Source organism: Medicago truncatula, chromosome 8, assembly GCF_003473485.1.
Source record: "Medicago truncatula cultivar Jemalong A17 chromosome 8, MtrunA17r5.0-ANR, whole genome shotgun sequence".
In the NCBI taxonomy this organism is placed as follows: Eukaryota; Viridiplantae; Streptophyta; class Magnoliopsida; order Fabales; family Fabaceae; genus Medicago; species Medicago truncatula.
Window position 1 is genome coordinate 21125961 of NC_053049.1, and position 72089 is coordinate 21198049.

The window sequence follows — 72089 nt, forward strand, 5'->3', positions numbered from 1 at the left end:
TGTTAGAGAAAAAATCATCATATATTGTAGAGTGAAACTAAAGGTTGTCAAAGTGGATGGGAAAGAGAAGCTTGTCACCGAGGTGAAACCAAGTGATATAGTTGAGACCATATTTAGAGCATGGAAAAATGTGGTTGAATCTTCAACTCTCAAGAGTCATATGCAAGTAATGTAATGCAATTATGAGATGTTTGTGAAAAATTTCCAAAGTTTCTTGACTATGTTCAAAGTACCATTTTGGACACTGTTAAGGAAAAAATAGTGAGGGCATGGACATACCGTGTGTTGCATCTTGGGTGCAGAATCACCAACAAAGATAAAAGGGCTCATGGTAGAGTGAAGAAAATTCATGAGACCATTTATTGATAAAATTGTAGATGTTAGAGTCGATGGAAATTGTGGGTTTAAGGCTATATAGCTCAGACTATGGGTTTGACGGAAGAAATTCATGTTATGGTGCGGAGAGTCGAGAGGTGAAAGAGCATAGGAACCACTACATGCGGATATATGGGGGTGAAAACTGTTATAATTATATCTTGAATTGATTGCACCCTCCTTAAAATGGTAGTGGTTGACATTGCCGGATATGAGTCACATCGTTGCAACTTATTACAATAGGCTTGTGGTGGAGATAACTAGCGTTGAAATTAGAATTTCGGATACTTTTTACCTAATTAGAGGCAGACCTCCGATTAACCCGAAAAGCCGCATCATGTGTCTTGGGTTTAATCCCAAATCATTTTGTTCTTCTTGTTTTGAAAGATGATTACCCACTACTGCCCACTACCTCCATCATCTACGGAGTGAAAGCTACACAAAGAGGCAGCTTCATCGAAATTTGAGTTTTTGGATCAACATGATCACTTCCAAAGACTGGTAAAATTTGAAAGAGGAGACAAACCGTCATCACCCAAATAAGAATCAAAATGAGCCAGTCCAAATTTGTGTGACAGTCCTGAAAAAGAAAATGAAGAATTTGAAGTTATTGCGGAACATAAGATGATTCAATTTCATTAGATGAAATATGACACTTTTTTGTCTGTGTTCATTATTTATTTTTTGGTCGATAGACATCAACGTATATTTTTTTGGATATATAATGTAACGCCTTTTTTTGTGGTCAATATTTAACTAACATTTTATATTGTGTACAAAACACCGACATTTTACTTGGTTATTAATGTTCTGCATTTATTATAAATATATGTTTACGTTTTCACATTAATGTACTTTACCTTTCATTTTGTTTTATTCTGATATTTCCTTTTTTTTGTTAACTTATGTGAAGGTCAACATGTCTCAAAATGCAAAAATTGAAGGTCATGTATGACATTCCATTTTCAAGATGATGATTAAAGCTTTCTTAACTCCGACCGACAATTTAGATGACTTGAAGGCATTGTGTTTCATGGTGAAGATTATTGTAAATATCATGTATTTGTACATGTACCGTGTAGATCTTAGGGTAGACAAAGACGAAGACATGTGAAAAACAATTTATTATCCTCCGGTTATTTGTGACGATAGCGACGTAGGATTTATGTTTAGGATGATGGCTGAAAATAACGTGTTACATCTCTGTGTTTGTTCCAACTACAGGTGCCTAGCATGTTGAGGGGTGATTTGATGCCATTTAGTGTAATGCGTTGCATAATGCTTCACTTTTGTTGAATTTCAAACATTTGTGTAACGTTAACGTATTTTCACATTTGTGTAATGTTAATGAATCATTGATAAACTATGTAAAGTTGTTTAATACTTGGTGGTTGTTGTTTTGGTTCAATTTCATCTGGAATTGCCGTTTGAAATTACAGGTAAAAACAGACCGAAAATAGTTGGTGTAAGAATGTAGATTGCATTGTCTGCATTTCCTTATGTGAGCGATAGTTAAATGTTACTGATTCCTCAATGGTAATTAACTACTGCTAGGGGTAGTTGAGTAATTTTCATATGTGTTTAGGAAATATTTGATATGAGAAAAGCAATTTTCTTCCAATACATATTACAAGCCTGATAAGGGCCCAATTTATAGCCTAGAGCCTTAGACAAATCATTAAACTCATATTACAAGGAACTAATGAGCAAATTCCAAGAGTTTGTAACCTTTTTTTCATACGGCATAATGTGCATGGTCGTGCTAATGAAGTGCATGACCGTGCTTCACTTTCAAATTCTTTCTAAATTTTGCTGACTCAAGGGCGCACGACCACAACATAATGAGCACGACCAATGCAAAGTTGATCACGACCATTATGATTAAAAAAAAAAAAACTGGCATATGTTCTCGACCAATCAGAAATCACATGTTAACATATGGCACAACATACACCGCCTTAAGACTCCGCGCCTGAAGGAGCACGCTAGCTTAAATGCACAACGCCACACAATCGTGCCCCCGCACCAGGATCACCATACACGTGTCCTCCTCGATCCCTAATCACACGCGGCATAACCATAGCGGTTATGACCAATGCGCCTATATAAAGGTGAACTTGCTTCACCCTCGAGGCATGATTCACTTTTCACAACTCTTTCTCAGTTCCATTACTGACTTGAACATCAGAGTGCTGCTAACATGCCTGCATGCACCTTTCGTTCCACCACGAAGACTCATCGCCGTCGCCGTGCCGAAAGCCTTATCATCACCGGAGCATTATTTGTCGCCGTCACCAGTCATCCGCTCTCACCGGCCACTTTTTCCCCCTTTTCTCTCTCTTTCTAGCCATCCTTGCTCTTTTTTTTTTTTTTTTTCTTTTTTCTTTTTTTCTGTTACCCTTGTTGTTGGTCTTGATCCAATGCATTGTTTTTCATTTTTTTTATTCTAAAAACAAAACTAATACTTGTAAAATAGCTCTAAACAAATTAAAAAGTGGTGAAAAGAGATGAATTTAACTTTTTAAAAGTTAAAATATTGTTAGATTCATTGTAAACATACTATTTTTTTTTAATTTCTTTAACAAGGGCATCATAACCTTATAATTGTAAGAGTTAAGACAGCTGAATCGAGCCTATAAGTTGCTTTGATTATAAAAATTTGTTACAATTGGTACAATTTTTTAATTGTCTACCTCCAGTGGATTGTTCCATCTAAAGCAAAAAAAGGTTTGAACGTAGCTAATAACCTAAAATATGAAAACCCAATTTCTAAAGTTGGTACATTTGCAAAATTAATATTATATCTAACAGTGTTTTCTTTTCTTTTTATCAAACAGTATGAAATAGAAAACAGAATTGGGATAAATAAATTGATCAATGATACATTAAAAACATAAAACTTGTCTTAACATAGCTTAGTTCCTTCTCTTACCATGGTACAAAAGAAAAGTAAAAATCCCTTCCAAACTTAATTCTTTGCCCTCCCTAACCAATGGTTTTCTAAAGACTGCTACATCCTGTGATCATGTTACTAGATCACCATCAGATACTCATCGGACTATGCGAAAAAACTAAATGAGACAAGTAGGCCAACCGGGACAAATGTGGTTCTGGCATAACAAATAGAGTACTTTCTGCTATAACAAAGAGCGTACACCATTTAAAGAGGAAGTTAATTGACACTTGAAATCCTCAGGCTGCCAAAAACTCATCATCCTACAACAGAACGGAGAGATTACAACAGAATCTTGTTCTACTATTACTCTAGTCATCATAGCCAATTGAAAGATAACGAAAAAAATAGACGTTTAGTCTGAAGCTACCTCTGTGGTAATATCATCCGCAACTTCCGCAACCCATGTAGATTCGTAAGCGAGGAGTCCGGACACCACCTTTGTTAATAGTAAAGTATACACAAACCATTCGATAAAACTCACAACCAAGATCGGTGCTGTTGAGGAAGGAAAAAGGATAGGAGACTACCAAACTTAAGCAAAGAGGTTGCAAACAAACATAATGCACGGACACAAGCGACCTACATATGCAATGACAATGAGAAAATACAATAAACCAACCCAAGCAGAATGCACAAAGCATATGTAACTCAGTAGAAATCACCTTTGACATACTGTTTGATCTGTACTAAACAGAAGTATAACTATGCTTGTGCTTTTATCAAAAGTGGTATAGAAAAGCTCCCCCAAACTAAGACGCCAACATCCAAATACTAAGAGCCGACCCAAGCTGTCCAAAACTCTAGAATCCCATTTTTCCTAACATAGATCACCGAAAAAGGAAGGTCAAATTCATAGAGGATAAATACTCCAAAACTGAACCCAAATTGAAAAAAAAAAATATCTACAACTCCCACCAAATCTCTCAGAACATTAATGTACTCTATCCAAGACTAACAAACCAAACAAAGAAACAATGCACTCTCCATCAAACTTTCCAAATTGTTGTTCCTTACCAAAGTTATACGAGGAAATTGTTGTTATTCTAAAGCTCTTCTTATACCCAGATTCCTGATAAACAACACACAAATCAACATTACCACATGACACCATGAAAAGAAAACAATTCCAATCCAGAAAAATTATTCAAGGAAAAATAAACGGTTTAAACCCAGATCTCAAAGCAAGTCCTGAATACCACAACTTATACCATCCCACATTACATTCATAGGCTATCGCAGAACTTCTTATTCTCGCCATAGCTTTTGCAGTCCCATCCCCCTATAACAGACACATGGAACTTAAGGAATCAAGAAAACTAAATTCCTAAGAGACACCCGTGACGAATTAGTATTTAGAGTGGAGATCACCAAGTGGAAGTATACCGAATAGTCAGAATTAAGTCACAGCTAATTGCAGATTTCTGCTCCATGTGCAACAACATAAATTTATGATTCCTTGCTGTGACAAAGATATACAGATTTGGCGGAAAAGATTCTTATTCTCATATATCACAGATAACAAAAAGAATGGCAGATTTCGAGAACAAATAAACTCCAAACCAGGCGATTCAGAATAAATAGTATGTTAACCTTTGGCTTCCACAGACCACAGCAGACCAAATATTCATAGTCTGTTCAAAAGAACAGAGGGAAGTTGAAGAGTCTCAAACAAAGACAGTTATCTTCAATTTCTCCACTTTCCAGACACTATTGAAAAGGTGCAGTGTGATTGAGAAAGAATTAACATTTGTGGTACACCAAACCCATGTAACACTAACCCTGTTAACACCAGATGAAAATGTACAGAAAATTATGCTGTAACAAATAGGTTGCAACAAAAAGAACTAAGAGAGAAAGAATAGCAGCCTGATTCCTCTAATCAAGTTGAAGATCAGCAGCATAACAAAGAGCGGCCCCATCAAGCTATCCCAGCATCTCTAGAATGGCATAAACTTTGCACTGTTGAAAGAAGTAGTATTGATAGCAACAACTTCTAAGGGTGATCTTCTCAATTGAACATCAATAAAAATCGGCAAAAAAGAAAGGAACCAAACTGAATGTTACTGTTTTTTAACACACAACATTGCATCAAAACAACATATTTTCAATTTAACATGTATGAAAATAAAAGTCAGAACCAAATCATTTACTGTTTATACAAATGATTTGTTAGAGAAATTCAAGGTTGTTTTTTTATTTATATCAAACTGTTTCTTCCTATGTGTGTTATTGAATGAATTATGAAGGAGTTGCCTCAACATGTTAAATTTTGAGAAAATGCAAGTCATGTTGACTATCCTTGAACTTCTTTTAGCAAGTCTTTTTTAAGCACATCGTTCCTGTTCTTGTTTTGAACAAAGTAGGTATAAAAAAAAATTAAGAGAGAACCTCAAAACAAAATCTGGCTAAACCACAACAACTTCAAACACAAATCTAAAAACATGAGTAAGTGCCTAAAGCTCAGACCGAATCCTAGCAATGCATCAAACTTCCTAACCTTTGCACTAGAAACGTACCAAAATTCAATATGTGGACTAATGCTTCCGCAATTTCCTAGTCCACTGCATTGTCTATTTCTCGAATGCAGCTACGAAGCTTAATCCACCGCATCATGGGTAATGAGATACCTGAAAACAAGTATAAAATTTCATTTCAATTCAACATGGCCTCATCCAACTAGTAAGACATCATATTAGCACATATGGATAGAGCACCAAGCATATCATGCACTACTACTACCTATATTGTTAATCTCAAATAGCACCGAGTGAAACTGACAAAGGCGCTTCGAGGGCCTTGGGTGGGACAGTGGGGGATGTGTGACTATGCCACACCGCCATAGCACGCTACTAACATCATAGAGAACATTTAGAGTATGTTCAATGACCAAACAATTACTAATAATCACAATCTATTTTATTAAATATTTCATCAATCACCTGATATAAAAATAAATAAACAACCCATCATAAAATTTCATAAACAACGAAGACGCCCTTCTTGACAGATTCATCACAAACAAGTAATTGAGGAGAAAACTGAGAAAATGAATACCTTTTCTGTCATTCTTCCGGATGCCTTCTTCAAAGTAACATTCGCGAATGTCGATCCAAATTTGTTTCTTCCAAGACTTCACGCAAACCATCTTGTGTCCATCTTTTGAGGAACCAAGATCACAGACAACGATTTCGTCGTCGGGATCAGATTTCGTCCATCTTTTGAGTGCATATTCAGAATCCGATCCCGACGACGAAATCGTTGTCTTTGATCTTGGTTCCTCAAAAGATGGACACAAGATAGTTTGCGTGAAATCTTGGAAGAAACAAATTCGGATCGACATTCTCGAGAATGTCGCTTTGAAGATGGCATTCGTAAGAATGGTAGAAAAGGTATTTCAATTCATTTTCTCAGTTTTCTCCTCAATTACTTGTTTGTGATGAATCTGTCAAGTAGGGCGTCTTCATTGTTTATGAAATTTTATGATGGGTTGTTTATTTATTTTTATATCAGGTGATTGATGAAATATTTAATAGAATAGATTGTGATTATTAGTAACTGTTTGCTCATTGAACATACTTTAAATGTTGTCTATTGTTAGTAGCGTGCTATGGCGGTGTGGCATAGTCACACATCCCCCACTGTCCCACCCAAGGCCCTCGAAGCGCCTTTGTCAGTTTCACTCGGTGCTATTTGAGATTAACAATATAGGTAGTAGTAGTGCATGATATGCTTGGTGCTCGATCCATATGTACTATATGTGCTAATATGATGTCTTACTAGTTGGATAAGGCCATCTTGAATTGAAATGAAGAATTTGCAATGAAATTTTATACTTGTTTTCAGGTATCTCATTACCCATGATGCAGTGGATTCGAGAAATAGACAATGCAGTGGACAAAGAACTTAGGAAATTGCGGAAGCATTAGTCCACATATTGAATTTTGGTACGTTTCTAGTGCGAAGGTTAGGAAGTTTGATGCATTGCTAGGATTCGGTCTGAGCTTTAGGCACCCCCTCATGTTTTTATATTTGTGTTTGAAGTTGTTGTGGTTTAGCCAGATTTTGTTTTGAGGTTCTCTCCTAATTTTTTATACTTACTTTGTTCAAAACAAGAACAGGAAGGATGTGCTTAAAAAAGACTTGCTAAAAGAAGTTCAAGGATAGTCAACATGACTTGCATTTTCTCAAAATTTTCAACATGTTGAGGCAACTCCTTCATAATTCATTCAATAACACACATAGGAAGAAACAGTTTGATATAAATAAAAAAACAACCTTGAATTTCTCTAACAAATCATTTGTATAAACAGTAAAGTGCAAAGTTGTGTGTTAAAATAGAAAAGGATTATAGCAGAGGAAGGGACAAATCAACAAAGTAAAGTGTCAAACCAGTCCAGAATTCTTATATGCTTCATACTCACTCCTGATACAGATCAACAAAAACTTGACACTTGCAAGAAACCATAAGAGGACACCGCTAGAAAATTACCATTTTTATCCCAAGGCTGAATGGAACCTCGCTTCCTGCCACATTTATAGGTTTCTCCTCCGTATCACACACATAAAACTCAAATACAGGAGTCCTTGGGCCACTGTAATGAAGATGACATCTTCATAAATTACAAATATCAATGAAAACTACGTTGATCATAGAAACAAGATAAGTAGTACAAACAAAAGGACAGAGACACTCATCTCCGCCAATTTCTCCCTAAGTTCAGATCGCCAAATTAATCCTAGCAACAGTTGAAAACATAAATCATGTTGTTAATTAGTTGACAGAAGATAAGTAGTACAAATGGAGGCACTCCACCAATTTCTCGCTAAATTCAGATTGCCAAATCAATCCTAGCAATAGACTAAAACGTATATCAAATCATGTATTAATTAGTTGACAGAAGTTAAGTAGTACAAAAGATAGAGGCACTCATCTCCACCAATTTCTCCCCAAGTCCAGATTGCCAAATCAATCCTAGCAACAGTTGAAATTTTATGTCAAGTCACGTATTCTTGTTAATTACGTATATCAAATCATTTATCCTTGTTAATTAGTTGACAGAAGATAAATAGTACAAAGGAAAGAGGCACTAATCACCAATTTCTCCCTATGTTCAGATTGGCAACTCAATCCTATCAACAGTCGAAAGTCTATATCAAATAAAATATCCTTTTTATAAGTAAGTAGCACAAACCAATTTCTCCATTTCAGAAGGAAAACTTAAAGTGAAATGTGATTGGAGACTTCTGTTGCACTTCAAACCTATGTAACACTTAACCCTGACAAACAGAAGGAAGATAGTTTAAATCTCCAAACCAAGCCGTTGTTAGACATATCAGAACTCCAGCTATGTTTCCAAGTTCCACAAAACATAACTGTTACCTATTACTCAAACCTTAAACACAAAACAACATCTGTTGACGATTAATAATACTTGCTGTAACAAAGAAATTAGAGAACAATCAATTATAACCCAAACAAACTAAACAATCAGATCATTACATAAGAACTGCAAACATCAGTCTACCAAAGAATCAACCAAAAAAGAATAACATGAGGATCAAACAAGAGAATGATAGATAGAATCGTAAGAAATCATACATAGATTATTGCTCCTGCAACACCAAAGAGTAACAAATCAAGAAATATTCACTCTCAGAGTAGTAAAAGAAATATTGAAAACAAATAGATTATGATAGATATCACCAAATAAATACACTAGGCTCTATGCTGCGAAGGAAGTCATCGGTTTGACAAACCGTGCTGCAGACAAAAATGTTCAAAATTCAATGTTTATAAATACACTAGGCTCTATGCCTTGCTATCAAATCCCAAAAAAATTTAAATAATAAAGGACTCATTAAAGAAAAATCGTGTTCCCCCGTTCTTGTCCATTACATCAAGTCTCCTAGATTTCAAGACTTCCCTGCTAACAGTACAACGGATAAACGAATCTTCGATTATCAAAGGAAGACTTATATCGAAAAATAACATAAATAGAAAGAAAGAAAAGAAAAACATGACAGAGTGTGAAATATATGCTCTCAGTAGCATTGAAGGGATGAATTTACTAGATAGAGATCACCAGAAAAATACTCAAGGCTCCATACTCAGAAGGACTTAGACACACCAAGCTGCAGAAAAAGCATGTTCACAGTTCAACTCTTCTCATAATCAATAGCTTGATATTAAAAACAAATAAAGAATGAATCACTGAAGAAATTTGATTTATCTATTTGAAGCCACTCTGTTCATATCCGTTGTGTCAAGAATCGTAAAATGTTTCTAGTTTTCAAGAATTCTGCCACCTGCTGCAAAATGGTTAAACATATATCTCGATTATCTAATTTAACGAAAGTAAGAAAACCTAAATGAGATTACATCAAAGCAGAGTCTCAATTTCTCCAAAATTGTGTAAACTATCACACTGTCAGATTACATCAAAAACCAAAATTTAAGGAATCAGCAGTATGATGGTGTTAGAAAACCTAAAGTTGAACTTCTGAGATATAACCAAGAGGAAGATCAATAGAACCAGAGTATGTTCAACGATCACTTCTCCTGCAACATGGAAGAGTAAATAACAAAAAAAAAAACAAAAAAAAAAAGGAAATAGGGTGTCAATAATTTTTTTTTATAAAATGTGAAGAATTTAATAGAGATCACCGAATAAAAATGCTAGGCTCCATGCCATGAAGACAACTATGCTGCAGGAAAATATGTTCAAAATTCAATTCGTACGTCTTGCAATTGAATGCCAGAAATTAAAATAATAAAGAATGGCTCAATAAAGAAATTTGATATTTATCTATCTGGAGCTGTTGTTCTTTTCAGGTGTATAAAAACTTTCTAGATAATGCAGACTTTACAGCTCACTGCAAGATGGATAAATGCATCGCCAGATTATCAAATGAAGAATTATATCCCAAAAAATACAGAGACATGTTTTGATAACGAATTTGTAAACAAAGAGTCAAGAGAAGAGTTAAAATTCATGACATCTATGCTCACGTTTAGCAGGAGAACCCTGAAATCGAGCAATCATGGAGCAAACAGGTTAAGAAAACCAGAAACGAAAGAAAGTTTGAACAAGAATAAACAAACTTCAGAATCAAGAAATCGGAATCATATCCTCTCATGTAACACCAAAAAGTAAATTAACAATTTAACAATCCAAAAATTACAGAAATAATTCTTGATAACGGATTGTAAAAGAAGATTGAAGAGAAGTATAACCCTAAGATCTCGCTCATAGGAAAACCTGAAATTAAGCAATCAAGGAGAAAACAACATGTGGCTAATGGATCAAAAAACGAAAGAAAGTAGAAAGAAGATCATGCAAACTCTAGACTCTAGACATCCAAATCATACATGCTCTCCAACAACACTAAAGATTGAACAAAAAGAGGCTCCATGCTATGAATGAAGGAGATCATTATTTTGACAAACCACACTGCAGAAAATCAATTTTAAAAATTAACAAATAATGGCTCATTGAAGAAATTCGATTTATGGAGCAGTTCTCCTTACTTACCAATTGAATCAAGAATACCTTGACTTTAGCTGCAAAATCAACAAAATCATGGACTATTTGTTCTCAAAATCAATAAAGATTTAAACAAATTTGATTTACTACATATTACCAAATTAAGAGTTGAGGTTCTATGCTATGAATGAGTTTATTATTTGGACAAAACAATCTGAAAAAGAAAGTTCATGATCCAATTTTTATGTATCGCACACGAACCCAGAAATGAAAAATAATACAAAATTAGAGGAAGAAAGATAGAACCAGAGCAAATCGTGTTTTCATAGATTATTTCTCCTGAAAAACCAAAGAGATCACTGAATCAAAAAATATTAACGGATTTAATATTATACATAGAAAACAATGAAGAAATTTTGAAAAGAAAAAAATGTAACAGACATCACCAAATTCCCGCTTAGTTTGACAAACCACCACGCTGCAGAATAAATTAAGAACATGTTTAAAATTCAATTTGTATGCCTTCCAATCAAATCAAAATTATTAAGAACCTAATAAAGAAATTTGATTTATCTAGCTGGAGCCGTTTTTGTCCCATGTATCAAGAGGTTTCACTGCAAAACCGATAAATGATCTCGAGTATCATAAAGAATTAATTAATTATATGAAAATCTTAAGAAAACAATAATTATCAAATGAATTTTAAGAAATTTTCATGTAAAGAAGAGAAGTGCGATTGTATGAAATTCTTGATTCTTGATCCTTAGGATCTCGTTTATAACAAACCCTGAAATTAAGCAATCAAAGACTCAAGAAAGTAAAACACCAAATCAAGAAATCAAAATTTCATTCTCCAAATCAACAAAGAAAGATATAACCAAATCAAATATCCAGGCTCCATGTTATTCATATTTTGATAAACCACGCTGCAGAAAAACATATTCACATATCAATTCTTATGACCACCATGGAATCAAAGCCAAGAAGTAAAAATCATAAATACAAATCATTGAAGAAATTTGATTCATCTATCTGGTGCCGTTCTCTGTTCATATCCGTTGAATCAAGAATCTCAAAATGTTCACCTTGCTACAAAACCATGAACATATCTGCATTATCGAATTATGAAGAGCTATATCCAATAATCAAATAATGAATCAAATAATTATTGATAACCGATGATCCATTGAGCAAGCGATTTCTTTGTTCTCCGTTCTCATATGAATAGCAAAACGATCCAGATTCCAAACTTAAGATCACTGCATAATGGATAAAGACATCGATATTATCCAATTATGACGAACTATATCCAATAATCAAATAAATAATCAAATAATAATTGATAACCGATGATCCATAAACTAGGGATAGGTCGAGCATCGAGCGATTTTGGCGTTCTTCGTTCTCATATCCAGATTCCAAACGTACGATCGCTGCAAAACCGATAAACACATGTATCGATTTATTCAATTATGAAGAACTACATCCAATAATTCAAAAACTACACAACAAATAATTCTCGATAAACGATGATCCATAAAAAAGTGTGAAATTCTTCATATCTATGCAATCCGATAAACGCAAATCCATATCTATCGATCAAAGAAGTCTGAACAACGAACATGCAAATCTTTAGAATCGAGAAATCAAAATCATGAATCAAATTGAACAGAAAAGAAGAGGAAGAAGAAAGAAAGGAGAGAAAGAGAGAACAAACGAGAGGAGCGTAGAATGCGCTATTTCGAGGCACTTTGGAAAGACGGAACTTATGAGGCTTATATAGAGGGAGGGGTCAAGTTTGACGGCTACGATAACGCGTGTGGTGGAAACTTGGACGGTTATGATTGAACTAAAATTAAACGGTTGACGCGTTCTCTTTCTAAATAAGGCGCTGTGAATTGTGTGTAACACGCTGGATGATAAGATATACTTGGAACTTGGAAGTCGTTGCTGGTTTGCGTGTATCGACCTAAAACTAAAGCTATCTCTAAGAAGTCGTTGTTGTTTTCATCATAACGCTAAATCAAACATTCCCTTCTTATACTTCCTCCCTCAATATTTTGACCTATTTGACAATTTCACATAAATTAAGAAAATGTAAAGATGAAAGAAAGAGAATGATATTTTTACTGAACTGTCCTTGTCATTATTTTGAAACTTTTTCACTTTTAAGTAATGATTACTTTCGTTGTTCCACTAGAAACTTTAACATGGGAACCACAAAAAGTATTTATAAGGGGTAAATCTGTCAAATTCTGCTTAGAAATCTAAGAAGGTCAAGTATTATGGGACAAATATTTTTTCAAAATAGGTCAAGTATTGAGAGACGGAGGGAGTATCTCTTTTTTATGTTAAATTCAATTCTAAGGAAAAAAGTGTGTACTTCGTGCTTAATATTTCATTTTATAATACTCCCTTCATCATAAATTATAAGGGAAAGTATCTCAAATTATAAGCAAAAAAAATAAACTTTTATCATATTTAATTACTACATCCGTCCCTAATTATAAGACCCTTTTGAAAAAATAATTGTCCCTTTTTATAAGACCTTTTTTGTATTTTCAAGTACATTAATTATTTCTTTACCAACATACCCTTATTTATTTTGCATCTTTTTCTTCAATCAACAATAAATATTATGTTGAAAACATAAATTAACTCTCTCTCTTAAGGATAAAATTGTAAAACAATAGTAATTACATACAAATTTAATACTACAACCAATTTTCTTAATCTCCGTAATTTTTGCAAAATGTTCCTATAATTAGGGACGGACGTAGTATGTTTTTTCAAAAAATTATCTTTTCTAAAGGAAAATTAAATGCAAAGTGCATTCAATTTGCTCTCCTTTTCATTTACTCTATAATCAACTACCAATGAAAATTGTTTTTACATCTTCCTATAAAATTTATTTCAAAGATGACACAAAAAACTATGTTACAAACTACTATATTTTAGTTTTCTTAATAAGTGTGATTTTTTATTTATTTTTTTGCTTATAATATGGGACGGTGGAGTACATAAATATCTCAATAATAATAAAGCATATTTTCATGGTTAATTATCATTAAAAACCTTAAATGCAACCTTATTATCTCAATGTTATTCTCATATTTTGTTGATATTGTCTAATCTCATTTGATTCAATATCAAACTTCACTTTTCGTTCCTTCATTTGATATTAGAGATATGATAAATAACAATATCAAACTTCACATTTCGGTCCTTCGTTTGATATTTGTTATTAAGCTTAAAAATGATGAGAGTAGATTATTAAAAGAATTAAAATAAAATAGATTCTAAATTTGGGTTGAGTAGGATTCAATCATTTGATTAGTTCAACAATCTCAAGACTAGAATAGTTTACTCACTCATGATCATAGTAGACAAGGGATTAAAATATAAATACATGAAATATAAAGGCATGAAAATAAATAACTGAAAATGTAAAGTGCTGAGAAAATAAAAAACAAAAATGCAAAGAGTTAGAACAATAAAATGTAGAAAATTAAGAACAAAAAAGCTTAGAACAATGTAAAACTTCGGTTTCAATATAGAGTAAACAGGCATTCCAATATGAAAATTCTTTTTTTAACATTAGTTATTTTCTAAAACCACATGAAAAAGACCTAAATATCCCTAGCGGTAGTTAACTATCATTGAACAAAACTGGTGGTACTTAACTACCGCTACGATCAAAACCAGCGGTAGTAAACTACCGTTGCGACTTTTCCCCTAAAACCAGTACAACCCACACCCTACCTCCTATTCATACATCCCATTGTATCACCATACTTAAAAATCTCCCCAAAATTTTCCCCCCAAATCTTAGTTTCAAATCATCGGGGAAGGTTTGTGCACACGTTTGACGTCAAAAAACATGTAATGCATCATTTTTCTGCCATTTTTTTTTCTTCTGACATGCAGCGTAGCGGTAGTTAACTACCTTTGAGATTAGAACGCAGCTGCTGTTAACTATCACTGACCCAACGGTAGTTAACTGCGTAGGGACTTTGAATTTTCGCAAAAGAAAATTTAGGCAGTGCTCACTGCCTAATTTTTATTTTTTTTTGTATTTACTTTATAATAGATAGATGTTAATTAAAGGCTTATTAAATCGTTTGGTCCCTTATTTAATTTCATGTTTTCATTTTGGTCCCACAATTAATAAAAATGGCGTTTTAGTCCCTCACATTTTTCTCCGTTTGCCAAATAAATCGTTTCTGTCAACTTTAACCTCAAATGTCTATTGTGGGTCAACATTATAGATGGTTCACGGTAGACCTTATTAATTTATTCAATTTTAGCCCTTTGATCATTTTGAACATAAAGGGGACCATTGGATCATGCAAGACCCTTGTGACTCTTATAATGGACCACAAAAACATGATTTTTCTTTCCTTTTCTTCATCTTCATCCTTCTATTTCTTCTTCATCTTCATCACCTTCATCCATCTTCATACTCATTTAAAACCAAAAAAATAATAAAAATTAAAATTCAAAATACAATATCACCTCTTCTTTTGAAGAAAAAAAATTAAACCCATTCTTCATTCATCACCACAATATTGTCTCTTCTATAAAAAAAATTCAAATCGGATAACCAAAAAATTTAAACCCATTCTTCATTCATCACCTTAATCCATTAACATCTGTTCTGATTCTGAATCTTTGTACTGTGTGAGGTGATTTTCCTTGTTCCATGGCTCTTCACTTTGGTGGTTCTTTCACCTTCACAAGTGTGGTTTCTAACCCTCCTGGTTCAATTAAATTCATCCAACCCATTGTTACGGGAACCGAACATGCAACAACCTCATTTATTTTACGATAGAGTTCAGAAGGATAAAACTAATTCACTCAAGGGAACATTATAATCAGAGTTCTTTTGAGGAACTCTAATTCCAACCCATTAGGAGTTCTAATTCATATTAGAGTTGTTTGACGGAGTTGAGAACACGGTGGAGGAATTGGGGTTTCGTAATGGCGAAATGAAAATGGGGCTAACGGAGTTATCGATTTGGGTGTTTGTGGAGAAAGGGTGGAATCGAAAATTGGGGATTTTAGAGAAGAAGGTTGTAGAAGAAGCTCTGGATGAGAGGGTCTTTGACTTTAATCAATGGTGTGGCCAGAATCGGAGCCGTGGCCGGAGGGTGTTAGTTTTCGATGGTGGAAAACGGAGTGATGTTGTAAAGAGGAGTGACGGTTGTGGGAGCGACGCATTTGACTGGTGTGATGCATCCTTTGATGATTGTGCGCCTTATGATCTGATTTGGATTGTGAGCTGGTGGTGTTACTGATGAAGCTTGTGGTTTTACTTGATTTTGGAACAAAGAATAAGAAATTGAAATTTGAAAGAGAGAGGTTAATCATGTGATGTTTATTTTGATTTTTGTTTCTGGAAATTTTTCTTGCTTGTTCATTAGTGATGATGATGGTGTTGTTGAATTATGAAGAAGATGAAGAAAAGGAAATAAATTTGGTGGTGTTGGTTCACCGTTAGATAAAGTAGACTGCATAATCCAATAGTAGTATTCTCTTTAAAAAATCAAACGGTTTAAATTAAAAAATTAATAAGGTCTACGGTGGACCACATAGTTATTTGGAGTTAAACTTAACAGTCAGGATTTATTTGGCAAACGGAGGAAAACGTGAGGGACTAAAATGCCATTTTTATTAATTGTTGGACCAAAATGAAAATATGAAATTAAATAAGGGACCAAACGATCTAATAAGCCTTAATTAAATATTTTTTCAATTATATGTTGTTTATTTATAGTTATAGTTGAGAATACGGATGATGATCGAGTTGATCCAAAACCTAGTTTTATTGATTATTTCATCGAGATCAAAGTGCCTAAGGTTGAAGCTTCAGTGAAAGTTGAAACTTCCGTGAAAGTTGAGGCTTTACGTTTAAATTCTGATGTGTCCAAACTCTGTGACAACGAAGTGGACACACCTCAATTCTTTTCAAGCCAAGATACATGGAAAGATAAAGATGAATTGTAAAGCAACGAGATCAAGAAAATGTGGGTGTTTGTTCAAGATTTGTGGATATGTCATTAAGGAATTAAACGCTTGGAAGTTGGCTATTCTTAATGGAATTCACAACCATGAGATGTTGTCATATTTAGATGGGCACCTTCTTGCAAGAAGATTAATGGAGGACGACAAGAAGATTGTACATGACTTGACCAAAAGTTTGGTAAAGTCAAATAATATTTTGAGAAATTTGAAGGGAAAAAGAGAGTCAATGACAAATATAAAGCCACTATACAATGAACGTCATAAATTCAAAAAGGCAATAAGAGGTGACATGACGAACATGTAGTATCTAGTGTCAAAGTTGGAAGAGTCCAAACATGTTTATTTTATACGAGAAAAATGTGAGAGTGATACTATGCAAGCCATATTTTGAGCTCACCCACAATCATTTAAGTTGTTTAACAATTTCCCGATTGTTTTGATCATGGATTTCACATACAAAACCAACTTGTACATGATGCCATTGTTTGAGATAGTTAAAATCAACTCAACTGATATGACATATTCGGTTGCTTTTATGTTTATAACGGGTGAGAAGGAGAATAACTTTACCCGGGCTTTGCAGATGTTGCTTAAACTTCTTAAGTCAAAGAGTGATATGCTTAAGGTGGTTGTGACTGATAGGGATACGACTTTGATGAATGCCCTATCAACTGTTATCCCTAAAACTAGTGCAATACTTTGTTATTTTCTTGTTGGAAGAAATGTTAGAGAAAAAATCATCATATATTGTAGAGTGAAACCAAAGGTTGTCAAAGTGGATGTGAAAGAGAAGCTTGTCACCGAGGTGAAACCAAGTGATATAGTTGAGACCATATTTAAAGCATGGAAAAATGTGGTTGAATCTTCAACTCAAGAGTCATATGCAAGTAATGTAATGCAATTCTGAGATGTTTGTGAAAAATTTCCAAAGTTTCTTGACTATGTTCAAAGTACCATTTTGGACACTGTTAAGGAAAGAATAGTGAGGGCAAGGACATACCGTGTGTTGTATCTTGGGTGCAGAACCACCAACAGAGTTAAAGGGGCTCATGGTAGAGTGAAGAAAATTCGTGAGACCATTTATTGAGAAAATTGTGGATTTTAGAGGCCATGGAAATTGTGGGTTTAGGGCTATATAGCCGAGTCCATGGGTTTGGTGAAAGAAATTCATGTTATGGTGCGGAGAGTCGAGAGGTGAAAGAGCATATGAACCACTACATGCGGATATATGGGGGTGAAGACCGTTATAATTATATCTTGAATTGATTGCACCCTCCTTAAAATGGTTGTGGTTGACATTGCCGGATATGGGTCACATCGTTGCAACTTATTACAATAGGCTTGTGGTGGAGATAACTAGCCTTGAAATTGGAATTTCGGATACTTTTTACCCAATTAGAGGCAGACCTCCGATTAACCCGAAATACCGCATCATGTGTCTTGGGTTAATCCCAAATCATTTTTGTTCTTCTTGTTTTGAAAGATGATTACCCACTACTTCCCACTACCTCTATCATCTACGGAGTGGAAGCTACACAAAGAGACAGCTTCATGGAAATTTGAGTTTTTGGATCAACATGATCACTTCCAAAGACTCATAAAAATTGAAAGATGAGACAAACTGTCATCACCCAAAAAGGAATCAAAACGAGCCAATCCAAATTTGTGCGACAGTCCTGAAAAAGAAAATGAAGAATTTGAAGTTATTGCGGAATATAAGATGATTCAATTTCATTAGATGAAATATGATTCTTTTTTGTTGGTGTTCATTATTTATTTTTTGGTTGATAGACATCAACGTATATTTTTTGAATATATAATGTAATGCCTTTTTTTGTGGTCAATTAACATTTTATGTTGTGTACAAAACACCTACATTTTACTTGGTTATTAATGTTCTGCATTTATTATAAATATGTTTACATTTTCACATTAATGTACTTTACCTTTCATTTTGTTTTATTCTTATATTCGGTTTTTTTTTTTTTAACTTATGTGAAGTTCAACATGTCTCAAAATGAAAAAATTGAAGGTCATGTATGACATTCCATTTTCAAGAAGACGATTAAAGCTTTCTTAACTTGACCGACAATTTAGATGACTTGAAGGCACAACTTAACAAATATTGTGTTTCATGGTGAAGATCATTGTAAATCTCATGTATTTGTACATGTACCGTGTGTAGATCTTAGGGCAGACAAAGACGAAGACATGTGAAAAACAGTTTATTATCGTCCGGTTATTCGTGACGATAGCGACGTAAGATTTATGTTTAGGATGATGGCTGAAAATAATGTGTTACATCTCTGTGTTCGTTCCAACTACAGGTGCCTAGCATGTTGAGGAGTGATTTGATGTCATTTAGTGTAATGTGTTGCATAATGCTTCACTTTTGTTGAATTTCAAACATTTGTGTAATGTAACGCCCACATTTAATTAATTAATTATTTAATCGAGTCTAGACGAGTTATATTATATTTATATAATATATGTGTGATTTATGATGATTTAAATGATTTAAGATGATTTATGTGATGGGATGATTTTTATGAGGAGATGAGACTTATTTTGTTGTTTAATAAAATAAGATTTGAAAATAAAATAAAATATTTAGTTAGGGGTTGTTTTGAGATTTTAGAGAATTTTGGGGGAGAAAGAGAGATAAGATAAGATATTAGGAGGAGATATAAAAAGGAAAGACCTAGGTTTTTAGAAACACTTTGTACGTACGATCAAACTTTGGAAAAAGGAGGAAAAAGCCAAAGAAGGAAGAAGCAAGGTAGAGGCTGCGATTTTCATCAACTAAGGTAAGGGTGAGACTAACGATTCAGTTTTATTAACCCTTGTAATTCTGATGGTCAAATTAACAAGTTAGGATTGAATTGAGAAGTTTATGAAATTAGGGTTAATAGGTGAATTTGATGATCCAATGATGTTAAGTTGTTAGATTGCTGCTTAAACCGTCCTTAGACCTTAGATTATGAATATGATGAATTATGGAATCGAAATTAGGCTTAAAATGATTTGAGATGATGAATTTTCGTTAAAACCGCACTTCTGCCCGAGCCTATATTCATTGCTCGCCCTTGTAACACCTTACTTCTATTAAAGAAATTAAACATGCGAATAATACATTTATTCAAGAAATAGAGGCTACGCCACATTCAAAATTCAAAAACCAATAAACATGTATATAAACCTCAACAGTCGCAGTGGAATATAAATCAGAGTAAATTCAAATATACATGTTATGAATAAATAAATTACAACAACATAGATGCATCTCAAAAATCCCCAACAAACTGGTAATCTCCAAACAAAACAATAATCCAAAATAAAAGGTAATCTAGACCGACACAACTAAGCCTAGATCAGAGCCGACTAAACATCTAAACACCGATATCGGAGAAAGCTCTCGATATCCACCAAGCACAATATTCACCAAGCATCTAACCTGCACAACGTCTACCCATCCATACAGATAGGCAGGCGGTCCATCACAGATCCACTGGGGGTAAGTATCACATTATCATAATCCAAATAACAGTTAACATGAATATTTCAATTTAAACATCATGCACTTGATCAATAATAATATTCCCACATCAATACTCATCAAACCCCAATATCCCACATCAATAATCGCCAATCACATGTGTCATGAACAAATATCAATTCACAGTTATTCATACACAATCACCAATCATATACATCATGAACAATCACCAATCATAAGCCATGAACAATCATTAATCATATTTCATGAACAATCATCAATCACATGTATCAGGAACAAATATCAATTCACAAATATTCATTCACAATCACCAATCACATTTCCAAATATGACTCATGTCATGATATGCACTTATTGACACATAAATGCATGTGGTACCAAATCTCCAAAAGGTCGTCACCCAAATCCAGATCTCAAAAGATCTCTGCCAGGCCGAAGCCCCATAACGAATAAAACATCGTATCCAGATCTCAAAAGATCTCTGCCAGACCGAAGTCCAAAACTAGATCTCAAAAGATCTCTGCCAGGCCGAAGCCCTATAACGAATAAAACATCGTATCTCAACACGACTATGATGCATGGACATGTAACAAGACTCGATAATGCGACAACAATCACAATTTTCTCCACAATATATAGGACAACACCCAATTATATTGTTCATCTCCACATCATTCGCATTATCAAGAAAACATGCCCATACACAATTAAATCATAGCATTCACCATCATCACATCAACATGATCATCAATAATAACAATGTTATTCAACATCAACTATCACATATAGTTCACCAATTCAAGTATTCTCATATTCCAAGTAAGAGGGAAAACAACATCTCATGATAAATATCATATTCAATACAATCATTCATACAACTTCACTTAGTCATACAAGAATGGTCACAATAACTCACAAGACATTTGGCTAAAGAAACATTTCCGACAAAAATAAAAATCATGTGACAAACGGCCAACATTGATAATTTTCAAAGCTAGGCAAGTTATTCAAGTTTGAAATCCTACAATTCAATCTTAATCAATCATGTAGTCAAGGACTTAAGCCACTTACAAACTATTAGAAATTAGTTCAAAGGATAGCTTAAGTTCGTATGGGAAAACCCAAGACAAAACGACATTTAGCTCAAAACCCGTTTTCACCGATTCAACTCCGCCCAAAATATTTCTTAAACCATCAACACATTCACAACAATATATATATTCACCCACCATATCATAATAAACAATATATATGGATTCACCAATATCATCACCTTCACATAATTTCACATCAAATACATGATTTGCCTACTTTCCAAGTCAAGAGGAAAATACATCACCTTAAGATAAACATCACATTCAACACTCAACTAACCATCAAATACTTCCATATAGTCATACAAAACTAAGTATGAAAGATTTATAAGGTGATTGGCTTAAAAGGATATTTTCATCAATGTTCGTCTCTCTTTAACATTTTACAAGAATCTTCCATTTTCAAAAACAAAACCAAATAAAACTCAAGGAAACCAATCACTACCATTTTCAGTAATCATATAATCTCTATTCTATCTTAATTCCATTCCATTTCCTTGTAGATCCCATTTTCCGGAAAAGTCAACGTTCTTGAGCAATTTTCAAAGTTAAGTTTTGATTTCACAAACCAAGTCCAAATTTCATTCAAGGAGTTGTTCCAGTAGGATTAAGTATGAGACTAGTGATTATACAAGTTAAAAGAAGTGTTTTAAGAAGTTTGGATTGGTCCTAGGAAGCTTGGAATAAAAATCAGTAGGTGCTGAACTGGCACGTTCGCTTCTTAAGAAGCTTCTGGCATGCTTCTTAAGTATGCTTCTGAAGTGTGCTTCTGAAGTATGCTTCTGAAGTTTCTGAAATGTGCTTCTGAAGTATGCTTCTGGCCTGTTCGCTTACAGCTTCACTTAGCGAACAATCAGAATTCTGCAGAAACATTATTGTTTTCAACTTTGTTTCACCTAAAATTCCCAATTTTTATCTCCCAATGCCCAAACATGTTTCCAAAGATTGTTTATAGGTCATATAACTCACAAGGATACTCAAAAACACATTGAACATGAAAATCAATCTCACTTTTAGCCAATTCACCAAATTATCCATTCACACCAAAACACCAACAACAATTCAAATTTTCATCACCTATTCATGAATATGCATACCCAAGCAGTGATTCATCAACAACAACATCAATTAACAACAATAATATCAACTGAACAAGAATCATAACTCAATTCACAATAACTTAGCAAAATCCATCAATTGAGCACAATTTTCATAACTTCACATTTTTACATAATTGAACATGTGATTTCACCAACAATCATACAATTATCATCAATTCATGCATATAAACATAACATCACAGTTAGAGCACGAATTTCGCAACAATTATCCATTTATTCAATTCAACCCATATTCATACAACAAATGAGAAATTGCAATAAATGAACATGATTATGATGAAGACTAACCCCCTTACCTAAGAAGAAGATTAACCCAAACTCTTGCTTCAATTCAGCTCCTAAGCTTACCCCAATTGATTCCTCAAGTTATTCTCTCCAAAACCCTTGTTCTTTTCTTCACCTCTTTGTCTCTCTACCTCTCTCTCTAGGAAAATTTTATGAAGTGATGAAAGATATTTTTCTATGACAACCCTAATGTTATCTCCCTTAATGGGCTCAATTCTAAATTCTAATGGGCCTAACTCATTCTAACATAACTCTAAAAAGTTTATATACACTCAACGGTAAAATATAATCACTACACTAGTAACTTAGTAAAATAAGGGTTCTCACTAAATATTAAAATAATTCTCACCAAAATTACCATTTTACCCTTACCCGCCAAATGACCAAAATACCCTTCTAATACGGTAATCCATGTAAATGCACCCAATGACAATTAAATACACACAAGCACAAATAATCACACACAAACACATAATAAAAGTAATTAAAATAAATTTAGCTAAAAATCGGGCTGTTACAGCCCTCGCGAACGATGATCCTCGCCCCACGAGTGATGAAGCTCATCGCTCGCCACGCGAGCCAATTTCCCTCGCCTCGCGAGTTGCACGTTGCAGCTCGCCACAACGAACAACTGAACTCGCCATAGCGAGCATGACCAGAGAGCATGTAGAATTCTGTATTTTTGACTTTTGAGTTGAACCTTAGATGTTTTTGAGTCCCTGAAGATGCCTATTAAAGATTAAATGATAACTTTGAACGAGATTGAACCTAGTTTAACCTAGAACAGCTTTTGTTGGGAATCTGGCTTGTACTCGCCATGGCGAGCAGATGCTCTCGCCTCGCGAGCACTTGCAGAACTGAGTGCAAGTGAGGATATTGCGACATGTGTCGCATAATTCGATTAGAGATGGACCCTTGGGTAGTAATGAGACCTATATAAGAAGTTAATTGCAATCTGTGAAGCTGTTATGAAATGTTAATGTTGAATATGATGTGAGATGATGTTTGATTTCATTACTTGAATTATGAATGAATGATTGAGATGATGCTTGCTTGTATTTGATATCGTTATATGATGTCATAATGTTGTTGTAATCTGCCTATGCTGCTATTGTTATTTAACCAAGTTGCATGAGTCGATATAAGATGATCAAGATGATGTTGAACCTCCAAATTATTGGATAAATAAGAGATGATGATTATGATGTTTAAGAAATCGAGTCCATGCATTAGCATACATTTGTTAGGGGCTCATGCCCTAGAGCTTTGTACTCAACACGATGGAGCATTAGCTCAAATTAGCGATGGGGGCTTATGCCTTGGAAGTATATTAATACTCAATTAACGATGGGGGCTCATGCCCTGAAGTATTTTTGTTGAGAGTTAAATTGTTATTTAACTATTTATGATTATGTGAAATGTGATATCCCGTTTGTGATGTTTACTCTGAAATTTGTTAAGAAATTTTTATGTTGGGAAAACGAGGTGTTACAATTGGTATCAAAGCAGGTCGGTCTGTCCGGCCAATTAGAAGAGTCGTGTTGAGTTTTAGTAATATTTGTATTACTATCTTATGTTGTTGTTACCTGTTATGTAGAATCTCAGAGATGGCTGGAAGAAACGATGCTGCGATTGCTGCTGCACTAGAAGCTGTAGCACAAGCTGTTGGACATCAGCCTAATGCTGGTGCGAATGCTGAGTCGAGGATGCTTAAGACCTTTATGAGGAATCATCCTCCTACTTTCAAGGGAAGATATGACCCCGATGGAGCCCAGACGTGGCTTAAGGAGATCGAAAGAGTTTTCCGTGTTATGCAATGTACCGAAGTTCAGAAGGTGCGTTTTGGTACACATCAGCTAGCTGAGGAAGCTGATGATTGGTGGGTTAGTCTTCTACCTACCCTAGAGCAAGATGGTGCTGCTGTGACTTGGGCAGTGTTTAGGAGGGATTTCCTAAGCAGATACTTTCCGGAAGATGTTCGCGGGAAGAAAGAGATTGAGTTCCTTGAGCTGAAGCAAGGAAACATGTCTGTGACTGAGTATGCTGCCAAGTTTATGGAATTGGCAAAGTTTTATCCGCATTACACTCCAGAGACTGCTGAGTTTTCGAAGTGTATCAAGTTCGAGAACGGGTTACATGCTGAGATCAAGAGGGAAATTGGTTACCAACAGATCCGAGTTTTCTCCGAGTTGGTGAACAGTTGCAGGATTTATGAGGAGGATACCAAGGCTCATTACAAGATTGTGAATGAGCGGAAGACTAAGGGCCAGCAGAGTCGCCCTAAGCCCTATAGTGCCCCTGCTGATAAGGGCAAACAGAGAATGATCGAAGATAGACGGCCTAAGAAGAAGGATGTTCCTGCTGAGATTGTATGCTTTAATTGTGGTGAGAAAATCCACAAGAGCAATGTTTGTCCGGAAGAGGTAAAGGGATGTTTCCGATGTGGTAAAAAGGGTCATGCACTAGCTGAGTGCAAACATAATGATATTGTGTGCTTCAATTGCAATGAAGATGGTCACATTGGTTCTCAATGCAAACAGCCTAAGAAGGCGCCGACTACTGGTAGGGTTTTTGCTTTGACTGGTACTCAGACCGAGACTGAGGAACGCCTGATCAGAGGTACATGTTATATTGATAATACTCCTTTAGTTGCTATTATTGATACTGGTGCTACGCATTGTTTTATTGCTTTCGATTGTGCTTCTACTTTGGGTCTTGTTATGTCTGATATGAATGGAGAGATGGTTGTCGAAACTCCAGCTAAGGGTTCGGTGACTACTTCTCTCGTATGTTTGAAATGTCCTTTGTCTATGTTTGGTCGTGATTTTGAGATGGATTTGGTTTGTCTACCTTTGAGTGGTATGGATGTGATTCTGGGTATGAATTGGTTAGAGTACAACCATGTTCATATTAATTGTTTTAGCAAGTCAGTGTATTTCTCCTCCGTCGAAGAGGAAAGAGGTGTAGAGTTCTTGTCTACCAAGCAGCTGAAGCAACTGGAACACGATGGTATTGTGATGTTTTCCTTGATGGCTTCCTTATCTATTGAGAATCAAGCAGTGATTGATAAGCTACAAGTGGTATGCGATTTTCCTGATGTTTTTCCAGATGAAATTCCTGATGTGCATCTAGAGAGAGAAGTTGAGTTTTCTATTGATCTTGTTCCTGGAATGAAGCTGGTGTCGATGGCACCTTATCGCATGTCAGCTTCCGAGTTAGCTGAGTTGAAGAAGCAGTTAGAGAATTTGCTTGAGAAGAAGTTTGTTAGACCAAGTGTTTCACCTTGGGGAGCGCCGGTTTTGTTAGTAAAGAAGAAAGATGGTAGTATGAGATTATGTATCGATTATTGTCAGTTGAACAAAGTAACTATCAAGAATAGGTATCCACTTCCGAGAATTGATGATTTGATGGATCAGTTAATGGGTACACGCGTTTTCAGCAAAATTGATTTGAGATCGGGTTATCACTAGATTAAGGTAAAAAGATGAAGATATGCAGAAGACAGCTTTCAAAACGCAGTATGGTCATTATGAGTATAAGGTTATGCCTTTCGGTGTTACGAATGCACCTGGAGTATTTATGGAGTACATGAGTCGCATCTTTCATGCATTTTTGGATCGGTTCGTGGTTGTTTTATCGACGATATTTTGATTTACTCCAAGACTGAAGAAGAACATGCTGAGCATTTGAAGATTGTTTTGCAAGTGTTGAAAGAGAAGAAACTTTATGCTAAACTATCTAAGTGTGAGTTCTGGTTGAAAGAGGTAAGTTTTCTTGGCCATGTTATTTCTGGTGATGGTATTGTTGTAGATCCCTCTAAAGTCGATGCAGTATCGCAATGGGAGACTCCTAAGTCAGTTACAGAGATTAGAAGCTTCTTGGGTTTAGCTGGTTACTACAGAAGATTTATAGAAGGATTTTCCAAGTTAGCACTTCCGCTAACGCAGTTGACTTGTAAAGGTAAAGCCTTTGTGTGGGATGTCCAATGTGAGAACAGTTTCAATGAATTGAAGAAGCGGTTGATGAAAGCTCCGGTTTTGATTTTGCCAAAGTCCGATGAACCTTTTGTGGTATATTGTTGTAACGCCCTAATCGTTATTTTAATTATTTTGGATTTATGTGGAGTCTTTTTATGATTTTAAAATAATATTTGTGGATTTTATGGTGTGTTATATTTTATCATATAGTTTATTTTAATAATAATTAGAATAAGTGAGAATTAGTATTAAATTTGAGTTTTGGAGGTTATGTTGGAATTTATTAGAATTAAGGGGGAGTAAATAAAATAAAGAGAAGTTAAGAAAGAAAGAAAGAGTCAGAATACGTTTTTACGTGTAACTGTCAGTTTTGGGAGAAAAGGAGAGAAGAGCAAGGAGAGCCAAGTCTGTCAATTGCTGTGCTTATTTTTCTGCAATTCTAAGGTAAGGGTGAGGTTTACCGCAATTGTATAGGTTTTGAATTCTGATTTTGATTCTAACAGGTTTATGAGAGTATTGGGAGAAACTAGGTTTTATTAAATTAATGGGTTTTGAGAGTAGGGATTGGTGTATTGATGTTAGAAATGGGTTATGAGTGCATATAACCTTTCATTGCATATCTGTAAACTGATTTGGGGAGTGAATTGGAGGAAAATGGGATATTTGGGAAAAACCTGCATTCTGCCCGTACAAAAGTTCATCACTCGCCTCGCGAGTAGCCTTTGCTCGCCAAGGCGAGTGAGCAACTTCATGGCTCGCCTCGCGAGTGAGACAACTCGCCATGGCGAGTACCTGTGAGGAAAACTGGATTTTTAAAGTGTTGTTATAAGCTGTAATTTGAGTAGTTTTATGTACCTAGATGATTTTAGAGAGGACTGGAGCAAGTTTTAGATTAAAAAGATGAATAGGGAGCTTAGAATTGATGATTTAGTGAGAAAAATGTCAAAACTCCCGAGAGCAACATATTTTCGTTCGCCTTGAGTTCGCCTCAAACTCGCCAAGGCGAGTGCCCCTTTTCTTGAGTTCGCCATAACGAGTAGGAGTACTCGCGAGGCGAGTTGTCCAGTTTTTTCTTTGTTGATTCTGTTTGTTGATGGTTGATTTATCTTGATGATTAAGCATGGCTATTATAATGGTGTATTTTTCTGGATGTTCTAAATTGGTTATAATGAATTGATGCTGGCTGGAATGTATGCTTTCATTTAATTAAGTCATACATGAATGTTGTATTTTGGAGTGGTGAGTCATATACATATATATGCATAGGTTGGGTTGTATGTAGATATACACAAGTGGGTCAGTTGCATAAGCATAACAGTGGGAGAGCTTCGGCTCTGGAACGCCTTGTCGTTCAAAGTGGTGGAGCACTAGTTGCTCAAAGTGGTGTTTAGTTGTGAGGGCTTATGTCCTGAAAATGAATGCTTTAACCATTCTACAGCGATGAGGGCTACGGTCCTGATTATGGTACCACATGCATGGGTGTTGTTAGAGGAGTCTTAGTGGAGTGGTGATGAGTTGCATGAGTCGTTGAGTGGGTTTTTAATTACCAATTGTTGATGACATTGAAAATGATGATATTTATATATTGTTGATGAATTATTATGATAGGGTGTTAGATTCAATTGATGCATTCATTATCTATATTATTGTTGTGAATCTCACCCCTTCTGCTTGAAAATGTTGCCCTTCCTATGGGTAACTTGCAGGTGATCCTGAGTAGTTGGTGGTGGCTCAAAGTGTCTAGGGCTCTGATACGTGGGATGGGATTTTATCGTTTAATGTCTTTCCTATGTATCAAATTTTGAATATTGCTGTTGTAGCCCTATTGATGTTGGATTTCCTTGTTGAGGCTTTTATGCCATGAATATTATTGGAGATTATTTATATTGGATGTTGTGGTTAATCAAATTGAAAATATTCCGCTGCAGATTTAATGATAATTTCGAAGGATGTTTAATTAAATAGATTTTTTATATTCTATTTAAAAATGATTTTGAAAATGTGATGTGACATGCCCGTTTGGGTTTTACTCTGATGTTGAATTGTTATTATTTAATTGATTTTGGGAAACGGGGTGTTACAATTGGTATCAGAGCAGGTTGGTCCGTCCGGTCGAGTAGTAGAGTCGTGTTGAGCCACCTAGGATGATCCCGATGGTGCTCAGAAGTGGCTTAAGGAAGTGGAGAGGATTTTCAGGGTCATGTAGTGCTCTGAAGTGCAAAAGGTGCGGTTCGGGACGCACATGTTAGCTGAGGAGGCAGATGACTAGTGGGTAAGTTTGCTACCTGTGTTGGAACAGGATGGAGCTGCAGTGACCTGGGCGGTGTTCAGGAGAGAATTTCTGAACAGGTACTTTCCAGAAGATGTCCGAGGTAGGAAAGAGATTGAATTTCTAGAGCTGAAGCAGGGTGACATATCTGTGATTGAGTATGCTGCAAAGTTTGTGGAACTTGCAAAGTTCTACCCTCACTATACTACGGAGACAGCTGAATTCTCCAAATGTATAAAGTTTAAGAATGGCTTGAGAGCTGACATCAAGAAAGCCATAGGGTATCAACAAATTAGAATTTTCTCTGATTTGGTAAGTCGTTGCAGGATCTATGAGGAGGACACAAAAGCTCATTATAAGGTGATGAGTGAGCGAAGAGGTAAGGGACAACAGAGTCGTCCTAAATCGTACAGTGCCCCTGCTGACAAGGGAAAGCAAAGGTTGAATGATGAGAGGAGGCCGAATAGGAGAGATGCTCCTGCTGAGATAGTTTGTTATAAGTGTGGCGAGAAAGGCCACAAAAGTAATGTTTGTACCAAGGATGAGAAGAAGTGCTTCAGGTGTGGTCAGAAGGGTCACACATTGGCTGATTGCAAGCGTGGTGATGTTGTATGTTATAACTGCAACGAAGAGGGCCATATCAGTACACAGTGCACACAGCCGAAGAAGGTTAGAACCGGTGGGAAAGTGTTTGCTTTGATTGGTACGCAGACTACTAATGAGGACCGTCTTATCAGAGGTACTTATTTCTTTAATAGTACTCCTTTAATTGCTATTATAGACACTGGTGCTACTCATTGTTTCATTGCTTTAGAATGCGCATATAAGTTGGGATTAATTGTATCTGATATGAAAGGAGAAATGGTTGTTGAAACTCCAGCCAAGGGTTCAATAACTACTTCTCTTGTCTGTTTAAGGTGTCCTTTGTCTATGTTTGGTAGAGATTTTGAGGTCGACTTAGTATGTTTGCCGTTGACGGGTATGGATGTTATTTTTGGGATGAATTGGTTAGAGTATAACCGAGTTCATATCAATTGTTTTAGTAAGACGGTGCATTTTTCTTCTGTTGAAGAAGAGGGTGAATTGGAGTTCTTGTCTACAAAACAGATGAAACAACTAGAACGTGATGGAATTCTGGTGTATTCATTAATGGCATATTTGTCGCTAGAAAATCAGGCTGTGATTGACAGGTTACCAGTGGTGAATGAATTTCCTGAAGTTTTTCCGGATGAGATTCCAGATGTGCCACCAGAGAGAAAGGTTGAGTTCTCCATCGACGTTGTTCCAGGAACGAAGCCGGTGTCGATGGCACCTTATCGTATGTCAGCTTCTGAGTTGGCTGAATTGAAGAAATAGTTGGAAGACTTGCTTGATAAGAAGTTTGTTAGACCCAGTGTTTTACCGTGGGGAGCGCCTGTGTTGTTGGTAAAGAAGAAGGATGGTAGCATGAGGTTGTGCATTGATTATCGTCAGTTGAACAAAGTTACGATAAAGAATAGGTATCCACTTCCAAGGATTGATGACTTGATGGACCAGTTGGTGGGTGCAAAAGTTTTTAGTAAGATTGACTTGAGGTCAGGTTACCATCAAATTAAGGTGAAGGATGAAGATATGCAGAAGACGGCCTTTAGGACACAATATGGTCATTACGAATACAAAGTGATGCCTTTCGGTGTTACTAACGCGCCTGGTGTGTTCATGGAGTATATGAACCGAATTTTTCATGCTTTTCTGGATAAATTCGTGGTGGTATTTATTGATGATATTTTAATTTATTCTAAGACTGAAGAGGAGCATGCAGAGCATCTGAGGATTGTATTACAGGTTTTGAAAGAAAAGAAGTTGTATGCTAAATTGTCAAAATGTGAGTTTTGGTTAAGTGAAATAAGTTTCCTTGGCCATATTATTTCTGTTAATGGTATAGCTGTTGATCTGTCCCGTCAAAAGTTGATGCGGTATCATGATGAGTCATTTATTGCTTATTTTTATATGCTTTTTAGTTTAGTTTTATTTAGATTTTATTTTACTTTATATTAGTATTATTTCCTTTTTAGAATAGTTTACTACAAATTGCATTTTATTTTATTTCAAGAATGAATATTGGATGGATTGAGTCTTGGAGCAAAAGAAAGGGACTTGGAGCTGATTGAATGCGAAAATATGAAGATTGAGAGACAAAAATATGTCTCCTCAAAGTCAGAAGCTTGGCACGGCCCGTGCTAGCATTGGCACGGCCGTGCCACCCTCCAGAGTGTCTTTTGCTGCTTTTGCTTAGATTTTAAGCTACTCTATGTTTAGCCCGAATGTAATTGCTTAGATTTTAAGTCGAATGTATGCTATAAATAGAGTAGCCATCCATCACAAATATTCATCTTTACTTGGAATTCAATAAGTGACAATTGCTTTTCTAATTAAAGTTCTTTTCTTTTCCTTTATTTTCTTGTCATTTACCTTTATGCTTTCTCTCTTCTCCCCCATGTCTACGATGAACATGAGTGAGTAGACTTCTCCTTGTCTTGGGATTGTTGGATAAGTCTAAATGACATAATCCTAATCAAGCCAAGCTCTAAGCCTTAATCTTATGTAACCCTAATTTCTTATCTAAATTCACTACTTTAACATGGATCAACCATTATCAAACTGTGGAAACGAAAGTGGAGGGTTTGATAATTGTTTATCCATAATTCCAAATATCAATTCATAAAACGAAAGTGGAGCTTTGATATTCGAACAAGTGAATTTAGACAAGGATTGCAAAGGCAGCAAAATAGTCTTTGCAATCTTTGAGACATATAGTTTCGATCTTCAAGGGAACTAATAATAATCAAGTCAGCGAAATAGGCTTGGTTGTTAGAGGAACCAGAATCTAATAGTAATCAAGTCAGCGAAATAGGCTTGGTTTCTAGAGGAACATAAGAGAAACTGTCTTGAGAAATTAGGTCTAACAAAACATTATAAGCTTTTAGTTTGGTTTGTGAAGGACTTGTTATTTAGATGAAACCAACGATCCCAAGACTCTTTTTATTATTATCTTTCAAACGCTTGAAAACCCCAACTTGCAATTCTTTTCTTCTCTAATCATTTCCAAAGGTTAATTGAATTTAACTACTCCCTGTCGGAACGATACTCTTGTCATACTACTTCGGTAAGACCGTGCACTTGCGGTTTTATCTCATCAAGTTTTTGACACCGTTGCTGGGGAGTAAACTAATTTAATTAACTCTTTCTTTGTGATTAGAACTCCTTCTTCTCCCTCTTTTCTTCTACTTCTTTTTATTACCAATTAACTTCTTGGGTTCTCAATTTCTTATGCGCAGAAGTAAAAGTCTCGGAGAATTTATTCCTGAGATCGAAAGCTATTTGCATAAGAAAAAGAGAGAGGCACAAAATAATACTGCTATGGCTGAACGCACTCTCAAAGAGTATGCTACTCCTTCAACGGAAGAGCCACAAGCTATTATCGTGTACCCAACGGTTGAGGGTAACAACTTCGAGATCAAGCCTGCACTACTCAATTTGGTGCAGCAAAATCAGTTTTCTGGATCACCCACTAAGGATCCAAATCTCCATATTTCTTCCTTCCTTAGACCCAGTGGCACTATAAAAGAGAACCAAGAAGCTGTAAGACTTCATCTCTTTCCCTTTTCCTTAAGGGATAGAGCTAGCGCTTGGTTCCATTCCCTAGAAGTCGGTTCCATCACTTCATGGGATTAAATGAGGCGAGCATTCCTTGCCCGATTCTTTCCCCCTTCTAAAACCGCCAAACTAAGAGACCAAATCACGCGGTTCAACCAAAAAGATGGGGAGTCTCTCTATGATGCGTGAGAGCGTTTCAAGGAAATGCTTAGACTTTGTCCCCACCATGGTTTGGAAAAGTGGCTCATAGTCCACACTTTTTATAATGGCCTAACATATACCACTAAGATGTTTGTTGATGCAGCTGCAGGTGGAGCACTAATGAACAAGAATTATACGGAGGCTTACGCATTGATTGAAGATATGACTCAGAATCACTACCAATGGACCAACGAAAGAGCCATCACTGCCTCTACACCCTCCAAAAAGGAGGCAGGTATGTACGAGGTCTCTGATTATGATCACCTTGCTGCTAAGGTCGATGCATTAACTCAAAAATTTGAAAAACTTAATGTTAATGCTGTCACACCTTCTCCTACATCTCCTCCTTGTGAAATCTGTGGTATATTTGGTCATATTGGTGTTGATTGTCAGTTAGGTAGTGCTAATTGTTGGAACAAGATATGTTTCACAAAGAACCTTATTAAGTTTTGATGATAACAAGGTATTAAAAATTGTCAATTGGTTATTACTAATAATTGTTCAAGTGTACAGGACCAAAAGCTACTCAAGTTATTTTGATAGGTCCTGGAAGAACAATGGAAAGAAAAAGAAATTCTGAGCATCTGAAGAAAACTGCTCCTGAAGCTCAACTGCTCCTGAAGCTCAACTGCTCCTGAAGCTAAACTGCTCCTGAAGAGATGACGTCATCAGAAGCAGAAAGTCATCAGAAGCAGAAAGTCATCAGAAGCAAAAGTTTTCATCAGAAGCAATATTTTCACCAGAAGCTAAACTTGATCCTTTAATCAAACTGAAGAGAAAGTTGCTGATTCTCAATTCAGTCTTATCAAAGAAGAACAAAGAATTGAAAGGGAGGTATCAACGGATATATGGATAGCACTGAGCTCTTGTCTCTCGTTAATAGAGTTGACAAAGTACAAGTGTACAACCACTACCTCCACTACTCTGTTTTCTGTCTACGCTACAAGACAAAACAACAGCCATGCCTGCAGAATTTGTACACTCAAGATGGGAATGAATTTGAAGTTTATTCTTCAAAGGACTACACCCAAATCAGGCAAAGGATCACTGGTGGATAATCAAAGGATTTCAAACGACTCTTTAGACGTGCTGATTATCTCAACGTCTCTTTCACACCTCTATATAAAGGAGTGAAGACTTGAAGATTAAATAGAGATACATAAGTTCAAAAGCGCCAAAACTCTGTCAATTTGATTCTACAAAGCACACTGAATTTCTGCACTGATTTGATACATCTTAGAAATTCAAAGTCTAGAGTCTTTTCTGTATTGTATTGTGAACACCACTGATTGTATATCAAGTGTTCAATTCAAACTCAATTCTCTGTATTTTTGTTTGATTAGAAGTCTCTTGCCTGCGTGCTTGAGCATTAGAAGTCTCTTGCTTAGTGCTTGAGCATTGGAAGACTCTTGCGTGTGTGCTTGAGCATTGTTTTGTGAAGTCTCATACTTTGAAAGTATTGAGCAGTTGTAATCTTGTGATTATAGTGAAATCTCCTTGGAAGTGCAAGGGGGACTGGACTACTTCCGTGTTGTGGAAGGAACCAGGATAACTGCCTGTGTCTTTGTCTTTCTTTTCTCTGCTCTGTTCTTTTCCGCTGCAATCTGACTCTGATCATTTCATCAGAAGCAATCAAACTGCTTCTGAAGTTTTATCAGAAGAAGAATCCTTTTTTTTTAAGAGAAAAAGAAAACACAATTCAACCCCCCCCTTCTTGTGTTTTTCACCTTCAATTGGTATCAGAGCTTGCTCTGTTATCACAGCACTTAACCGTGTTACAGTTCAAGATCTATTAGAAAAACATGTCTGGAGATGAGGAATCAGTTACTCCAAAATACACAAGTGTCAAGCATGACTATGATACTGCTGACAAGAAAACAGACTCTGGAAAAGCTCCAAGGTTTAATGGAGATCCAGAAGAGTTTTCTTGGTGGAAAACTAATATGTACAGCTTTATCATGGGATTAGATGAAGAATTATGGGACATACTGGAAGATGGAGTTGATGACCTGGATTTAGATGAAGAAGGAGCTGCTATAGATAGAAAAATACATACTCCTGCTCAGAAGAAGCTTTACAAGAAGCACCACAAAATCAGAGGGATTATTGTGGCTTCTATACCTCGCACTGAATACATGAAGATGAGTGACAAATCTACTGCGAAGGCTATGTTTGCGTCACTATGTGCCAACTTTGAAGGCAGCAAGAAGGTGAAAGAGGCTAAAGCTTTGATGCTAGTTCATCAGTATGAACTTTTCAGAATGAAGGATGATGAGAGTATAGAAGAAATGTACTCAAGATTTCAAACTTTAGTTTCTGGATTGCAGATACTGAAGAAAAGCTATGTTGCTTCTGATCATGTTAGTAAGATTTTGAGAAGCTTACCTTCAAGATGGAGACCCAAAGTAACTGCTATTGAGGAAGCTAAGGATCTAAATACTTTAAGTGTTGAAGATCTTGTTAGCTCACTCAAAGTGCATGAAATGAGTTTAAATGAGCATGAAACCTCTAAGAAGAGTAAATCCATTGCTTTACCATCTAAAGGAAAGACCTCAAAGTCTTCCAAAGCCTACAAAGCCAGTGAATCTGAAGAAGAATCACCTGATGGAGATTCTGATGAAGATCAATCTGTAAAGATGGCTATGCTGTCCAACAAGCTTGAGTATCTGGCAAGGAAGCAGAAGAAATTTTTGAGCAAGAGAGGTAGCTACAAGAACTTCAAGAAAGAAGATCAGAAGGGATGCTTCAATTGTAAGAAGCCTGGTCATTTCATTGCTGATTGCCCTGATCTTCAGAAGGAGAAGTTTAAAGGCAAATCCAAGAAATCAAGCTTCAACTCCAGTAAATTCAGAAAGCAAATCAAAAAGAGCTTGATGGCGACCTGGGAAGATTTGGATAGTGAATCTGGTTCTGATAAAGAAGAAGCTGATGATGATGCTAAGGCAGCCGTTGGGTTAGTGGCAACAGTATCATCAGAAGCAGTATCAGAAGCTGAATCAGATTCAGAAGATGAAAATGAGGTATATTCCAAAATCCCTAGACAAGAACTTGTTGATTCTCTAAAAGAACTTTTATCACTGTTTGAACACAGAACCAATGAGTTGACAGATTTAAAAGAAAAATATGTTGATTTGATGAAACAACAAAAATCAACTCTATTGGAACTGAAAGCTTCTGAAGAAGAACTCAAAGGGTTTAACCTCATATCAACAACATATGAAGATAGACTCAAGAGTCTTTGTCAGAAGCTACAAGAAAAATGTGATAAAGGTTCAGGCAATAAACATGAGATTGCCTTGGATGATTTTATTATGGCTGGAATAGACAGAAGCAAAGTTGCTTCTATGATCTACAGCACATACAAGAACAAAGGCAAAGGGATTGGATATTCTGAGGAGAAATCCAAAGAATACAGTCTCAAGAGCTACTGTGATTGTATCAAGGATGGATTGAAATCCACCTTTGTGCCTGAAGGTACAAATGCTATAACTGCTGTTCAGTCAAAACCTGAAGCTTCAGGTTCACAGGCTAAGATCACATCAAAGCCAGAGAATCTTAAGATCAAGGTAATGACAAAATCTGATCCTAAGAGTCAAAAGATTAAAATTCTGAAAAGATCAGAACCTGTTCATCAGAATCTGATTAAACCAGAATCTAAAATTCCAAAACAAAAGGATCAGAAGAACAAAGCAGCTACTGCTTCTGAGAAAACAATACCAAAAGGTGTCAAACCTAAAGTATTGAATGATCAGAAGCCACTCAGCATTCACCCTAAGGTACAAGGGAGGAAAAGTAAAACCTCCAAAACTAACCCAAAAGGACCCATGAAGATATGGGTACCTAAATCTGAATTGGCCAAAAATGCAGGTGTGCTTAAGGGCAAGAGAGAAACAAAGGTCATGGTACCTAGACAGCGGATGTTCAAGGCACATGACTGGAGAGAAAGCTTTGTTCCTTACCCTTACAATGAAAGATGGAGGAGAAGTGAAGTTTGGTGGCAACCAAACTGGAAAGATCATTGGTACAGGTACTATTGGTAATTCCTCCATCTCAATTAATAATGTGTGGCTAGTAGATGGTCTGAAGCATAACCTATTGAGCATTAGTCAATTTTGTGACAATGGGTATGATGTAACGTTCAGTAAGACCAACTGCACACTAGTCAACAAGGATGACAAATCCATTACATTCAAGGGAAAGAGAGTTGAGAATGTCTATAAAATAAATTTCTCTGATCTGGCTGATCAGAAGGTAGTTTGCCTTCTGTCAATGAATGATAAAAAATGGGTATGGCATAAAAGGTTGGGACATGCTAATTGGAGATTAATTTCTAAAATTAGCAAGTTACAACTGGTCAAAGGATTGCCTAACATTGATTATCATTCAGATGCACTTTGTGGTGCATGTCAGAAAGGGAAAATTGTGAAAAGTTCTTTCAAATCTAAAGACATTGTATCAACCTCCAGACCCTTAGAATTACTCCATATTGATCTTTTTGGTCCAGTTAACACTGCATCTTTATATGGAAGTAAATACGGATTAGTCATTGTTGATGATTACAGCAGATGGACTTGGGTAAAATTCATTAAAAGTAAAGACTATGCATGTGAAGTGTTTAGCAGCTTCTGCACTCAAATACAATCTGAAAAAGAATTGAAAATTTTGAAAGTCAGAAGTGATCATGGTGGAGAATTTGAAAATGAGCCATTTGAACTTTTTTGTGAAAAACATGGGATTCTCCATGAGTTTTCTTCTCCTAGAACTCCACAACAAAATGGGGTTGTAGAAAGGAAGAACAGAACCTTACAAGAAATGGCCAGAACCATGATCCATGAAAACAACTTAGCTAAACATTTTTGGGCAGAAGCAGTCAATACTTCATGTTATATTCAAAATAGGATCTATATCAGACCTATGTTGGAGAAAACAGCATATGAACTCTTTAAAGGAAGAAGACCCAATATCTCTTACTTTCATCAGTTTGGATGTACTTGTTACATCTTAAACACTAAAGACTATCTGAAGAAATTTGATGCCAAGGCTCAAAGAGGAATCTTTTTAGGTTACTCTGAAAGGTCAAAGGCATACAGAGTGTATAATTCAGAAACACAATGTGTTGAAGAATCTATGCATGTAAAATTTGATGATAGAGAGCCTGGAAGTAAAACTTCAGAGCAAAGTGAAAGTAATGCAGGTACAACTGATTCTGAAGATGCATCAGAATCTGATCAACCTTCTGATTCTGAAAAGTATACAGAAGTTGAATCTTGTCCAGAAGCTGAAATCACTCCAGAAGCTGAGTCTAATTCAGAAGCAGAACCTAGCCCAAAAGTACAGAATGAAAGTGCTTCTGAGGACTTTCAAGATAACACTCAGCAGGTTATCCAACCTAAATTCAAGCACAAATCTTCACATCCTGAGGAGTTAATCATTGGAAGCAAAGATAGTCCTAGAAGAACAAGATCACATTTTAGACAAGAAGAGTCTTTAATAGGACTGCTTTCAATAATTGAGCCTAAAACTGTTGAAGAAGCTCTCTCAGATGATGGATGGATATTAGCTATGCAAGAAGAGCTAAATCAATTCCAAAGGAATGATGTGTGGGATCTGGTACCCAAACCTTCTCAGAAGAACATTATTGGAACAAAATGGGTATTCAGAAACAAGCTGAATGAACAAGGAGAAGTAACCAGAAACAAAGCCAGACTTGTTGCTCAAGGCTACAGTCAACAAGAAGGCATTGATTACACTGAAACATTTGCTCCAGTTGCAAGATTGGAAGCAATCAGGTTACTTCTATCCTACGCAATTAATCATGGCATAATATTATATCAAATGGATGTCAAAAGTGCTTTTCTTAATGGTGTCATTGAAGAAGAAGTGTATGTTAAACAACCTCCTGGGTTTGAGGATCTTAAGCATCCTGACCATGTTTATAAACTTAAGAAATCACTATATGGCTTGAAACAAGCTCCCAGAGCTTGGTATGATAGACTAAGTAATTTCTTAATTAAAAATGATTTTGAAAGAGGACAAGTTGACACAACACTCTTCAGAAGGACTCTTAAGAAAGATATTTTGATTGTGCAAATATATGTTGATGATATAATATTTGGTTCTACTAATGCATCTCTTTGCAAAGAATTTTCTAAGTTAATGCAGGATGAATTTGAAATGAGTATGATGGGAGAATTGAAATTCTTTCTGGGAATTCAAATCAACCAAAGTAAAGAAGGAGTATATGTTCATCAAACAAAATATACAAAGGAGCTTCTGAAGAAGTTCAAGCTAGAAGACTGTAAAATAATGAACACTCCAATGCATCCAACCTGCACCTTAAGCAAAGAAGATACTGGAACAGTAGTAGACCAGAAGCTTTACAGAGGTATGATTGGTTCTCTGTTATACCTCACTGCATCTAGACCTGATATTTTATTCAGTGTATGCTTGTGTGCAAGATTTCAATCAGATCCTAGAGAATCTCATTTAACTGCAGTTAAGAGAATCTTCAGGTATCTGAAAGGAACAACTAATCTTGGACTCCTGTATAGGAAATCCCTAGATTATAAGTTGATTGGATTCTGTGATGCTGATTATGCTGGTGATAGGATTGAAAGAAAATCAACCAGTGGAAATTGTCAATTCCTGGGAGAGAATCTGATATCCTGGGCAAGCAAAAGACAAGCAACTATTGCTATGTCTACAGCAGAAGCAGAATACATTTCAGCTGCAAGTTGTTGCACACAACTACTTTGGATGAAACATCAGTTGGAAGACTATCAGATCAATGCTAACAGTATTCCCATTTATTGTGATAATACTGCTGCTATTTGTTTGTCAAAGAATCCAATTCTACATTCAAGAGCCAAGCATATTGAAATCAAACACCATTTTATCAGAGACTATGTTCAAAAAGGAATTTTAGATATACAATTCATTGATACTGAACATCAATGGGCTGATATATTTACAAAACCTTTGTCTGTTGAAAGATTTGATTTTATTAAGAAAAATTTGAACATGCATTTTGTGTCTGATTGAAAAATTGCTTGCCTCTGAATAAGAAGTTTGGTTCTGAAGTTTATTCAGGAGCATTTTGGTTCATCAGAAGCTCTTAACTGAGGTTCTGAGGAAAATGTACTTCTGAAGATGACGTCAGCACTAAAACTTCAGAAGTGTTATTCTTTGCTTCTGAATAGCTTGGTTAGTGGGAACGTTGGAAGTTACTTTATGTAACAGCTGTCTCATTACCCAAAAGGTAGTTTTCTGAAGAGTCTCTGACGTGGTTTATTTGTACTGGAGTATAACAAAAAGGGCAATGATGTTTTTATTCGCTTTTTGACGTACTTACACGCGCCCCCAATTTGTCATTAATGCTGTGTTTGTTTGTCCCCTCTGAATTACAAACGTTTTAATAAAAACACTAAGTCATTTCACACACTTCTCACTTCACAACAAACACTTGCTATTTTTCTTTTCAACCCTCTGCGAACGTAAGCGCATTCTCTCATCCTCTCAAAAACTCTTTAGAACCCTAAAACCACTTCATATCAATGGCTTCTTCAAGTTCTGCATCTGGTTCATCATCAAACGAACAACAAGGAGAAGCTCCTGCTTACGAGATAAAGGGAAGAACCATGTCCTTGGAAGAATGGGATTTAAACATCCAATCAGAAAGTCCGGTGGATTTTGATTCTTTAGCCGCTAACGGCTGCGACATTGGCATGTTCTACGAGAAACAAGGTCTGGGAAGATACTTCAACCTTCTGAATGGACCAACCTATCAAACACTGGTTCGTCATTTCTGGGTTAGAGCCAGCATCTACGACAGAGAAGCCGCCAAGATTGAAGAAGATGAAAAAGTTCTTCTCAATCCTGAACTCAAAGGGAAGTCTAGAGCGGAAATGGGCTTGGAAACTTTCTCCAAAACCCAGATAAGATCAAGCATCATGGGAATCCGTGTCTGGATCACTGAGGACACTATTGCCTTTGTCATCAGAAGACCAGCAGAAGGAGAACATGAGGCTGGGATTTCAAAGCCAAAGGACAGCCCCTGGAATGCTATTGTCAATAGAACTCTCTACAACAAGGTAAAGGACTTTGCCTATGCTGATATGAATAGCAAGACAAAAGTCATGTTGAAGATTCAGAACGAAAACCTACTACCAAAAGGTGGTGGTAATGATCAGCCCTCTCTGGAACATAAAATCCTCTTACACTTTGTCTTAAAGGGTGTAGAGGCAAATATTCCCAGATACATTTTCAGGCATATGGTTCATCAACTCAGAGAGAGTCAACTGAATAATAGGACCTGGGTACCCTATGGAAGACTACTTTCTGAGATTTTCCATCAGGGAGGAATTATTGAGATGCTGAAAGAAGCTCAGATCTTCACAGATGAACAGTTGGGAACTGTTAGAGGGAAGATAATCAATGGTGATACTCTAAAGGCTATGCATCTGATTAAAGCAAAAGATGTGAAGAAGAGTCCTACTGACTTGAAACCTTCTGATGCCAAATCAGATCTTATCCCAGACTTTCCTCCCATCTGCAAACAAGATCCCTTGGAGGTTCAAAGGGCATATATCATGGATCACTACAAAACCTATAACCAGAAAATCAGCTTGAAGGATGTTCCTGACCAAATGTATGGTGGTGAGCTGCCTGTGGCCAAAAGCAGAAAATCTAAGAAGAAGCAGATCACCAAGGAAGAATACCTTGCTGAAAATGCTACTGAGGTGGGTGCTCAGAAGCATAAGAAAGCTAAGAAGGTAAAATCTGCTATGTCTACCATTCAGGAAGAGGAGGATTCGGATGATATCCCTCTTATCAGGAAGAGGACAAGGAGTGATCAAGAAACAGCAGAACAGCCTGCTTCTGAACAAGCTGGTTCAGAACAAGCTGCTTCTGATCAAGCTGCTTCTGAAAAGCCTCCAAGTCCCAAAAATAAAAGAGAAGCTGCTCTTCAGACCATCAAAAGGAAAAGGTCTAATTTAACAAGAAATCTGAAGACAGCTGAAGGAAGAAGGGCACAAATGCTGGAAGAACTGGAAGAGAACTGGGATGAAGACTCAAGCCCTAAGAAAGCAAAAAGGACTGCAACTTCTGAGCCCATAGTCATGCCCAGTTTCGAAATGACTGAAGAAATGGAGCAGTATACTAGGGAGGTTGCTGCATCCAGGATAGCAGAAAAGAAAAGGATGAAGATTTTGTATGAACAAGAAATGGATGAACGTCTCAAGGCTGCAGGGTATGTGCCAACTCCTGACATTGCTGCTTTAGCGTCGGAGTTAGAAACTGTTAAATATGGAGCAACTCTGCTTTCTCAAGCCTTGAAGAATAAGCAAGCTTCAGGAGCAACTTCATCAGAACCATCTTCAGAAGCTCCAGAAGCAGTTCATCCAGAAGCTCAGTCTTCAGGTAATCCATCTAACGCTCCAACTAATACTCAGATTCCATCTCTACCCTCTTCACCCTCTTCATCATCAACAGAATCAGATGACCAACCCCTTAGCCAACATATAGACAAGCTTCTAAAAACCAAACCTACCAAACTAACAGATTTAGGAACACTTGACTGGGAGCAAACTCAAATAGAATTTTCTAAGAATAGAATTAAACTTTGTGAGAAATTCAACTTGCCTCCTACTCATCCACTCTATCCAGATAATCCTGAACCTGTTAGTGTACAACAACCTCAACCCAACCCTGAACCTACAACAAACACACCACATAACTCAACCACACAAAAAGCCTCTGAAGTAGCTTCAGATGCAACTACTTCAGAAACCCCCCAACACCAAGAAACCTCAACCCTTCACAACTTAGAAAAACATCTAGGTGGTGAAATGCAACCAACACCCACTAAGGCCTCTAAGACAGTTCCTGAAAAGACTGTCTTGGAAACCCAAACAGAAACCCAAACCATTCCTGAGCAAACTGTTCAGGAGCAAACTGCCTCTGAACAAGTTACTCCTGACCAAACAACTTCTGACCAACATATTCCTTCTGACCAAACAACAGAACAACAACAACAACCAGATTCACCTACTATAATAGACTTAACCTCTGACCAACCAACCACATCAAATACAACTCAAACTGAACCTTCACCCATCCCTGACCATATCCTAGAGTCTGAGTATATAGAGGAACAACTGATCAGTCTTAGTGATGAGATTCAGGCACTGATTCTTCGCAGAACAGTTCCTGTACCTCCTATTCACTATTATGATCAGTGGATGGATCTACAAAAGAGCTTCAATGATCTTCTGAGTCAGCTAAGAACCAAGTGTGTATCATCCCACTATGTAATGCTTCGAAAGCTCTTGGATGATATGCATGAAGCAGCTAAGGAGAAAGAGCTGAACTTTGTGCCTCTACTGGACATCACTCCTTTCTATCCAGAGGCAGAATACATCACAAGAGCTGCAAGAATTTATGCTGGGCATAAGAGGAAGTTAAGAGAGAAGGAAGAACTACTTCAGAAGAAGGATGAGCTACTTCAGAAGAAGGATGAACAGATTAGACTTCTCTTAGAACAGTTGAAGAAGCAAGCCCAACCTTAGTTGCACACCCAACTCTAGCTTGTTCTTACTTTTGTTCTGTGTAGTTTTATCCTTGTACCTTAACCTTTCTTTATAAATATTATCATTGTTTCTGAAATATTATTGATATTTATTGATTTTAATGTCATATGCTCTGATACTTCTTGCTCTGATACTTCTTATGTTTTTATTTGGTTATATGCTCTGCTACTCTTTCTTTTGTTTCTATTCTTTTTGTTGATGACAAAAGGGGGAGTAAATGTATAGTATTTGTTAAGGCACTGAGCCCTACTATAACCACTTCTAAATTTCTTTTAAATACCTCTGATTTGATTTTTATGAGTATTTTATTGAAATTTAATTAATAAGAATAGAACTTAGGGGGAGCTTACAAACCTCACCTTAAAGATCTATTGGACTCAGGGGGAGCTTACAAACCTCTGTCCCAAGAAGTCAACTTATTAATTAGATCAACAACAATTGAACATTTTAAATACTAGTGTTTGTCATCATCAAAAAGGGGGAGATTGTTGGAACAAGATATGTTTCACAAAGAACCTTATTAAGTTTTGATGATAACAAGGTATTAAAAATTGTCAATTGGTTATTACTAATAATTGTTCAAGTGTACAGGACCAAAAGCTACTCAAGTTATTTTGATAGGTCCTGGAAGAACAATGGAAAGAAAAAGAAATTCTGAGCATCTGAAGAAAACTGCTCCTGAAGCTCAACTGCTCCTGAAGCTCAACTGCTCCTGAAGCTAAACTGCTCCTGAAGAGATGACGTCATCAGAAGCAGAAAGTCATCAGAAGCAGAAAGTCATCAGAAGCAAAAGTTTTCATCAGAAGCAATATTTTCACCAGAAGCTAAACTTGATCCTTTAATCAAACTGAAGAGAAAGTTGCTGATTCTCAATTCAGTCTTATCAAAGAAGAACAAAGAATTGAAAGGGAGGTATCAACGGATATATGGATAGCACTGAGCTCTTGTCTCTCGTTAATAGAGTTGACAAAGTACAAGTGTACAACCACTACCTCCACTACTCTGTTTTCTGTCTACGCTACAAGACAAAACAACAGCCATGCCTGCAGAATTTGTACACTCAAGATGGGAATGAATTTGAAGTTTATTCTTCAAAGGACTACACCCAAATCAGGCAAAGGATCACTGGTGGATAATCAAAGGATTTCAAACGACTCTTTAGACGTGCTGATTATCTCAACGTCTCTTTCACACCTCTATATAAAGGAGTGAAGACTTGAAGATTAAATAGAGATACATAAGTTCAAAAGCGCCAAAACTCTGTCAATTTGATTCTACAAAGCACACTGAATTTCTGCACTGATTTGATACATCTTAGAAATTCAAAGTCTAGAGTCTTTTCTGTATTGTATTGTGAACACCACTGATTGTATATCAAGTGTTCAATTCAAACTCAATTCTCTGTATTTTTGTTTGATTAGAAGTCTCTTGCCTGCGTGCTTGAGCATTAGAAGTCTCTTGCTTAGTGCTTGAGCATTGGAAGACTCTTGCGTGTGTGCTTGAGCATTGTTTTGTGAAGTCTCATACTTTGAAAGTATTGAGCAGTTGTAATCTTGTGATTATAGTGAAATCTCCTTGGAAGTGCAAGGGGGACTGGACTACTTCCGTGTTGTGGAAGGAACCAGGATAACTGCCTGTGTCTTTGTCTTTCTTTTCTCTGCTCTGTTCTTTTCCGCTGCAATCTGACTCTGATCATTTCATCAGAAGCAATCAAACTGCTTCTGAAGTTTTATCAGAAGAAGAATCCTTTTTTTTTTAAGAGAAAAAGAAAACACAATTCAACCCCCCCTTCTTGTGTTTTTCACCTTCACTACTAACAGTATTGAGCAATTAAACTATGCTCAATACAACCAAGGAACGAGGCCAAATCAAAACTTTTATAAAAACCCTCAAGGTTCCTATGGGCAAGTAGCACCACCTGGCTATACAAACAACCAGAGGGTGGCTCAGAAGTCTAGATTGAAAATTCTGTTGGAAAATTGCATGATGAATCAGAATAAACAGCTCCAAGAACTAAAAAACCAAACGGGATTTCTGAACGAATCTCTCTCCAAACTCACTACCAAGGTTGATTCTATCGCCACACACACCAAAATGCTCGAAACCTAAATCTCCCAAGTGGCCCAACAAGTGGCCACCTCTTCTCAAACAGCAGGAGTCTCTCCCGGTCAACCTGAAACAAACCCCAAAGCTCATGTCAATGCTATTTCTCTTGGGGGTAGTAAGTTAGAAGAGACCGTTGCTAAAGCCAAAAGTGTCAAGGGAGAGAGTGTTAAGCTTCTAGGTGAGAAGGATGCGATAAAGAAACCACTTGACGAGAACAAAGCCCTTTCCCCATTAAGGCTCGTTAAGCTTAACTTGGAGGCTCGATTTAATAAATTCTTAAACATACTTAAAAAGATTTGCACTCAGATTCCCTTTGCTGAAGCTTTGTCTCGTATGCCTCTATATGCCAAGTTTTTAAAAGACATTTTTTCAAAGAAGAAGGCTATAGAGCAAAATAAGACAATAGCTTTGACAAGAGAAAAAGGTGCAATCATCAAGAAGCCACCTCCAAAGCTTAGAGATCCAGGAAGTTTTGCCATCCCTTGTGTGATAGGGAGTGAAACCTTAAACCGAGCCTTATGTGATTTAGGAGCTAGTGTTAGTCTGTTGCCCTTACCCCTCTTTAAAAGGCTGGGGATGGGAGAGTTAAAGCCTACCGAAACAACATTGAAGTTAGCCGATCTTTCTAATATCCAACCTGTCGGATATGTTGAGGACATCCCCGTTAAAATAGAAGGGATAAACATCCCAACTGATTTCATGGTGCTTGACATAGATGAGGACAATGAGTGCCCTATAATTTTAGGACGACTCTTCCTCGCCACTGCGGGTGCTATAGTAGATGTTCAGAATGGTAGGATTGTTTTTCAAGTGAGTGATGAGCTGATAGGGTTTGAGTTGAAGAATTTTATGAAAGGTCCTGCTCTCTATTCTTGTAACATGTTTAAAGGTCATGATGTGAAAGAACGCTCATTAGCGTCATCTACACAATATGACCTCTTTGATCCCTTCTAAGGACACTTTCTTAAAACGTCAAGCTAATGACTATAAAGAAGCGCTTCGTGGGAGGCAACCCATGCATTTAACTGCTTTTGTTTTGTTTTGTTGTTTTGTTTTTAATTGTTTTGTAGGTAATTGTCCGAGTATGATTCGAGAAAACGGAAAATTTTGAAGTCAATTTATCCAGAACCATGGCACGGCCAGTGCTCACACTGGCACGGCCGTGCCAGACCTTGCCTTCCAAAAACCATTCCACAATCCAGGAAGTTGGCACGGCCCGTGCTAAGGTTGGCACGGCCGTGCCCGACCCCAGGTTTAGTTTTACCTCACCTTTCATCTTCTTCATCCCCCATTCTCAACCACAAACATCTCTCCTCCTTCCATTTTTCTCTAAAACCTCCATAACCACAAAACCTCAAAAACTCCATATCTCCTTCAAAACTTCACCAATTCACACCATTTCTTTACCCCCATCAATCACAAACACCATCCCAATCATAACACACCATTCAAAAACAACTTTCATCCATCCAAACCAAAATCACCTAAATTCGTCACCCCCATTAACCTAACCCAAAACCCACAAATTCATCATCGAAGTCCACAACCCAACTCTTAAAACTCACTTAACCCTTAACCCCATCACTAAACCAACCTCTACCACCATCACAAAAGGTCAAACCAAGGTTAAGGATGATGGCATCTAGGAAAGGTGGAGCAAGTTCTTCCGGAGGACCACAATCAAAGAAGAAAACGCAAGCCAAGAATCATGGCATAATCTTCAAGGACACCAAGCAAAGGGACAGGTATAAGACTCTTATCTCTAAACCTTTGCACCCTTGTCGATATCCCGATTCTTATACTTTGAGTGTGCTAGGACTAAGGGATAATGTGTTTAGCTTACTAGGAAATTTAGGATGGGTTGATATGCTTAGACCTATGAAAGGTTTTGAAAATTTCACTTATGAATTCTTAAGTTCTATTGAATTTACGATGGATAAAGTGAACTTTGATAACCCCGACCATAGAGTCTCCTTCCGACTTTTGAATATGGATTACGAGATGCCTCTTGAAATTTTTTGTTTAGAGATGGACTTCGCAAATGCGGGGTTCATCCATGACTCTTGGAATCCAAATCTAAAGTCGGAAGACTATGATCCCGCTCTCTTTTGGAAACGCATTACCGGGTTAAGGCAATATAATCCTCGCAACAATAAGGCTAGTAACATTCACAACCCAGTGCTTAGATACCTCCAGAGAGTCATGGCTTGTACCATTTGGGGTAGAAAAGAGGTAGGAACAACTAGGACGGATGAACTTTTTATGCTTTGGGCAATGCTTAGTAACAACCCCGTTAATACTTGCTTCTACCTACTTGATTACCTTTCCTCCATAGGTGCTAGACCTGATAATAGAGCTGAGATAGTAGTCGGTGGTATCATCACCTTCATCGCTAGGAAGTTTGGAGTGAGTGAAGCCGAAGGAATAAATCCGATTGAGGGCAACAATAGGCTTAATATTGAAACCCTTGTATCTATGAATTTCATTAAGCTTCATCCACCCATGACTTATGCACTTCAACTTCGTATACCTCTTTTGTTTCTGCTTCCTAACCCATCTCGGACTAACACCGAGGTGGAGGCAAATTTGTTGTATGTTATTGATGGATTACAGGTACATGAAGATCATAATCAAGGTGAAGAAGACGGTGCAAACATGCACCATGAAGAGGAGCCCCATGACCATAATGCAAACAATGAAAGATGGGCAAGGATACAAACAGAGGTACAAAGGATAAGCACCGAGCAACAAAGGCAAGGTGTTGAATTATCTGGGCTAAGAAATGATGTCCTAAGGGGCAACCGCATATCCGAAGAAAATAACCAAATGCTTCGGAACATGATGCAACACTTCAACCTCCAAGGTCCTCCCTATGGACCTCAATAAAAATGTGAGCTTTCCTCTTCCTCTTTTTCACCTTATCTCTTCAATCTCTATCTCGTTCTTCTCCTTCTTCTTTTTCTTCTATCTTGAATCATTGAGGACAATGCTTCTCCTAAGTGTGGGGGGAGCCTAATAAAGTGTCTTTAGTCGTAGTGTTTCCAAACTCCCTTAAACTTTATTCTTTTGTTTTGTTTTATTGTAAAAGGCATGAATAAGCAACTTGTTTTTTTTTTTGTTTTATTATGACATAAATTTTTGTTGTCTCTTCAATGGTCGTTTCTTGTACATGAAAGTGATTTCTTGTGTTGTAAGTGTTTTTGCTATACCCACATCAAGTTTTATCGTGAAAATTCTCCAATGAGAAAAGCACCTAGTTGCAATCCTTGAGTAAGTGTATGAATAGGTATTTTAAGGAACACGTTCTAACTTTAATGGTAACCTGGACCCTTAAAAATCTTCAGAGTAAAAGTAGTATAAGTTTGTGTGGGAATAATTCTAATGTGATGAAATGTGTAAACCAAAAATGGGGCAGAAGAATATCACCAGCATGTGGAGGAAAGGATACTCCCTCTCTGACTTCCTAAATGTGGTGATGACTTCTCAAACAAATTGTGCCTAAATTAAAACCCTCTAAAAAGAGGAACTTCCTAAGTGAAGATGAATAAGTTGTAGCACTACTTAGGGTGATCATGGAAACTTGGAGGAAAGGATACCCTCTCGCGGACTTCCAATGTGAAATGATAGCCCCTAGGCATCTACAAGCCCCCAAGTGTATAAATTCATCAAATCTATCTAAACTCTCCCACCTCTCCTATATGAAATGAAGAAAATATTTTTCTCGGTCACTTTAGTGTTAAGGTTAGAACCTGTTCCTCATAATATCTATCTTATACAGGAGCAAGAAAAGGGTTGGACTACACACACATACACTCACTTAAAACTTCTTGTTGGGTTGAATAAATTCACAAGGAATACTTGAAGTTGTGATTAGTGTACATTGAAATGAAACCTCGAGGGAGACATAAGCTTTTATTTGAATTGTCATATATCAATCCTTTTTTGTTGCTGCCATGTCTATGCCTTTTGCTTGAGGACAAGCAAAGATTCAAGTGTGGGGGAGTTTGATGAGTCATTTATTGCTTATTTTTATATGCTTTTTAGTTTAGTTTTATTTAGATTTTATTTTATTTTATATTAGTATTATTTCCTTTTTAGAATAGTTTACTACAAATTGCATTTTATTTTATTTCAAGAATGAATATTGGATGGATTGAGTCTTGGAGCAAAAGAAAGGGACTTAGAGCTGATTGAATGCGAAAATATGAAGATTGAGAGACAAAAATATGTCTCCTCAAAGTCAGAAGCTTGGCACGGCCGTGCCTGTAACGCCTGTTTTGATTTATTTAATTATTTAATTGAGTCTAGAAATTATTAAGAAGAGTTTAGAATATATTATATGATTTATTAGGTGGCTTATTATATTATTTAATAGAATAAGATTTGAAAATAAAATAATATTAAGTTTAGGGGTTGTTATGAGATTTTAGAGAGTTTTGGGGGAGAAAGAGAAATAAGATAAAATAGAAAAAAAGATTATAAATAGGAAAACCTAGTTTAGAAAAATATAACGTAAGCAATTTTGGAGAAAAGGGAGAAAAGCCAAGAGAAGGGAGAAACACCTAGAGAGTTGCGATTTCATTCTATAAGGTAAGGGTGAGACGAACATTCAATCTTCTTAAGCCTATGATTCTGAAAATTGTATTTAACAAGATGTAGGTTGTAGTAAGGGGGGAGTTTTATTCATCGTAAGGGTATGAACATATGGGTAGTGAAGGGTTTGTGTTTTTCTTCTTCGTTTTCTTAATCTTTTAATGAATTGAGATGTTAAATTTGTGTCGTAATTTGCTGCTATGATTATGAGTATATTCTTGTCTCTAAGTTCATTATTTTTATGTGCAAAATTCGTAGTTGATCTGTGGTTATGTTATATTTTGATTTCTTATGATATAATTCACTTTACCGAAAACCTAACTCTATTAATTTGGGGATTGTGAAATTCAATTAATTTGTTTATGAATTGCCGATTGCGATGGATTTTTGAGTTCGCTTGAATACATGTGTTCTCCGAAAACCATTGCTATTTATAATTAAATTTAATTGATCCTTAACATGATTTGGCAATGATACCAAGTAATTATGTTCCTGACATATTGATACTTGTGTGCTACTTATTGTTATTTTATTACTACAAGATTTTTACACTTATATATGTACTTATAGCTTCCTGGATTTCTATATTGGTATAGTTTCTTTGGATTACCTAACTTGGTATACATTTTATAAGTTATTGAATGAAAAGTGTCATCTTGCGTTTGTAATCAACGCATAAATAATGTATATACATGTATCAGTGAAGAGTTAAATAAGGTATTCTAATTTTGAAGTGAATTTGTATGAATGTATATGTTTATGAGTATGATGTTGATTATGATTTGATGTTGTTATATTGTGATATAATTGTATATGCATTAATTGAATTATATGTGAATAATTGAGACGATGATTGACTTGCATTTGATATTATTATGTCATGCTGTTTTTGTATACTCATGTGTTATTGTTGTTATTTAACCAAGCTGCATGAGTCGGTCTAAGTTGATTAAGATGAAGTTCCAAATTATTGGATTATACAAGAGTTTGTCAATTTAAGATGTTTAAGAGGTCGAGTCCATGCATTAGCATTTTAAAGTTGAGGGCTTGATGCCCTGGGAGCCTATTTACGCTCTACTACGTTGGGGGCTTGATGCCCTGAATTGGTACCACATGCATATAGGAGGTCTAAGTTGCATAGTCAAGTTAGAGTTGCATTTGTCGAGTCAAAGATGTTTATGTTGATAAGCTGTGAAGTTGTAATTGTTTATACAAACTATGAATGAAGTGTTAAATGATATATTATTATCTATAATGAATGTTAAGATGATTTGATGTTGATTAAATATAATTGTTGAATTATATGCTTAATATTATTGTTTTGTGAAATCTCACCCCTTCTGCTTGGAAATGTTACTCTTCGTATGAGTAACTTGCAGGTGATCGTTAGTAGGTTGCTGTTGTTGCTGTCGTGAGTGTTTTATTCCTCACTGAGTCTTAGGATGCTCTGATACGTAACGGGATGAGATCTTTGGTGGCTATTTTCTATTCCTTTACGTATTGTTTATGTTTTAATAAGGCCTGCGTGCCAAAGACTTATCTATGTTAATGAATTCAATCCGCTGCAAAGTTTGAATGAATATGTTGATGATTTTTGGAAAGATAATTAGTTAATTATCTCATTTATTATTTTTAAGAAGTGTAGCATTCCGTTATGTGCTGAATACTCTGATAATTATTATGAAATTTTTATGTTGGGAAAACGGGGTGTTACAATTGGTATCAGAGCAGGTCGGTCCGTCCGGCCAAGTAGTTGAGTTGAGTTGTGTCGAGTAACAATTGTGTTACTATCCTTATGTTGTCTTGACTGTTGTTGTTGTGTAGAGAACTAAGATGGCTGGAAGGAATGATGCTGCTATTGCTGCTGCGTTGGATGCTGTAGCTCAAGCTGTAGGACAACAACGAAATGCTAATGTTGGTGCGAATGCTGAGGTTAGAATGTTAGAGACTTTTCTGAGGAACCATCCCCCTGTTTTCAAAGGAAGGTATGATCCAGACGGAGCACAGACGTGGCTCAAGGAGATTGAAAGAGTTTTCCGTGTTATGCAATGCACTGAAGTTCAGAAGGTACGATTTGGTACACATCAGTTGGCTGAGGAAGCTGATGATTGGTGGATTAGTCTTCTACCTACTCTAGAGCAGAATGGCGCGGTTGTTACTTGGGCTGTGTTTAGGAGAGAGTTCCTAAACAGATACTTTCCGGAAGATGTTCGCGGGAAGAAAGAGATTGAATTCCTGGAGTTGAAGCAGGGTGACATGTCAGTGTCCGACTATGCTGCAAAGTTTATGGAGCTGGCTAAGTTTTATCCGCACTACACTGCTGAGAATGCCGAGTTTTCCAAGTGCATCAAATTTGAAAGTGGCTTGCGTGCTGAGATCAAGCGGGCAATTGGATATCAGAAGATCCGTAACTTTACTGAATTAGTGAGCAGTTGCAGAATCTATGAAGAGGATACCAAAGCACATTACAAAGCTATAAGTGAAAAGAGGAGTAAGAAAGTGGAGGGTTTCTTATCTAAATTCACCGCTTTAACATGGATCAACAATTATCAAACCGTGGAAACGAAAGTGGAGGGTTTGCTAATTGTTTATCCATTATTCCAAATATCAATTCATAAAACGAAAGTGGAGCTTTGATATTCGAACAAGTGAATTTAGACAAGGATTGCAAATGCAGCGAAATAGTCTTTGCAATCTTTGAGACATATAGTTTCGATCTTCAAGGGAACTAATAATAATCAAGTCAGCGAAATAGGCTTGGTTGTTAGAGGAACCAGAATCTAATAGTAATCAAGTCAGCGAAATAGGCTTGGTTGCTAGAGGAACATAAGAGAAACTGTCTTGAGAAATTAGGTCTAACATAACATTATAAGCTTTTAGTTTGGTTTGTGAAGGACTTGTTATTTAGATGAAACCAACGATCCCAAGGCTCTTTTTATTATTATCTTTCAAACGCTTGAAAACCCCAACTTGCAATTCTTTTCTTCTCTAATCATTTCCAAAGGTTAATTGAATTTAACTACTCCCTGTCGGAACGATACTCTTTTCATACTACTTCGGTAAGACCGTGCACTTGCGGTTTTATCTCATCATATCACAATGGGAGACTCCGAAGTCGGTGACTGAAATCAGAAGCTTCTTGGGTTTGGCTGGTTAGTACCGCAGGTTTATTAAGGGGTTTTCGAAGTTGGCACTTCCGTTGACTCAGTTGACCTGCAAGGGTAAGACTTTTGTGTGGGATGCTCAGTGTGAGAGTAGTTTCAATGAATTGGAGAGAAGATTGACAACTGCTCCTATTTTGATTTTACCCAAGCCAGAGGAACCGTTTGTTGTTTACTGTGATGCATCTAAGCTGGGCTTAGGAGGTGTTCTGATGCAAGATGGCAAGGTGGTAGCATATGCTTCTAGGCAGTTAAGAGTTCATGAAAAGAATTATCCTACACATGATTTGGAGTTGGCTGCGGTGGTGTTTGTTTTGAAAATCTGGAGGCATTATTTGTACGGTTTCAGATTTGAGGTCTTCAGTGATCACAAGAGTCTAAAGTATTTATTTGATCTGAAGGAATTGAATATGAGGCAGAGGAGATGGCTTGAGTTGTTAAAAGATTATGATTTTGGTTTGAATTACCATCCTGGTAAAGCCAATGTGGTTGCGGATGCGTTGAGCAGGAAGACCTTACATATGTCTGCATTGATGGTAAAAGAATTTGATTTACTAGAATAGTTTAGAGACTTGAGCCTTGTTTGTGAGTTGTCACCTCAGAGTATACAGTTGGGGATGCTGAGAATTAATAGTGATTTCTTGAATAATATTCGAGAAGCGCAGCAAGTGGATGTAAAGTTTGTTGATTTAATGGTTGCGGGTAATGAAACAGAGGATAATGACTTCAAGGTTGATGATTAGGGTGTATTGAGATTCAGAGGTAGAATTTGTATTCCTGACAATGAAGAATTGAAAAAGTTGATTTTAGAAGAAAGTCATAAGAGTAGCTTGAGTATTCATCCGGAAGCTACGAAAATGTACCATGATTTGAAGAAGCTGTTTTGGTGGTCCGGTTTGAAACGTGACGTTGCTCAGTTTGTGTATGCATGTTTGACTTGTCAGAAGTCTAAAGTTGAACATCAGAAGCCTGCAGGGTTGTTGACACCGTTGGATGTATCGGAGTGGAAATGGGATAACATTTCTATGGATTTTGTGACGAGTTTACCAAACACTCCGAGAGGGCATGATTCTATATGGATTGTGGTCGATAGGTTGACAAAGTCGGCACACTTCATTCCTATTAACATCAGTTATCCGGTAGCTCAGTTGGCTGAGATTTATATTCATAATATTGTGAAGCTACATGGAGTTCTTTCGAGTATTGTGTCGGATAGGGATTTGAGGTTCACTTCTAGGTTCTGGAAGAGTTTGCAGGATGTTTTGGGTTCGAAGTTGAGGTTGAGTTCGGCTTATCATCCTCAGACAGATGGTCAGTCGGAGAGGACGATCCAATCATTGGAGGATTTGTTGAGAGTGTGTGTGCTTGAGCAAGGTGGAGCTTGGGATAGTCACCTACCGCTGATAGAGTTCACATACAACAACAGTTACCATTCGAGTATAGGTATGGCACCGTTCGAAGCTTTGGATGGTCGGAGGTGTAGGACTCCTTTCTGATGGTTTGAGTCAGGAGAGAGTGTGGTGTTGGGACCGGATTTGGTTCATGAGACTATAGAGAAAGTCAAGATGATCAGAGAAAAGATGAAAGCGTCGCAGAGTCGACAGAAGAGTTACCATGACAAGCGGAGAAAGGCCCTTGAGAAAGTCCGATGAACCTTTTGTGGTATATTGTTGTAACGCCCTAGTCGTTATTTTAATTATTTTGGATTTATGTGGAGTCTTTTTATGATTTTAAAATAATATTTGTGGATTTTATGGTGTGTTATATTTTATCATATAGTTTATTTTAATAATAATTAGAATAAGTGAGAATTAGTATTAAATTTGAGTTTTGGGGGTTATGTTGGAATTTATTAGAATTAAGGGGGAGTAAATAAAATAAAGAGAAGTTAAGAAAGAATGAAAGAGTTAGAATACGTTTTTACGTGTAACTGTCAGTTTTGGGAGAAAAGGAGAGAAGAGCAAGGAGAGGCAAGTCTGTCAATTGCTGTGCTTATTTTTCTGCAATTCTAAGGTAAGGGTGAGGTTTACCGCAATTGTATAGGTTTTGAATTCTGATTTTGATTCTAACAGGTTTATGAGAGTATTGGGAGAAACTAGGTTTTGTTAAATTAATGGGTTTTGAGAGTAGGGATTGTTGTATTGATGTTAGAAATGGGTTCTGAGTGCATATAACCTTTCATTGCATATCTGTAAACTGATTTGGGGAGTGAATTGGAGGAAAATGGGATTTTTGGGAAAAACCTGCATTCTGCCCGTACAGAAGTTCATCGCTCGCCTCGCGAGTAGCCTTTGCTCGCCAAGGCAAGTGAGAAACTTCATGGCTCGCCTCGCGAGTGAGACAACTCGCCATGGCGAGTACCTGTGAGGAAAATTGGATTTTTAAAGTGTTGTTATAAGCCGTAATTTGGGTAGTTTTATGTACCTAGATGATTTTAGAGAGGACTGGAGCAAGTTTTAGATTAAAAAGATGAATAGGGAGCTTAGAATTGATGATATAGTGAGAAAAATGTCAAAACTCCCGAGAGCACCATATTTTCGTTCGCCTCGAGTTCGCCTCGAACTCGCCATGGCGAGTGCCCCTTTTCTTGAGTTCGCCATAGCGAGTAGGAGTACTCACAAGGCGAGTTGCCCAGTTTTTCCTTTGTTGATTCACGTTGCATATGTCCGCTATGATGGTTAAGGAGTTTGAGTTGCTTGAACAGTTTAGAGATTTGAGCTTAGTTTGTGAGTGGTCATCTCAGAGTGTGAAACTGGGAATGCTGAACATTGATAGTGAATTTCTGAAAAGTATCAAGGAAGCACAGAAAGTTGATGTCAAGTTGGTAGACTTGTTGGTTGCTAGTAATCAGACTGAAGATGGTGACTTTAAGGTCGATGACCATGGTGTGTTGAGATTCCGAGGTCGAATTTGTATTCTTGAGGATGAAGAGATGAAGAAAATGATTCTTGAAGAGAGTCATAGTAGTAGCTTGAGTATTCATCCGGGAGCTACAAAGATGTATCATGATCTAAAGAAAATATTCTGGTGGTCTGGATTGAAACGCGATGTGGCACAGTTTGTGTATTCCTGTTTGGTTTGTCAGAAGTCGAAGATTGAACATCAGAAACCTGCTGGTATGATGGTATCTTTAGATGTGCCAGAGTGGAAATGGGATAGTATATCCATGGATTTTGTGAAGAGTTTGCCGAATACACCTAGAGGGAATGACGCGATTTGGGTGATTGTTGATAGATTGACGAAGTCGGCTCATTTTCTACCGATTAACATCAGTTTCCCTGTTGCCCAGTTGGCAGAGATTTATATTGAGATTGTGAAGTTGCATGGTGTTCCTTCGAGCATTGTATCAGATAGAGATCCAAGATTTACTTCTAGATTTTGGAAGAGTTTGCAAGAGGCTTTGGGTTCTAAATTGAGATTGAGTTCGGCGTATCATCTGCAGACAGATGGTCAGTCGGAGAGGACGATTCAGTCGCTAGAAGATTTGTTGAGAGTTTGTGTACTTGAGCAAGGAGGAACTTGAGATAGTTATCTTCCGTTGATAGAGTTCAAGTACAATAACAGTTATCATTCTAGTATAGGAATAGCACCTTTTGAGGCTTTATATGGTCGGAGATGCATAACTCCGTTGTGTTGGTTTGAGTCAGGAGAAAGAGCGGTCTTAGGACCAGAGATTGTTCAGTAGACTACTCAGAAAGTTAAGATGATTCAAGAGAAGATGAAAGTGTCGTAGAGTCGACAAAAGAGTTATCATGATAAGCGCAGGAAAGATCTTGAGTTTCAAGAAGGAGACCACGTGTTTTTGAGAGTCACTTCTGTGACTGGTGTTGGACGTGCTTTGAAGTCAAAGAAGTTGACTCCGAGATTTATTGGTCCGTATCAGATATCGGAAAGAGTTGGAACGGTGGCGTATCGAGTGAGATTACCACCGCATCTTTCGAATTTGCACGATGTCTTTCATGTGTCGCAACTTCGGAAGTTTGTTCCGGATCCATCTCATGTGATCCAGAGTGATGATGTGCAAGTTAGAGACAACCTTACGGTAGAGACTTTACCGGTGAGGATTGATGATCGGAAAGTGAAGACGTTGAGAGGCAAGGAGATACCTCTTGTGAGAGTCGTTTGGAACGGAGCGATTGATGAAAGCTTGAGAGTAAGATGCTGGAGTCTTATCCAGAGTTGTTTGCATGAAGTAAATTTTCGAGGACGAAAATCTTATAAGTTGGGGAGAGTTGTAACGCCCACTTTTAATTAATTAATTATTTAATCGAGTCTAGATGAGTTATATTATATTTATATAATATATGTGTGATTTATGATGATTTAAGATGATTTATGATGATTTATGTGATGGGATGATTTTTATGAGGAGATGAGACTTATTTTGTTGTTTAATAAAATAAGATTTGAAAATAAAATAAAATATTTAGTCAGGGGCTGTTTTGAGATTTTAGAGAGTTTTGGGGGAGAAAGAGAGATAAGATAAGATATTAGGAGGAGATATAAAAAGGAAAGACCTAGGTTTTTAGAAACACTTTGTACGTACGATCAAACTTTGGAAAAAGGAGTAAAAAGCCAAAGAAGGGAGAAGACAAGGGAGAGGCTGCGATTTTCATCAACTAAGGTAAGGGTGAGACTAACGATTCAGTTTTATTAATCCTTGTAATTCTGATGGTCAAATTAACAAGTTAGGATTGAATTGAGAAGTTTATGAAATTAGGGTCAATAGGTGAATTTGATGATCCAATGATGTTAAGTTGTTAGATTGATGCTTAAACCGTCCTTAGACCTTAGATTATGAATAGGATGAATTATGGAATCGAAATTAGGCTTAAAATGATGTGAGATGATGAATTTTCGTAAAAACTGCACTTCTGCCCGAGCCTATATTCATCGCTCACCCTCGCGAACGATGATCCTCGCCCCGCGAGGGATGAAGCTCATCGCTCGCCACGCGAGCCAATTTCCCTCGCCTCGCGAGTTGCACGTCGCAGCTCGCCACAGCGAACAACTGAACTCGCCATACCGAGCATGACCAGAGAGCATGTAAAATTCGGTATTTTTGACCTTTGAGTTGAACCTTAGATGTTTTTGAGTCCCTGAAGATGCCTATTAAAGATTAAATGATAACTTAGAACGAGATTGAACCTAGTTTAACCTAGAACAACTTTTGTTGGGAATCTGGCTTGTACTCGCCATGGCGAGCAGATGCTCTCGCCTCGCGAGCACTTCCAGAACTGAGTGCAAGTGAGGATATTGCGACCTGTGTCGCATAATTCGATTAGAGATGGACCCTTGGGTAGTAATGAGACCTATATAAGAAGTTAACTGTAATCTGTGAAGCTGTTATGAAATGTTGATGTTGAATATGATGTGAGATGATGTTTGATTTCATTACTTGAATTATGAATGAATGATTGAGATGATGCTTGCTTGTATTTGATATCGTTATATGATGTCATAATGTTGTTGTAATCTGCCTATGCTGCTATTATTATTTAACCAAGTTGCATGAGTCGATATAAGATGATCAAGATGATGTTGAACCTCCAAATTATTGGATAAATAAGAGATGATGATTATGATGTTTAAGAAATCGAGTCCATGCATTAGCATACATTTGTTGGGGGCTCATGCCCTGGAGCTTTGTACTCAACACGATGGAGCATTAGCTCAAATTAGCGATGGGGGCTTATGCCCTGGAAGTATATTAATACTCAATTAACGATGGGGGCTCATGCCCTGAATTGGTACCACATGCATATAAGAGGTCTAAGTTGCATAGTCGCATAGTCGAGTCAATGATGCATGATGTTAAGATGTTATGAGATTTAAGATGCTTTAATGAAGTGATTACTTGATATATTATTATCTGTGATGCTATGATGTTTAAGATGCTTATGTTGAAGATTTATGTTGTTAATTACGATTGTTGAATTATATTGATTAATATTATTGTTTTGTGAAATCTCACCCCTTCTACTTGGAAATGTTGCTCTTCGTATGAGTAACTTGCAGGTGATCGAGCTTAGAGCGCTGTGTTGCTGTCGTGAGTAACTATTCCTCATTGAGTCGATTAGGTTGCTCTGATATGTAACAGGATGGGGTTTATAATTGCATGATTCATTTCCTTTACGTATTTGAGTATGATATTTATGATTTAAGATGTTTTATCTGAATTTATTGAGATACTATGATGGGGCCTGCGTGCCAAACTTATTTATGATTGATGAACTTATTCCGCTGCGATGATTGAAGTATTTTTTGTTGAGAATAAAATTGTTATTTAACTATTTATGATTATGTGAAATGTGATATCCCGTTTATGATGTTTACTCTGATATTTGATAAGAAATTCTTATGTTGGGAAAACGGGGTGTTACACGTAACATTAACGTATTGTCACATTTGTGTAATGTTAATGAATCATTAATAAACTATGTAAAGTTGTTTAATACTTGGTGGTTCTTGTATTGGTTCAATTTCATCTCCCGTTTGAAATTACAGGTAAAAATAGGTTGAAAATAGTTGGTGTAAGAATGTAGATTGCATTGTCTGCATTTTCTGGTGTGAGCGGTAGTTAACTGTTACTGATTCCTCAACGGTAATTAACTACTGCTAGGAGTAGTTGAGTAATTTCCATGTGTGTTTAGGATATATTTGATATGAAAAAAGCAATTTTCTTCCAATACATATTACAAGTCTGATAAGGGCCCAATTTATAGTCTAAGCCTCAGACAAATCATTAAACTAAGATTACAACGAACTAATGAGCAAACTCCAAGAGTTTGTAACCTTTTTTTCATACGGTAATGTGCATGGTCGTGCTAATGAAGCGCATGACCGTGCTTCGCTTTCAAATCGTTTCTAAATTTTGCTGACTCAAGGGCGCACGACCACAACATAATGAGCTTGACCAATGCAAAGTTGATCACGACCATTATGATAAAAAACTGGCTTATGGTCTGGACCAATCAGAAGTCCAATCACATGTTAAAATGTGGCACAACATACACCGCCTTAAGACTCTGCGTCTGAAGGAGCACGTAGCTTAAATGCACAACGCCACACACAATCGCACCCCCGCACGAGGATCACCATACACGTGTCCTCCTCTGCCCCTAATCACACGCGGCATAACCATAGACGGTTATGACAAATGGACCTATATAAAGGTGAACTTGCTTCACCCTCGAGGCATGATTCACTTTTCACAACTCTTTCTCAGTTCCATTACTGACTTGAACGTCGGAGTGCTAACATGCCTACAGACACCTTTCATTCCACCACGAAGACTCATCACTGTCGCCGTGCCGGAAGCCTTATCATCACGCCGGAGCATTATTTGCCGCTGTTGCCACTCATCCCTCTCACCGGACAAATCCGCTTTTTCCCCTTTTCTCTCTCTTTCTAGCCCCTTATCCTTTGTCTTTTTGTTTTCTTCTTTTATGTTACCTTTATTGTTGGTCTTCATCCAATGCATTGTTTTTCATTTTTTTATATTCTAAAAACAAAACTAATACTTGTAAAATAGCTCTAAACAAATTAAAAAGTGGTGAAAAAAGATGAATTTAACTTTTTAAAAGTTAAAATATTGTTAAATTCATTGCAAACATACTATTTTTTTTTTTAATTTTTTTAACAAGGGCATCATAACCTTATAATTGTAAGAGTTAAGACAACTGAATCGAGCCTATAACAAGGTGCTTTCATTATAAAAATGTGTTACAATTGATACAATTTTAATTGTCTACTCTAGTGGATTGTTCCATCTAAAGCAAAAAAAGGTTTGAACGTAGCTAATAAACTAATATATGAAAACCCAATTTCTAAAGTTGGTACATTTGCAAAATTAATATTATATCTAAGTGTTTTTTGTTCTTTTTTGGTAAACATATATCAAACAGTATGAAACAGACAACAGAATTGGGATAAATAAATTGATCAATGATACATTAAAAACATAAAACTTGTCTTAACATAGCTTAGTTCCTTCTCTTACCATGGTACAAAAGAAAAGTAAAAATCCCTTCCAAACTTAATTCTTTGCCCTCCCAAACCAATGGTTTTCTAAAGACTGCTACATCCTGTGATCATGTTACCAGATCACCATCAGTTACTCACCGGACTATCCGAAAAAACTAAATGAGACAAGTAGGCCAACCGGGACAAATGGTTCCGGCATAATAAATAGAGTACTTTCTGCTATAACAAAGAGCGTACACCATTTAAACAGGAAGCAAATTGAGACTTGAAATCCTCAGGCTGCCAAAAACTCATCATCCTACAACAGAACGGAGAGATTACAACAGAATCTTGTTCAATTAATACTCTAGTCATCACAGCCAATTGAAAGAGAACGAAAAATAGACGTTTAATCTGAAGCTACCTCTGATAATATCATCCGCAACTTCCGCAGTGCAGCTATCACAGGTGGTATAGAAAAGCTCCCACAAACAAAGACGCCAACATTGGAATAGTAAGAGCCGGCCAAAACTCTAGAATCCCAGTTTTTCCTAACATAGATCACCGAAAAAGGAAGGTCAAATCCATAGAGGATAAATACTCCAAAACTGGACCCAAATTAAAAAAAAAAATATATCTACAATTCCCGCCAAATCTCTCAGAACACAGAACAGTGTACTCTATCCAAGACTAACATACTGAACAAAGAAACAAATGCACTCTCCATCGAACCTTCCAAATTCTTGTTCCTTACCAAAGTGATACAAGGAATTTGTTGATATTGTAATACATAAGAATCGTAAATTCTAAAGCTCTTCTTATACCCAGATTCCTGATAAACAACACACAAATCAACATTACCACATGACACCATGAAAAGAAAACAATTCCAATCAAGAAAATTTATTCAAGGAAAAATAAACAGTTCAAACCCAGAGCTCAAAGCAAGTCCTGAATACCACAACTTATACCATCCCACATTACATTCATAGACTATCGCAGAACTTCTTTTTCTCGCCATAGCTTTCGCAGTCCCATCCCCCTATAACAGACACATGGAACTTGAGGAATCAAGAAAACTAGATCCCCAAGAGACAAACGTGACGAATTAGTATTTAGAGTGGAGATCACCAAATGGAAGTATACCGAATAGTCAGAATTAAGTCATAGCTAATTGCAGATTGCTGCTCCAAGTGCAACGACATAAATTTATGATTCCTTGCTGTGACAAAGATATACAGATTTGGGGGAAAAGATTCTTATTCTCATATATCACAGATAACAAAAAGAATGGCAGATTTCGAGAACAAATAAACTCCAAACCAAGCGGTTCAGAATAAATAGTATGTTAACCTTTGGCTTCCACAGACCACAGCACACTAAATATTCATAGTCTGTCTCCGCTGTAACACCCAAACACAAAATTCAAAAGAACTGAGGGAAGTTGCATTTGTGGTACACCAAACCCATGTAACACTAACCCTGTTAACACCAGATGAAAATGTACAGAAAATTACGCCGTAACAAATAGGTTACAACAAAAAGAACAAAGAGAGAAAGAATAGTAGCCTGATTCCTCTAATCAAGTTGAAGATCAGCAGCATAACAAAGAGAGGCCCCATCAAGCTATCCCAGCTTCTCTAGAATCGCATAAACTTTGCACTGTTGAAAAAAGTAGTATTGATAGCAACAACTTCTAAGGGTGACCTTCTCAATCGAACATTAATAAAAATCGGCTAAAAAGAAAGGAACCAAACTGAATGTTATTGTTTTTTAACACACAACATTGCAACAAAACAACATATTTTCAATTTAACATGTATGAAAATAAAAGTCAGAACCAAATCAAACCTCGGAATAAAGAAGTCAGGAAAGAATATGAATACAAAAGATGAATATCAAACAAGAGAAAATTAAAACGAGAAGGAATCGCTGTTCCCAAATAACCTTCCCTGCAACACGAGGAAATAAAAATTCAAGAAAAATATATGCTTTCAAAAACTATAAGAACTATTGAAAACTAAAAGATTTTAGAAGAGATCACCAAATCAAAACTCAACGCTCCATGCTATGAAGAAAGAGCATATTATTCTGACAAAACATGCTGCAGAAAACACAGGTTCACAATTCAATTCTTAATTTCTTGCAATCAAATTTCAAAAATAATGGAAATTTATAATAAAATCAAAAATCGCAAATTTCTACGGATAAGCAGATATCAGCTCACTGCAAAATGGATAAAAAAGCATATATCATTTTTAACATCACAGCTCATAAAAAAAAACTATGCAAATAACCAAAAGAGAATTGGAATAATAGTAGCTGAAACCCAAACAACTCATCCAAAGCATGTAAGTACAGCAACCTCTAAGATCGAGACCAGCAAGAACCAAATGAAATCTCAAAATTAACAGACACTAGCAAGGCACATTATCAGTGGACATCTATCCATCCATAACACAAATACACATGTAAGAATAAATTGACCAGTTTTGTTCAACCCAAAGCTGAGCAAAGAGTAATAGATATATGACCAGTTTTATCCCAAGGCTGAAAGGAAGTACGTGAACCTCTCAGTGTGCCACACACTTATAGGCTTTCTCTACCTGAAACACCCAGAAAACTCAAAGGAACAGACAAAAGTGGATGCTAATTATCAAACGAAGACTGAAATGTAAAAAGATAGCCAAGTTAAAGCCAGCATAGTACTCAAATTCCGAATATAGAAACACACAAGCTTTAACACTGGAAGAAACACAAACTCACCACCAGCTTGTACAAAAACTCAACTATATGCGAACAAATACATATACAAGTAAGAACAGAGATGACCGTTTATATCCCGATGACAAATGAGAAAGGCTGTAACAGTCTAGCCCAAGCTTGCAGAGAAGAGTCAATAACCATGGATGCAGAAATGTTTAAATCTAAGTTCAGACCACCAAATATGATTGTTCATGTGCCCTTGTACAAAGCTCGGAGGCACTGATCTCCAATTTCTCCACTTCATAAGGAAAATTTACCAAATTGCAGTGTGATTGAGAAAGAAGAGACTTCTCTGGCACTAAACAAGAGTAGCATCATTCTCTGAACCAAGTCACTGATCAGAAAAACATAATTACAAAGACATCTGGCGCGTCATTTTTCGGAGATCAAGGCTATTTGATTAGCTTTTGACTCACTAATTTATTTCACGACTGAACATTTAATTTTATTATGAAAAGGAGAAAAAAGTTCAAACTATCCCATTTTAAAAAGATTTAGGGTTCGGGGTTAGTTACATAAAGGGAAGGTGTTAGCACCCTTTATGTCCGTAGTACTCTACGGGAACCTCTTGATTTTATTTAATTAACGTGCTATAAACTTGCTTTTGAAAAAGGAGTTAATGTGATGATTAAAAGAAAAAGAAAGTGAGACCTAATTTATCTATAGTTTTTATTGTTTGGAAGGACGTGGTCCTCTGCCTACGTACCCGTGAAGGATCAAAACCTCGTAGTTCGGGATAGAAATTGACGTTTGATTGGTTTCGTGTTTTTTATTAGTTTTGAAAAAGGTTTTAAAAGGAAAAGCCAAGTGGCAAATAAGAATTTGTTTGTGTTTTTTATATTAAAAGAAAATGACTTAAAGTGGAATTAAAGTTGATTGCAATTTTGATTTATGAAAGAATAAAATAAAGGACGATCACTTGATTTGGATTAAGGTTTATTATAAAAAATGTTTTTTGTGATTTTTGTTATTTGCATGCTTTTTGTTGTTTTTGAATAATGACTAAAATTAAACTAACGGAGCAGAAAGTAAAGCGTAGGTACCTCATGGTGGCGTTCGACCACCACAAGGGTCTTTGACCTAAACTACAAAGCAAATAAGAGGCACACACACGCACGCACACATGCACCTACGACTATTACATAAAAGCCTATTTACATTCTAAGGTCTGCGAGGGAATAAACGACGGAAATAAAATTATTTACATTAAGACCTAAATTACATTCTAATATCCTTGCTCTAGAAATAAAATAAATAAACATGCAATTGGGCCTGGAAAGGGTTAGACCGATTCGGTTCCAACCTGGGTCGGTTCAGGAGACCCGAACCGGCTTGACATGTATATATAGGCTATGGATCGGTTTTTCCTTCATTTTTACAAATCCACTCTCTCTCTTCCCTATTTCCTCTCAAAAATTGCTCTCTCCTCTCTCTTCCTATTCTTCTTCTCCGACGGCAAGTTGAGGGGTTCCGGCGGCGGTTGGCCGGCCGGTGCGGCGGCGCACCACTCCGGAACCCTATTTTTCAAATTCTTTTTTTTTTTTTTTTTCAACTTCTTTTTTCATCTCCCACTCGATTCTGAACTTAAAAATTCCAAAAGGTTAGCCAACAGACCTAGATCTACAAAAAAAAAGTAAATCACCACCCTTTTTACCTTTGGATGAACCCGGTTGTGCTGTTGTTTGTGACGGCCACGGATGTGTTGTTTATTGTAGTTATGGTTGGACTCCGGTTGCTTGATGCGCGGTCCCGGCTTCTTCTGTGTGCGCCTCTGGCTTTCTTTTTGGTCTCCTTTTCTGCGTTCTGCTTCTTGTGCGCCTCCGCTCTTCCTCTGTATTTCCTGTCCGGTCTTCTGGTTGTTTTGCAGGTTGTATTTATAGTGCTTAGTTTGAGGGTAGGGTTTGTTGAGGAGAAGCACAAAAAACTGTGCTTTGGATTAGGACGAGAGGAACGTGATTCTGCAGATGAGCTGTTTGCTGGATTGGAACTAATGCACGCGTATGATTGTTTCTTGGATATGGACACACTGTTTTTGGGATCTTTATCAGATAATAATAATAAAAAGTAAAATAAAGAGAAGAGATAAAGACTAGAAAAGAAAATAAATAACGGCTACTTAAAAAGATTAAAAGGTAAAATTGAAATTAATTACAATTTAAAAATAAAAGATGGAAATAATTGATTAAAGACTGAGAGAGGAGGGCCCGATTCGGAATCAAAATGAGGTATTTTAAAATACCTCCCTGCCGAATTTTTCATTGAAAAATCAGAGATTGATCAGGGTTAAACGACGCGTGTCAGTGGGACCTTAGGTCAAAAATTGGGGTATGACAACATCCCTATCTAACCTTAGTTTCTCCATAATCTTGAATTAGAAGCGGAAGATAGAACCAGAAGATGTCGTAAGTTAAAATATTAATTCCTGCAACACCAAAGAGTAAATACCAAACTAAGGAAGATCTGCTCTCATATCAATGAAGATATATTGAAAATAAAAAGTACTCAAACATGAAGAAGGTTATTATTTTGACAAATTACACTGCAGAAAACATACTCAAACATCAATTCTCATGGCTAGCAATGAAGGACCAAAAACAAAACAATGAAGGAGCCAATGAAGAAATTTATCTAGCTGTTCTCCTTGTCCTTGCATCACTGATAAGGTTCTAGATATCAAGACTTCACAAAGCTCACTAAAATTAAAATAATAAAGGCCTCATCGAAGAAATTAGAAAATTAATTTCTTCGATGAATCAATACATTCTACTTCACAGCTCACTGACTGTTACTACATATCAATACTCCAGGCTGCAGAAAAACCATGTTCACAGTTCAATTTATATCTGAAGCCGTTCTCCGTTCTTATATGTTGTGTCAGCAATCGCAAAACTATCTGGATTTCCAGATTTTAGCTGTCTGCAAAACGGATAATCCATATCTCGATTATCCAATCATGAAGAACTCTATCCAATAATGCAAAAATAAACAAATCATTCTTGAAAAACCAATCCATGAAAGAAGAGTCAGGAGAACTGTGACATTCTTGATATCTACAATCCGGAAAAAGCATATCAAAATACGAGTCCATAATGAACTCCTTGATAGCGATAGATTAAAGACCCTAGAATCTTGTATGCTTCATACTCATGTTCCTGATACAAAAACATAAACACTAAAACTCTAGCAGAGCACAAATTCAGAGGTAAAGAAAAAATGACAAGTTTTATTCATCACAAGGTTGAACGAAGAGTAAGAGGGATGACCATATTTATCCCAAGGCTGAACGGAAAGTAAGTGAACCTCTCTGCATGCCAGACACTTATAGGCTTACTCCCTTGTAACACCCACACAGAAAACTCAAAGGAACTGACAAAAGTGGACGTTGATTATCAAACAAAAACCGAAATGCAAAAAGATAACCAAATTATATCCTAGCAACAGTTGACAGTATACGACAGCCCGCAGGAAGATAATGATTCATTGGAACAAATTTCCATCGAATTTGCAAGATCGTCATGCAACCATATGATAGAGACAATTTAGTTTTCTCCCAATACAGAGAAGTCCCTACGCAACATAATGAAGAGGATATCTTTTAAGGAGGATTATCATATGAAAGTAGATGCTGACTGTCAAACAAAGATTGAAATATAAATAATCTCGATAAAGTATATGGCACAGCCTGCAGATGACGTTGATTCAGTGGAACCAATTTGTTCAAAATTGTCATGTAGCGATAAGATAGACACAATTTAGGCTACCCCAAATACAGAGGAGTCCTTGGGCCACTGTAATAAAGAGGATATCTTCATCATCATAAATTACAAATAACAATGAAAACAACAAATCAATGTAAGTTGATCACAGAAACAAGATAATTAGTTGACAGAAGATAACAATGTGAAGTGTGACTGGAGACTTCTGTTCCACACCAAACCTATGTAACACTCAACCTATGAACAACAGATGATTCATGTACAGAAAAACTAGACCATGACAAACAGAAGGAAGATAGTTTAAATCTACAAACCAACCACTGTTCGACATTCATAGTTAGAAAGAGTGCCCCACAAAGCTGTCCCAATTTCTCTAGAAACGTGTAAACTTCGCATTGTCAGATTACATGTCAAAAACCTAAAATGTAAGATAACAGAAGTATGAATGGATAAGAACACTTATGGGCTATGGCCAGACTTTTCACATATAATCACCAAGAAATCAAGAGAGAAAAAATAAACCTTGTACACTTAATAATACACAAAATATGGTTATATATCTGTTGTCAATAGCGGCCGAACGCGGCGCGATCGCGGCGCGGAGCGGCTAAAAACAACAAAGCGCGACGCAGCGCTCCAACGCGGAGCATTTGGAGAAAGCGGATGAAGCGGGCGCAATTGCGGGCAAAAGCGGGCGCGATGCGGGTCAAAGCGGGCGCATTTGACAACCCTGTGTAAAATACTAGATTTCCCTTCATTTAAAACCGTTTTAAGGGTCATTTTTGTAATTTTCAAAACCCTAACTATTACTCTTCTCCACCAGAACCAAATACACAGCCACAAACTCAACTTCTTCATCGTACCAACAAAAAAAATCCATCTCCTCTTCTCATCATCTCAGAACCCATCTTTGTTCTCCTCTCTTCATCTGTTGATTTCAGAATTTGTTAATTTGTCAATTTGTTAGTTGTTAATTGTTAATTTGTTAATTTGTTAATTGGGAGGATGAATTTGTTAATTGTTGATGTTTTGCACTTTTGTTACTTTAAGCTTTAGAGGCGTAAAGTGTCGGTTTCCTTGACTTTTATTAGTATTTTTTTGCAAATATGTTTTATGTTTTGCTAGACTTTTGACTTTTATTTCAAATTAGGAATACTTCATGATTTTGAGTATAGTATTTTAATATTAAATATATTAGTGTCCATGTCACCGAAATAGCGCCCGCTACGCGCCCGCACCTCGCGCCGCGTCAATTTTTGGTTCCGCTTTGACAACAGAGGGTTATTTTAAGATACATTACACTGCAGAGAAAAGGTTTTAATTCACAATTCCACCAGAGATGATTATCATGTATCAAGTTTTGCAAAACATTACCATTTTCTGAGACTCAATTGGAAACATCCAAAACAGAAAATTCATATCAGAACTCCAGCTATGTTTCCAAGTTCCACAAAACATTACTGTTACCTTAAACGCAAAACAACATCTGTCTATGAAGAATAATATTTGTTGTAACATAGGAATTAGAGAACAATCAATTGGAACCCAAACAATCTGAACAATCAGATCATCAAAATAAGAACTCCAAACGTCAAGATACCGAATAATCATATGAGTATCAAACAAGAGAATGATAGATAGAACCGTAAGAAATCATATGTACACAGATTATTGCTCTTGCAACACCAAAGAATAACGAATCAAGAAATATTCATACTTGAGTAGTTAAAGAAATATTGAAAGCAAAAAGAATATGATAGATATCACCATATAAAAATGCTAGACTCTGCTGCGAAGAAAGTTATTATCTTGACAGACCGTGCTGCAGAAAAACATTCAATTTATATGCCTTGCAATCACAGGCCAGAAATTAAATTAATAAAGGAATCATTGAAGAAAAATCATTTATCTTTCAGACGCCGTTCCCTGTTCTTGTCCGTTGAATCAAGTGTTCCAGATATCAAGACTTCCCTGCTCGCAGTACAACGGATACACAAATCTTCGATTATCAAATGAAGAGTTACATTGAAAAATAACACAGATTGAATAGATGAATTTTCTAGAGATCACCAGGAAAATACTCAAGGCTCCATACTCTGAAGGAGATTATTATTTAGACAAACCAGGCTGCAGAAAAAGCATGTTCACAGTTCAATTCTTCTCATGATCAAAAGCTTAAAATTGAAAACAATGAAGAACGAATCATTGAAGAAATTCGATTTATCTATGTGAAGCCATTCTCCGTTCATATCCCGTTGTGTAAAGAATCGCAAAATGTTGTAGTTTTTCAAAATTCCGCTTTCTGCAAAATGGTTAAACACGTATCTCGATTATCTAATTATCAAGAGCTAAAACTAATAGTTTGAAAATAAACATATAATTATTGAAAAAACGATCTATAAAAGAAGAGTAGAGAAACTGTGAAATTCATGATCCAAAAAAGCATATCAAACGCCGATCCATAAAGATCTCCTTGATAGAAGCAAATCAAAGACCCAAGGAAAAAGATAAACTCCCAACTCACATTCCTGATATAAAAACATAAAAACTGCAACACTAGCAGGGCACACCAATCCCATTCAAATCCACATTAACAAAAAAAACAACCAGTTTTGTTTATCCCAAGGTTGAACGAAGAGTAAGAGGTATGACCACCTTTATTGCAAGCCTAAACAGAAGTAAAAAAACCTAAATGTCGGATAACGTCAAAGCAGTCCCAATTTCTCCAGAATTATGCAAACTATCACACTGTCAGATTACATAAAAAACCTCAATGTAAGGAATCAGTAGCATGATGGTGTAAGAAAACAGAATTTGTATCTAAGCCTAGTCTTATTGTAACTGGCAAGTGTAAGTTAAGCCTTACACTTGACCTGCTATTACAGGTTACCTGAATTCATCTATATAAGATGAAATGTAACAGAATTCTTCATTCAATGAAAATCAGAATTTAGATCCAGAAAGTTAGTTAGATCAAAAAGACATTTCTCTCTCTACTCCTTCAAACTTTATAAGGTATATGTTTCAATTCACAATTCAATCAAGGGTAATAATCGTGTATGAAGTTTCACAAAACATTACAATTGTCTAATAATCAATTGGAAACACCATTTTATGAATATAACATAACATTTGTCACAAAAGAAGAATTAGAAGAGCAGTCACTTGAAACCCTAACGAACTCAATAATCGGATCATCAAATAAGAAGGGCAGACTTAAAGACTGAAACAAACAATAAACAAATTAAATTAACCTCAGAATCAATTAGGTTAAATAATCAACCAGAAAAGAGTAACAATACAACACAATAAAATCAAACAAGAGATCCCCAAATTAAATGCTAGGCTCCATGCCATGAAGCAGGTTATTAGTGTGACAAACGATGCTGCAGAAAAACATGTTCAAAATTCAATTCGTATGACTTGCAATTGAAGCCCAGAAAATAAAATAATAAAGAACGGATCATTGAATAAATTTGATTTTTATCTATCTAGAGATGTTGTTCTTGTCCAGTGTATAAAAACGTTCTAGAATTATATCCGAAATTATAGAACCAACTTTTGAATCAAGAATACGTTGACCTCAGCTGCAAATTTAAATCATGGACTATTTGTTCTCAAAATCAATAAAGTTTAAACAAAAAGGATTTACTAATATTACCAATCAAATTTTGAGGTTCTATGCTATGACGGAGGTGATATTTTGACAAAACCAGGGTGAAAAAGAAAGTTCCAGATGTTTCGCATTAAAGTTAATAAAGAACAATCACCAAGACTGGAACATCACAAACATGAAACCAGAAAGGAAAACAGAATATGAAACGTTAATATCAGAGGAAGAAAGATAAAACCAGAAGAAATTGTGTTTTCGTAGATTATTTCTCCTGAAACACCAAAGAGATCACCAAATAAAAAAAAACTGATTTAATACATAAAAAAACAACAAAGAAATTTTGACAACAAATCAAATCCATGCTTAGTTTGACAAACCACCACACTGCAGATTAATTAAGAACATGTTCAAAATTCAATTTGTATTCCTTCCAATAAAACTAAAATAATTAAGAACAACTTATTGAGGAAATTTTATGTATCTAGCTGGAGCTGTTCTTGTCAACTGTATCAAGACGATTCGCTGCAAAACGATAAAGGATATCTCGATTAATAAATGAAAAATCAATTATATATAAAAATTTAAGAAAATAAAATAATTCTTGATAACCAATGTAAAAGAAGGGACAAGGAAAGTGTGAT

At 36.4% G+C, this 72089-nt stretch overlaps 1 protein-coding gene, 1 long non-coding RNA gene and 1 other non-coding gene across 4 annotated transcripts; all 3 read right to left on the reverse strand.

The window, feature by feature from the left end:
- Window positions 1-3214: 3214 nt before the first annotated feature.
- On the reverse strand, window positions 3215-12560 carry LOC25502379 (uncharacterized). Its single transcript, XR_005643502.1, has 5 exons — window positions 10864-12560; window positions 4346-10782; window positions 3994-4148; window positions 3699-3910; window positions 3215-3591 (listed from the first exon to the last, which is right to left on the reverse strand). It is a non-coding gene; the product is annotated as an uncharacterized lncRNA (long non-coding RNA).
- Window positions 12561-32864: 20304 nt separating this feature from the next.
- LOC120577775 (small nucleolar RNA R71) lies at window positions 32865-32971 on the reverse strand. Its single transcript, XR_005643757.1, has one exon. It is a non-coding gene; the product is annotated as a small nucleolar RNA R71 (small nucleolar RNA).
- Window positions 32972-61314: 28343 nt separating this feature from the next.
- LOC25480285 (uncharacterized) lies at window positions 61315-64516 on the reverse strand. Of its 2 annotated transcripts, XM_024774544.2 has the most exons (6): window positions 62707-64515; window positions 62500-62575; window positions 62286-62395; window positions 62108-62185; window positions 61778-61904; window positions 61315-61672 (listed from the first exon to the last, which is right to left on the reverse strand). In XM_024774544.2, the coding sequence occupies exons 3-6, from the start codon at window positions 62372-62374 to the stop codon at window positions 61649-61651; spliced, it is 318 nt and encodes a 105-aa protein (XP_024630312.1). In that variant the 5' UTR covers window positions 62375-62395; window positions 62500-62575; window positions 62707-64515; the 3' UTR covers window positions 61315-61648. The 2 variants fall into 2 exon arrangements, with proteins under 2 accessions (XP_024630312.1, XP_024630313.1); XM_024774545.2 differs by having other exon boundaries at window positions 62313-62395; window positions 62500-64516.
- Window positions 64517-72089: the final 7573 nt, after the last annotated feature.

Bases quoted from the DNA above. Each gene is read 5' to 3' on its own strand.
- LOC25480285 (XM_024774544.2), bottom strand. From the start codon at position 62,374: ATGGCGAGAAAAAGAAGTTCTGCGATAGTCTATGAATGTAATGTGGGA. The intron at 61,905-62,107 runs GTAAGGAACAAG...GATCTATGTTAG, and splicing joins AAATTCCTTGTATCACTTTG to GAAAAACTGGGATTCTAGAG. The intron at 61,673-61,777 runs GTAGCTTCAGAT...GTTCTGTTGTAG, and splicing joins TGCGGATGATATTATCAGAG to GATGATGAGTTTTTGGCAGC.